Source organism: Stegodyphus dumicola, chromosome 1 (genome assembly GCF_044657685.1).
Source record: "Stegodyphus dumicola isolate Sdum_Otavi_A_Nest chromosome 1, ASM4465768v1".
In the NCBI taxonomy this organism is placed as follows: Eukaryota; Metazoa; Arthropoda; class Arachnida; order Araneae; family Eresidae; genus Stegodyphus; species Stegodyphus dumicola.
The window spans coordinates 157,299,424-157,371,512 of NC_140768.1; positions in this window are offsets into that span (position 1 = coordinate 157,299,424).

The following is a 72,089-nucleotide window of genomic DNA, read 5'->3' on the forward strand; positions in this document are numbered from 1 at the left end:
ATATTTCTTAAATGATTTGGTTTAGTTGATTATGACAAAACACACTGGGGCGTAAAAGGAAAAATGCCTTCATAGAGCACTTTCTTAGGAAAGCTGGCTCGTATGGTACGTGGTAAGCTGGCTTGTAAGCTGGTAAGGGAAAAAAACCACGAAACGCTTATGAAGCCAACCCGTTTGCCTGAGATCGAACTCAGGTCGGAACTACCAGTGTTCAGCGATTTTACCGCTCAACCGCTGGTGGGCCATTTCTTAAATGAATAAAGGTATACTCATAGCATTATGAGATAAAACTGATTGAAATATTTAGTGCTTCACTATTATCTCTAATAAAGTAACATAAAACTTTCCTTACCTTTTATAGATTTCTAAATTTCTTTTAAGTTCTTATTCGTACTTAACCTATACATTTGCGAATGTTTTTATCGATTTTATTGTTAAGTGTAAAAAGCAAGTTGACATTTATAATATAGCATTCCTTGTCTCAACAAATAACAGTCTCAACAAAGAGTTTTTGGAGAGGGGATGAATCGGGGAAATTTCAGCTTTTCGTCATTAGCGGTTCTGATGAAGGGAATGGGGGAAGCAGCAAACGAAATAAGGAATAACGGACAAATAACGCAAGCTAATCTTTAATGCGGTTTCCCATTTTCTGTATTTGTATTTGGGAAAGTTTTATGGTCATTATGAAAAAGTGAAAATTTGATATGGATTCCGCATGACTTCCTTCTATGACTATTTAAATTATGCTTATTTTTTCTGCACTTCATTTAAACTTATTTCCTCGAATTATTCTAACTCAATTAAGCGATACCCGAAGGCAAGTTACAAATGGCATCAAACATTGCAAATTTTGAAACTAAATTTCCCGGTCAATCTTTGTCCTACGGGACTCAAACTTCTTGTATTTTTATTTTTTCATACCGAGTATAAAACTTTGCCAGATATAAATGTAGAAACCAGAAGACGACATTAATTAGTCGACATTAATAAGTTAGATTAATTAGACGACATTAATAAGTTAGATTTCATAATTTGTCCAAAATTAATTCTTTTTTAAATTTGACATTGACAAAATATGAATATTTTCATCATTTAATATACTTCTGTATTTTTGTTGCACCGTATTTTAACTTGCTTCCTCGAGTTATTGACATTAAATTACATTAATTCTATTATCTATTGGAAAATAATTATAGCAAATCATCTATTTACGACATTATTTAAGAGGTCACCTTTTAAGAGATCTCTATTTTTGGGAACATAAACAAACATTGGTAGTGAACATCATCTTTTTAAGACCACCACATGTAAAATCCTCTAGAAGCATGAATGGTTGCATTACTTTTAATAAGGAATGTAACATTAATCTTAATTATACATATTTTTGATGTGTGTGCCAAAATAGTGATACCTTACTTCTGTTGCTTTAGAAATGTGTGAAATTAAAAAAATGGATACTATACAACAAAAATGTTATTATATTCAGATACACACCTTTTGAACACGTCTGAAATTCATTATTCTGCTCAACATAATTTGTCTGCATAAAATATTAAATAATATTAAAAAATCAAAACTAAGTCGAAGTAGAAACAGTCATCTCTTCTAAGCCATTTTAATTGAAGTAAACAAACGTTCGCCTTATCGTAAAGTAAACACCTATTTTTCAAACAGCGGATGAAACGGGAAAGAAGGATTTGGCGGGGGAAGGCAGCGAACGAAATAACACTTTTTCGAGCTGAGAATGAAATGAGAAAGGACGAAACGATACTAAGCCAATAAGACAAGTTCTGGTATTTTACTTTATTATTTAATTAGTCATCATAAATTTAAAAATTATTTTAACTTTTATTTGTTTTTACATTTTTATTAAATTGTACTTATAAGTATTTTAGATGTCAGTTGCTAATTATTATGTTACTTTAATTATTCATTATTTTAATCACTATTTTTTATTATTTTAATTATTAAGTTTTTAATAAGTAATTTTTTGTTATTTTAATTACTAATTAATGTTATTATTGTAATATTTATTTCCTTTCTTTATTTATTTTTTATTTTATTTTTTCCTGTTTTCTGACGGCCTTCTGTAGGCCCTTCTGACTTTAGAAACTAAGCCCTAACAGCAATAGAAAAAATAATAATGAATCCAGTGCACCAAAAAATAATAGCCAAAATAAAGTGAATTATTTCTACCCCAAAATGCGACGCAAAGCTCCCTATCGCAGCACTACCCAGTTCCCGCGGGGTAGAATAGCTCACGTGATTCAATGCAATGCGACGTTTCAAGGCCCTTTTTAGGGCCGTAGACCGATAAAATAGGCTCAGGATACGGATACCGATCGATTTTACCGAAAGTAACGAGTAACGATACGATAGTAACGAGTACTGGTTCACCGAGTAACGAATACATACGGGTACACAATTTCTCGTTACTTCTACAGCACTAATAAACATATCTCAATTGCTTGCTCTTTCTTGGTGCACTGACTAAATCGTTCAGCCCGTCGGATGAAAGATCTGGCATTAGCTAATGAAAAATAACAGTGGAAAAGGGGTGAGTGAGTGAGAGGTAATTGGCGCAAAACCAAAGATGATTATAGCGCGCCAAACACGAGATGGGATAATTACAACTGATAGTAGTCGAAATCATTGAAAAAATAGGAAATCATCTTTAATTCTAATAAATTCAAGAATAGGTGCAACATAAAAATCCTCTCTTGGAACGCAAACGGTCTTTACCACAAAGATGAATTATTCAACCTCATTATTGAAATTGAACCTGATGTAATACTCATACAAGAGACTCACCTTAAACCAGCACTCAAAGTACTTTATGCTAATTATAACACCTACCGTACGGATCGTGAGACAGGAAGAAGCGGTGGCATCATCACATTTGTTAAAAGGAGCATAAAACACACAAATTCCTAATCCCAGCAACACTTTCGCAAGTAACACAATAGAAATTGCAATAGAACATAAAAATTCAAAATTTCTAATATATACATCCCACCAAATAATAATCCCAGAGCACAAGAATTGATTCACCTCCTTAATTCTAATACTTCTACCGTTGTCGGAGGGGACTTCAACTCCAAACACTCCTACTGAAACCGAGGACCTGCTAAGAAAAAGGAAATGACATATTTAAACTCATTCAATCAAATAATTATAACATTCATGCCCCAGACGAGCCCACCCATTACGCGTACAATAGCGCCACCACAATTGACTCCTTCATCTCAAATAACATTACTAACAGATGCAATTTCTCTGTAATTCCAGCCCTCTCTTCCGACCACAACCCCATTGTATTTGAAACCCCCATTAATAAATACCTCCCCTCACTTGACGGAAGGATTTGAGTAATACCAGCTACAACTCAACTCTGTTTATGTTTATGTTTTGAAAATAAGTTCTATCGTTTTCTGTAAGAATAACTGCTTCTAAATTTTTTGGAAATATCTGCAATTAAAGTGTTTATTCATATTAAGTCCATAGTTATTCTCGAATCCTTTAAAATATTGGCGTCCGTGTAACAGGACTATGGATAATTTAAAACGGGAAAGAACACAATTACGGCGATATTTCACAACTTCTTTGAAAGAAGTGGACACTGTTCTAAAAGATGAAGCAGTAAGTAAGATGGATTTGATATCTGTATTTAACATATTTTATGATGAAGGTGACAGATTGTTTCAGTCAGATGAAAAAGTTAAAGTAGTAATGGAAAATTTTGATGAAGATGAATTTTCTAATGATATGGATTTAACGGAAAGCTATCGAAATCAGTAGGTTGCTATGAAAACGAAAGTGGATTTAATGTTATCAACCACTGAAAGAAAGGGCGATATTTCCAGTGTAGTAAATGAAACCAAGCGAAATTTCCGTCTTCCTAAGTTAGAATTGAAACGTTTTGATGGTAATATTAAAAACTGGCTAGGATTCTGGGGACAATTTAAAAAGATTTATGATGATGATAGCATTGATGCAGATGATAAATTTCAGTATCTTTTACAAGCAACTGAAGAAGGTTCATCGGCTAAAGATTTAGTTGCAACTTTTCCACCATTTGGCGAAAACTATTATAATGCTATTGAACAGCTGAAATCTCGTTTTGTTAAAGATGAACTATTAATTCAAATTTATGTTCATGAACTTTTAAATCTAGTTTTAACGCAAGCGAAAAGTGGCGAAATTTTTACTTTGCGGATTCTTTATGATAAATTGGAGACTCAGCTGCGAGCATTAGAGACTTTAGAGGTAAAGTCTGAAAAATATGAAGCAATGTTATATCCTTTAGTAGAATCAGCTCTGCCAGAAGCTCTTATCAAGGAGTGGGAACGCACACATAACCGTGTAGAAAATAAAGACAAGATGAACATGTTGGGAAATTTATTAGAATTTCTTCGTTTGGAAGTCGAAAGTGAAGAGCGATTACAACTTGCTCGATCAGGGTTTGCGAATGATCAAGTTGAAAAATTGAAAACGAAAGAAAAAATTCCTACTGCAGCTTGTATTGTATCTAATGAAAAGCAAAGAGCTGAGGAAAATGACAAACATTGTTTATTTTGTAATAAGTTGTTTCATAATACCTCAGAATGTTTTAAGGTTGCCGAGATGTCATTGGAGGCGAAAAGGGAAACATTGAAGAAAAGGAGAGCTTGTTTCCTCTTTTTAAAACCAGGACACAATTCTAAGATCTGCAAAGCTTATTCAAAGTGTATTATATGCAAGAAAAAACACCATAGCATTATGTGTCCAAATATAAATCAATCAAAACAAGACAAACAATCTGAATCGGATGCACAGGTTCATTTGTCACCAAAAAAATCTCCAACGTTATTGTTAACTGTATTGGTGAAAATCATCAATGGTGACAAGTCCGGAATCGTTCGTGGATTATTTGATACTGGTGCTCAGAGATCCTTCATACGAAAAGATATTGCGGAGAAACTAGGATTGAAACTTACAGATCAAGAAATGATGAGTCATGAACTTTTTGGGGGCAGTGAAACTAAACAAGAGTCCCATAATGTCTACAATATTACATTACAAAGCTTGTGTTCAAATTTCAAGAACACTATTTCAGTTTTGGACGAAAATAAGATATGTGGTGCGATTCCACATGTAGAGGATCCTGATATTTATATCCAATTTTGAAAAAGAAAAATATACGCTTAAGTGATACAGAAGAATATGTGCCTGAAATAGGTTTATTAATAGGAGCTGATTATCTTGGCGCATTATTAACTGGGAGAATTGAGCCCATTGATAATAATTTGGTAGCTATTAAAAGAAAACTTGGATGGACGCTTCAAGGTAAACAAAGAAACTACTCAAAATCTTTGGAGAGTATTGTATATGCTAATAATTTAGATTTGACGGAATTGTGGAGCCTAGATGTCATCGGTATAAGATGTCCTGCAGAAGTAAAGTCAAGACAGGTAACCGATGAAGAAACGGTAGATTTTTTCCGTAAAACTATTAAAAGAAACGAAGACAAAAGATATGAAGTATGTTTGCCATGGAAAAGTAGACGTCCAGAATTAGAAACGAATAAGGAATTAGCCACTAAACGGTTAATGTCAACTACCGAAAATCTCATACGATCTGGACATTTAAGAGAATACGATGATGTGTTTAATGAGAGGGTTCGGAATGGAATTATTGAAATTGTAGATAAAGTCGAGAAAAGGGACATTATTTACCACACCATCCTGTGATAAAAATTGGTGCAACAACAACAAAAATTCGTCCGGCTTTTGATGCGTCGACGAAAGATTCCAAAGGAAATTCCTTGAATAATTGTTTAGAAAAGGGGCCAAATTTATTAGAACTGGTACCCAAATTGATAATGCAGTTTCGGAAAAACGCAATTGGCGTAACGTCAGACATCAAAAAAGCATTTTTACAAATCAGTTTGAATCGAAGGGATGAAAGTGCCTCTACGAATATGCCTCTACGCCCTGCAGCTAATGCTTCAGATTCCAGTGAAGATGATGATTCATCACCCAAAATCCCAGATTTTGTTACTAGAGCTGGTCGACGTGTTAAAATTCCCAATAGACTTGATTTATAACTTTTGTTGCAATTTCTAGGTATCCTACAAATTGCAAGGTGGGAGGTTGTTTGAGTAATACCAGCTACAACTCAACTCTGTTTAAGTTTATGTTTTGAAAATAAGTTCTATCGTTTTCTGTAAGAATAACTGCTTCTAAATTTTTTGGAAATATCTGCAATTAAAGTGTTTTTTCATATTAAATCTATAGTTATATTCGAATCCTTTAAAAAGAAGTATAGGAGTTACAAATTGGATCAAATGCTCTGAAATTCTGAATAACTACATACAAGGAAACCCATGCATCAACAACAAAGAAGATTTAGAACACGAAGTCTCAAAATTTACCAACACCATCAATTCTGCTTTAAAGGAAGCCACCAATACTTTTTATGTGAACAAGCCTTTCCTCTCCCTGCCTGCCGATATAAGAAATAGTATTAAAGAGAAAAACCGGATCCGTAAGAGATGGCAAACCACCAGGGATCCACAACTCAAACGCGAACTAAACTCTGCAAAAAGAAATCAACAGAAGAATCAAGAACTTCAAAAACCAAAAGTGGTCCAATTTCCTAAATAACCTAGCTATAGAGAGAAATTCCCTATTAGACATTTCCCGCAAATTCAAGAAATCTTATAAACCTATCCCACCTATCCATGGACTTAGTGGAATTTTATATACAGAAGAAGAGAAGGCTAAATCTTTCGCGGACTATATGGAAGATACATTCACTGTTAATCCCACTCCGTACGACAATAACCATATTCAACGGGTCAGCTTGGTGGTCAATAACTTCCTTAATACCCCTGCTCCGTACAACTTCACTTTCCTGACTACCCCAACAATCGTTGCCAACACCATCAGCTCCTTACAAACGAAGAAAGCCCCAGGGCACGATGGAATCTCGACCAAAGCATTAAAACAACTTCTGATCAACGCTTTTACCTGCCTAACAAAGATAATCAACAACATTATCAAATTCTCTCATTTTCCTAACTCATGGAAGCAAGCTATAATAATTGTTTTTGCTAAACCGCAACAAAATTCAACCTTTCCACAGAACTATCGCCTTAACAGTTTACTTAGCCATCTGTCTAAAGTTACTGAGAAAATCGTACTTTTCCACATCCAAAAAATTCACACTTCCATGAATTTTCTCCCAGAAGAACAACTCGGTTTTGTAATCATCATAGCACTTGCCACCAACTTCTTAGAGTTATCAACATTATCATTTAAGGCTACAACCGCAAGCTTCCGACCGGTGCTATATTCCTCGATATCGCGAAAGCTTTTGACAGGGTGTGGCATCGAGGCCTTATTTACAAACTAATCACTCTCAATTTTCCAGATCATTTTATTCGCTTAAAGCCTCTTTTCTCAGCAACAGAACATTCAGAATCAAAATCGGTACTGCTTACTCTACCACCAGAGTAATCAATGCCGGTGTCCCACAGGGGTCGGCACTTTCACCGTTCCTTTTTAATATTTATGCACAAGACATCTCTAAAGACCTTTCTGTTCATCTTCCACTTTTTGCCGATGACATCGCCATACTTACTGCACAGTTATCACCGTAAGAAACTAACTCCAAAACTATCTCATAAAACTGGAAAAATGGCTTACCCTTTGGAGGACTAAAATTAACAATGATAAAACTAAGGCAATAATTTTCTGTGAAGGAAACATGAAATACTATCCTCCACCCCCTGAAATATATCACGAAGAAATAGTCTGGATTAATGAAACCAAATACCTTGGATTCACCCTTGAGCAAAAACTTACCTTCAAAACCCACTTGCGCTCCGTAGTACAAAAATTTAAAATCACCACAGCTACTATGCGGCCGCTTCTTGGTAGAAAAAACAACTTATTTACTACAAACAAATTAATTTTATATCACTCCATACTTCGTCCAGCCCTGCTTTATGCAGCTAAAACCAATATTAAACAATTACAAATTCTGCAAAATAAAATTCTACGAGAAATTATCAATGCTCCTTGGTATATTCCAAACATATACATTCACAGAGACCTTCAAATCGAACTTATTCAAGAGTATATTAAACGATTAGCGGTCAACTTCTTTTATTCAGTAGAAACCCACAGTAATAGCCTTATTAGCACTTTCAGACACTCCTCACATCCCAGCGAAAAACATCGGTACCCATTTGACATCCTACCCACATAAGAATTACAACCTTAATTGACTCATTCACGCTAAACTGAGTCTGCGATTTACCACCCGCGGCTACATCTTATAACGACACTGAAGTTACCCTTTTTTTGCCGCCGCTGGCGAGGACCTGACTCTCTTTTTCCGTCTCCCACACTTCCTTCCACACTACTCTTCCTCCTCCCACGGCTCACCAGCGGCCGAGCGATAAAGTCGCTGAACACTGGTAGTTCGGTCCGAGGTTCGAATCCCGCAAACGGGCTGGCTGCATGGACGTTTTCGTATTTTTCCCCATGTGTAACGTGTGTACGAGCCAGTTTCCCTTCGAAAGTTTTCCAAGAAGGCATCCCTCCCCTTAGGTAGATAAACCTAGTGTGCTTTGCCTTAATTAAATAAACCAAGCAAACCTTTCTCCTCCCACCTGATTCTTATCAGAAGTCCAGTAAAAAGATGTTTCTGCATCTTGACACTCGAGAATAAAATACGATCTCTGTCACAACTGATGAAATTAAAATTCAATAAATAAAAACAAGTGTACAATTGTACCAAATTCAGAGGATTAAGTCGTATAAAAACAAGTTAAAGGCACACATTAAAATCCAAGACACAGTCTTCAGAACAAATTACATTAGGTAATAAAAGCCAATCTCTTTTAAATAATAAAATAAATTACAATTGATCTCTCTTCCAATTAAACGGTCGCGTGGTAAGTCACAGCTATTAAAATATTTCTGGCGAAGACTATTAAAACATGGACACTCAATTAAACTATGATGATTACAATTAAAAAAATAGGTTCAATTTCAGCTTTGAGAAGATAGTTATGTGTCACTCTAGTGTGACCAATTCTGAGGCGAGTCAAAAGAACTTCCTCCTTACGATTTCCAGCAAAATCCCAATGCTCAATTCTAGGCTTTACATTTTTTAACTTGTTGTGAAGCTGAACGTCCCAAATTTGCTGCCATTTTTTACGGATCTTCCCCTTGATGACACAGCAGATGTCTCTAAAAGGGAAGAGGCGACTGGACTGTTCAACAGCCGATTTTGCTGCGATATCTGCAAGCTCATTTCCCTTTATACCTGCATGTCCAGGAACCCAGCAGTACAGGACCTCATATCCTCGAATTGTTAAATTTATATGAACCTTGAGACATCCATTACCACAGGATTCTGAGTGTTGGGAAAAGCTTCCAACGATTTAAGAGCACTATATGTGTCTGTATATACTATGAACTTTTTGTGGCAGAGCTTTGAGATGTACAGTCGCTCACAAAAGTATTCGAACACCGGTACCCTATCAGAAAATGACAAGATGGCGTTCTTTTCTCTCTTTCGTGTCATTCCATCCTAGGTGTTTCTTCTTTCCCCATCTTGGAAGAACGGGACATGATCTCTTACTACGCCTCTCACTCTGTTCGAAACGGGAAACCATTTTTGGGGACTTTGGAAGTCTGCACCCCGCTGTTTTTCTGAATTCGGAAAACCATTTTGGGGAAAAAACGGACTCTCTGATCTTGGAGAATTGTGTGTGGGGGGAAATGAACGCTCTACGCGATCTCTCTTTGAATCTTTGAATTTAGAAGGTATTTCGGGACCTTCTAACCTTGGAGAATGGAAATGAACAATCTATATACCCTCTCTCTCTTTGAATTGAGTTGCCATTTTGGAGACTCCCTAACCTTGGAAAACTGGAAATGAACGCTCTACATGATCTCTCTCTCTCTTTGAAATATATAACCATTTTTTTAGACTCTCTAACGTTGTAAAAAAAATAAAATGAACGCTCAATTTCTCTCTCTCTTTGAAATGGGTCGCCATTTTGCGACTCCTTCCCCCCCCCAAACTTGAAAAAAATGAAATGAACGCTCTACACAATCTCTCTTTTGAAATGGGTCGCCATTTTGCGACTCCTTCTCCCCCAAACTTGGGGGGGAAAACTGAAATGAACGCTCTACACAATCTCTCTTTTTGAAATGGGTAAGTCATTTTAGGATTCTCCCCCCTTCTAACCTTGGAGAATGGAAATGAAAGCTCTACACCCTCTTTCTTTGAAATGAGTAGCCATTGTGAGACTCTCCCATCTTGGAAAACTGAAAATGAACGCTCTACACGAGCGCTTTGAAAATGAACGCTTTGAATTGGGTAGTCATTTTGGGATACTTCCCATCTTGGAAAATGGAAAAGGAACGCTTTACACCTTCTCTCTCTGAATTGGGAAGCCACCAAGATTGGTATATATAATTTTTTTTTATTGCTACAAAAAATATTTTTTTTACACCATTTCCGATGTGATTTCAGAAATGCAACCCCATAACAGTAACTCTCTGAATTGGGAAGCCACCAAGATTGGTATATATAATTTTTTTTTATTGCTACAAAAAATATTTTTTACACCATTTCCGATGTGATTTCAGAAATGCAACCCCATAACAGTTCAATTTCATCCGAGGATAATTGATCTAAACAATTTTTGACCCACCCATCCGTATTATTTCCTTCTTCTTCAAGATCCATCCAACTTTGTAAGTCCATATAATCTTTCCATACGGGTAAGGCTGGATCCTCCCCAGATTGTCTTGAAACTCTTGGAGTCTCTTTGGGATGAGTGGAAGGATCCACGATGTCTGAACCCGGCTGAGATTCTATCTCCATGACCTCTGGACACGTTGGAACTTCTGGACCCGACTGAGATTCTATTTCCATGACCTTTGGACACATTGCAGCTTCTGGACCCGACTGAGATTCTATCTGCATGACCTTTGGACACATTACAGCTTCTGGACCAGACTGAGATTCTATCTCCATGACCTTTAAAAATGTTGGAACTTCTGGAGCCGGCTGAAGTTTGACGGCCTCCATGATCTCTGGACACGTCGCAGAAGAAGAAGAAGATGTTGGAAAAGGTTCTGGACACGTCTGAGAGAAGTCTGAAAGAGGCTGCTTGTCTGAACCCGTCTGCGAAGAAGAAGAAGAAGAGATTCCAGGTTCTTGGATGAATCTTCCCCGTCAGGCATGTTACAATAAGTCGACCGTGTTTTAATCGGTAATTTTTTCTCTTCTTCCTCCTCCTCCTCATCTTCAATGGTGACTACTTCGATTTCTTTCCGTTGACTCGTTTCGGGCCAGGACGATTTGATCCATCTCCAATTATCATCTAAAGGAGGGATAGGAGAAAGTGGCCGTGGATTATTCTTCTCCTCTCGAAACATCATCGGCATTTGAAAAGGAATCTCTTTTTTCTATTTGTTTCCAAAGTGTCCACGGGCATCGATCCACGAGAAAGAGGCTCTTCTGGACCGTGAGGATGAGGTAGCACGTTTTCGGAGGAATGACAAAGTTTTGGAAAGGTCTTAGAACATCTTTCTTAAATTTCGTCCTGTCGGTGATGTTAAAACTTCTTTCCTGGAGATGGAGCGACGAGGATTCGTAATAGACGAGGGGGGAAGCTGTGGTCTGAACAATATGCACTTAGTCCTCGGCCGTCGTTCTGACTCCAAACGTAAAATATCTTTTCGTGAGAAAAATATTCCTCCATCGAAAACTCATGCGCGGATCCGTATACCTCCGATCTGTTTGAATAGGCCGTCTCAAAGCTCGATTCACCCGGTTCCAAGAGATGGGAGATTCCTGTTTCGTTTGTTGAGATTCGAATAAATTCCTATACAGGTTTTGAACGAGCAAGTCGGAGGATCCGATATCCTGCTTGAAAGAGATGATGTCTCTATAAGTGGGTAGATGTGGAATAAATTTCGCACAATGACATGCCAGAAAGATTTTCAGGTTTGTGATTTGCTTGAGCGACTTCAAATCCTCTACACCCGAAATCGGTTGAGTCGGAAAAACATCGAACAGCGACATGGCTCCTAATGGAAATCATCTCGCTCAGTGCTCTCGCCTTCTTATATATACACACGCAGAATTTCTTATATATACACACGATACTCAGAAAAGACCCTCTGATGAAACTAGGCTTCTCTTCCAAAAACGACTCTGCAATAATATGATATCTTCTTCTTCTCAATTCAACCTAGAGAATTTGCAGATAAATGCATTCAAACCAATCCCTTTATAGTAACCCTTTTGATTGGAGAACCTCTGTATTAGCTTTGGAAAAAAAATATTCCACAATGTTTGTATGGCAGTTTAGGAAAAAAGGGAGGAGATGGGAAGTAAAAAAAAAAACTTGTGAAAATCAATGGGTATGTCTGGCCCAGAATGAAAAAATAAATAGATCAGGAAGAGCTCATTCTTAAAAAAAATGGCGCTTTCTTGTCAATCGAAAATCGAGTCGGCTGGGAAAAAATTTCTGAGAGCTGGAAAAAATTTTTCTCTGGCTCAGATTAAAAAAAAAAAAAAAACTTTTTGTTAATTTTTATGATGTCTTTAGACATCATAAAAATTAACTTTACCTCCACTATTTTGGTTTGAATCAGGTCTCAACATGTTTCAACATGCTTCTAAAGCAGATTTCCAAGAAAGAGATGATTCATTCTTTTCTTAGAAATCATTTTTAGAAAGGATGAGGCAGGATTCCCAGAGAAAAGGGGGATAGTTGTTAATTTTTATAATGTCTAAAGACATTATAAAAATTAACAAAAAGTTTTTTTTTCTTCAATCTGAGCCAGAGAAATTTTTTCCCAGCTCTCAGAAATTTTTCCCAGCCGACTCGATTTTCAAAATATTTTTAATATTTCGACTCGATTTTCAAAATATTTTTATATTTCGATTAACTATTTCAAAATATACCAGTTTCAGATTCACTTTGCACTTTTTCCTAAATATTTACTTTAACGAGTTTGGTAGGTATTACTGTTGGCTAAATCTCAGTATTTACACCATTTATTACATTATTTTATTTATTATTTACACTATTTATTATTATTGATAATACAAATTGCGAACTTAAAGAAGTGTGTAAGCTGGTTTGCATTAGCAGATTTCCAGTTTCCTGCAGAAAACCTTAATTCTTCAAATTTCAAATAATTTTAAAGTTTTCTAAAGTTTCAATTACTGTATAGTTAAAATTTAATTAAGTAATATATGCTAATTTATTTATCTTCAGAAACAAAGAAAACTGGAAGGAAATAGTAAGTTGTTACAAAATTAATTTTAAAATTTAAAACTCGTTTTAAAAGTATATTTTTTAAATTTTTATTTCATTAATGGAAGACTAGGAGCATTTTTAAATTTTATATATATGTAAATCTCTAGAGAAAAAATAATAATAAAAAAAGAGTTCCTTTTCCGTGATGTGTTGATTTCTTTTTTCAGTAACTCCACCAAAGTGTATACGAGAAGAAGAAAGTGTATACCAAGACAGCGCCATTTTTTTTAAGAATTAGCTCTTCTTGATCTATTTAAAAAATTCCAAATTTGGCTTCCAAACCATTCATGCTGTTGAAGAGGTCATGTTATATATATTTTTTTAGGAGTTCTGTCAAAATTGAATTGTGCCGGATCCATCTTGCGAATTTCTTCTCTGTGTCTTTAAATAATAACGATACCGAACCGCTTTTTGTAGAGCGCAATGGAAAAAACCTCTTGTAGGGTTAGGACAATTCATGCGTTCGATCCCATTGTATTTGAGAATCTCTTGCGTCAATCCCGAAATGCGACAAATGGATCTTTGCAACCATTTCTCTAAAAACCGCCGTTTCGTTTCCCCTCGCACCCAAATCACGGAAAAGGGTTCCGTCAACATCGTTAACACCCATCGAAAATAGCTATACGGAGTTTTTCCTTCGTACCACGACAAGCCGTGATAATAATCACTCTCCCATATAGCGGTTTGTTTTTCTTTTACGGTGAGCATTTTCCATGGAAACGGGGGTTTAAAAACAAATACCCCCCGAGAAGTGCCGTCCAACTTGACGTAAGCCAAATCTTTCACAATAAAGGATTCTTGAGAATCTTAGAAATCTTCAAAGTCGAGCACAAGTTCCATGTTGTCTTTTTTTTTCTTTTCCAAGGTGACCTTTATTATTATTTATTTATTTTTTTATTAAGATGCGCACGATAATATATTGGGAAAAAAAATGTGACCTCTACCCAGAATTCATATGACCTGCCAGGTGCTCCGTTGCCTATCTCTCTCTATAAAAGAGGAGATCACAGAGATAGCACTATCCTTTTTCTTTTTCCTTCAGGAGACACACAGAGAGAGAATTTTCTTTTATTCCATTGAATATGGAAAACCTTAGTGCCAAACCTCTCAAAGGTTCCTACCTTGTTTTGGATATGGAGTCCTTTCTCTGCCATGATAAAAAACTGGAGATATATGTTTCATCTTGAAAGAGCTGGGCTACATCACCTATGATCTAACTTTATGCGGATCTATAATTTTCCTCCCTCCTGTCCATTACGATGACTTATCGTACCGCAATCGAGCTGTCGTCAACCAGACCAAGCGGACCCGACACGGCCTGGAATGGAACCAGGGTCGTCTTTCCTACGAGCATCTTCCTACGATCCTGCAATTGCTGACCGAAAATGTAGAGGCGATCTATGTCAATGGATACGATAAAGCCGAATTCTTCAGCAAGCTGTGCCAGCGGCCCGTTTACGAGTTTTACGTCCCGGGGAAAAACGAGTGGCGATACAAGACGAAATGCACGCGACACCAATTTTTTCCCAAGCAGCAGTTGATTCATTGTGCCGAGAACAAGGTAAAGAATTTTCGAATTCATTTGAAGGAGGGCAGTTACGCTTTCCGGAAACTACATTCTTACACCCCAGAGAACAAAACCGTCGAAAAAAAAGAAGAAGAAGAGGAGGAGAAGGAGCCGGCGGTGGAGGAAGAAGGGTACGAGGTCGAGGCTCCCCAGGAGAATCCCTGTGATGATGATGACGAGGAGGAGGTGCAGGAGGAGAAGGATGAACTTTTTACGAAACGTTTAAATTGGGACGCTTTAGAAACCCAAGAATATTGGTCTCAACCTCTATCCCACCTAGATGTGAAAGAGAATCCTCAAGAGTACTCTTTGTGGTCTTCTAAAATTTGGTCTTGGAGAGATCCCCTGAATGTTCATTAATGGAAGAGTAGGAGCATTTTTTTAATTTTATATATATGTAAATCTCTAGAGAAAAAATAATAATAAAAAAAGAGTTCCTTTTCCGTGATGTGTTGATTTCTTTTTTCAATAACTCCACCAAAGTGTATACGAGAAGAAGAAGAAGAAAAAAATCTTCCAAATTACACAAAACATAGAGAGAGAAAAGATTTCACAACTATTCATGAATCCCAATCTCTCACACGCTCTGTTCTCTAGCTAATCCCTTTTCCCTAAACTAAGAAAGACGATGAGTACCGAGGAAACCTTAGCAGAACAAGTAGAAAGGCTTTCAAAGAGATTAGAGGAAATAAGACAGGACTGGTTGACAATTCCGCCGGGTAAAGAGGAAACTGTCATCGATTTCAACAAACCGCTGTTCTTTCACCCCCTACCCCAAAGAACGAGACAAGTGCATTCGCCATGGAAGAGTTTCAATAAAAAAACAGAATGCAACTCATTTGAGTAGTTCATTTCAACACATGAATATTTCATAAGTATTTCCCCCCCCCTAAAGTGTAGGGAAATGGGATCAGTCTTTTGTTCCCTTTCCATCGTCGGAGAAGAATGGAAAGCAATCTCTCTGGCAGGAGAGAGAAAGAAAACCTATCTCAACGGTCAACACAGCATGTAGATTCCTAAAAAACATTTCTATCCCAAGTGACAGGATGTTTGTTCTACAACGGCGTAGACTCATCTAAAGCGAAACTGGCAATGTTTAAATAGATAAGGGAAAACTATTTTTTGAAAAGAAAATGACGCCGTCTTGCCAATCGAAAATCGAGTCGGCTGGGAAAAAATTTCTGAGAGCTGGAAAAAAATTTCTCTGGCTCCGATTTAAAAAAAAATATTTTTGTTAATTTTATGTCTTTAGACATCATAAAATTAACTACGTATCCTTTTTGTCTGGGAATGATGTCTCCCCCTTTCTAAAAATAGACCATGACTCATTCTTTCTAAGAAATAGAATTCCAAAAAATGGGGTCAAAATCTATTTTTAGAAAGAGGGAAACTTCATTCCCAGAAAAAAAAAAAAAAAAAGGAGGAAGATCGTTCATTAAGTTCTTGGAATTATATTCTTAGAAATTGGAATGATTCCAATGGGTCATGGAATGATTCCAAGAATGGATCATAGTCTATTTTTAGAAAGAGGGAGACTTCTTTCTCAGAGAAATGAAGGGAACATAGTTAATTAAGTTCTTGCAATTCTATTCTTAGAAATTGGAATGATTCCAAGAATGGGTGATATCAGTATTTTTCCCTTTCCATCGTCGGAAATGAATGGAAATCTGTTTTAGAAGCATGTTGAGACCTGATTTGAAGCAAATAAGGGGAGGTAGAGTTAATTTTTATAATGTCTAAAGACATTATAAAAATTAACAATTTTTTTTTAAATCTGAGGCAGAGAATTTTTTTTTCTCGGCTCTCAGAATTTTTTTCCAGACGACTCGATCGACAAGGCGTCAGCATTTTTTAAGAAATGAGCTCTCCCTGATTTCTTTCAGTATTCAAAGTTTCGCTTCTGTTCTGTACTAAATACAAATTAGTACATTGTGTATGGAAACAAATTCTATCCATCCATCCCCATTTTGTGATGAGTGGATTTTCTGTTCTGTTAACGCATTTTTCGCTGTATAGAACCCATTTCTCTCTATTGCTCTTCATGAAAGATATGTATCCATTGACTTTCCATGATCATCCTCTCATAGCCAAGATTGGATTCAAGAGGTTATCGAAAAAAACTGGGTTGAGTAAAGGAAAAAGTACATCGGATAAGACTATTTTTTTATTTCTTTTCCAATGTACCATTTCCTTCACTAAACGCGGTTTTTTTCGCCTCCTCCATGACAGAACGGGGAAAAAAACGAATAGGAGGAGGTCCCGTATATCATCCCTTTTATATAGATCGCGTGATGCCATCTCTTTTCATCATGATTTTTCTTTTTTAGGGGGGAGGGAGAGGAGTTCGATGATGAAACTCCAATACAGAGGAGAGTTAATAATGGGTTTAAAAAAAGTTTTTTTTTCCAGGGTAAAAAAAATAGCTCTGCTCCAAAGAATTTCAAATAAGAATATAAAAAAAAGGAAAAGGGGGGAACGAATGAGTCCTTTTCAATATTTCTCTCGTTTTGGAAAATGTTCCAAGGCGACCCGTTTTTTTCTTTCGAAACGTCCAACCAGATTAAGATTTTTTTTGCCCCTCCAAGGTGACCTTTAGAGGACAATTTCTTCGGGGTTCATAAATCATCTGATGTGAAACTGTGACCCAGACGAAATCGAGATAAACCAGTTCTGTGAGTTGTATTATGACTTTAACGCGATCCCAAAATTTTTTTAAAAATTTTTTTGGAATAGGGGGGAGGATCATGAGGGGTGTTAAAAAAACACAAAAAAAGTTCTCTCGACCCTTCCATATCATATCATTTTCATAAACATATTTTTATATCAAAGTGTTTCTTTCATCACGATCCTTTTAAGAAAAAAAAGGTTGGAATGACCCTGACATTTGGATGGGTTCGCGATTACGATTAGATGTCGTACGAGTATAAAAGTGTGTGTCCTCCGCGAATTTCTTCAGAACAGAAGAAGACGTGAACTGCGCTGGTAAGTCTCTTTTTGTCCTATGCATATGTACTATGCATATGTATATATAAAATATCATAAAATCGATTTTATTCTTTTTAAATCATCATCAAAATTCATTTAAAGAACGATATGACTTTAAAAATTTTATTTTTTTTTCTTTTTTAGATCTTCCCTGTTATATTTTTTTGGAGATTCTATTTTCCTCTTTGTGGGAGAAATAACCGTATTCATTTTTTTTTTGTTCATCGTCATGGAGTGTTCAAATAACTTTATCGTGCTCGATCTAGAGGGTTTCCAGTCCTACAATCACAAGACGGGCAAATATACCTACATTTTAAAAGAATTGGGTTATGCGACGAAAGATCTTTTGACCGTGGGATCGTTGACGTTCGGGGACCTCCTCAACCCTTCAACCAACTGAGTGTGAAAAACCAAAAGACGAATGACTGGCTGACCCGAAACCGACACGGACTTCGTTGGAACGAGGGCCATATTCCATACAACCATTTAGCGCCGATTCTCTAATCGTTCACTCACACCTTCTCCACGATTTATGTGGTAGGATGCCAGAAAGCCAAATTTTTTGGTCTTGGACTATCAGAAACCCGTGACAGAAATTTATGTGCCAGGTGGAATCATTTGGAGGTACCGAGGAAAATGTGCCCGACATCATCGAATGCGGAGATCGTTGCATTGCGCCGAAAAGAAAGTGCGCAATTATCGGTGGCACATTATAGAAGGGGATTTCTATATCAATCACATCCATCCAGACGGAATGGAGGAGGAGCAGGAAGAAGAGAAGAAGCCCGAAGAGGAGGAAGAACTTCTGCAAGCTTTTGACAAGGCCTATGATGAGTTGGAGAAAAACAACCTCCTCGAGAAATGGGAAAATCTGACAGGTTCCCATGAGCCTCCGGAGATGAACGCTCCTTTGTGTTCTTCCTCTTCTTCTCCGACTATTTCTACCGAGACGGGAGATTGGGGAGACCTACCTTAAAATATTCCTCATTACGATCCAGCAGCCTGTTGGGACGACGAACCTCCCAAAGGATCATCTTTCGAGGATCCAAAAGCTACGCAAGTCAAGACCACTAAGACTTTATCAGAGTGTTGGGAGGACGACCGAACCATTCAGCAAAATGCTCCAAAATCCACTGCGACTCTGTCAGAGTGTTGGGATGACGAAATAGAAGAAACGACCCATCCCAATGCTTCAAAATCCACTGAGACTCTGTCTCAGTGTTGGGATGTGAGTGTTGGGATGATGAAATAGAATAGACAACAGAGAATTGGGATGACCGTTGTCAAAAGTATTTGAATTCGTAAACTCAGGAGGAAAAAAAAACAAAACAAAACAAGTAGGAGAAGGTTCTCCGCTTTCCCTATTTTTTTATGGAATGGACTAAGAGAGACGAATTAGGAGACCAAAAAAATGGGTCTTGGAAGGATTGAGTGCTAATGCATTCGATTCCTTCCGAGATCCATTTTTTGGGTCCCTCTCTCATCCAATCTTGGAAAAGAACTTTGTCATATTTTTTTGTCCCCTCTATATAAATACATTCATCAAGAGGCGAGTCATCTGTTTAAAAAACACACGACTCACCTCTTGATGAGTTCAAAATTGGGAGGGAAATCCTGAAAATGTCCTCCACTTTAGACAAATTCAAATCGCTCTCCAGAAAATCTTGTATGCGGATCTGCATTCTTGACTAGCTCGCAATCATCTGATGCGAAACTGGAAATGTTGAAAAAGATAAAGAAGAGTCCATTTTTAAAACAAAATGGTGCTGTCTTGCCAATCGAAAATTGAGTCGGCTGGGAAACATTTCTGACAGCAGGGAAAAAATTTCTCTGGCTCAGATTAAAAAAAAAAAAACTTTTTGTTAATTTTTATAATGTCTTTAGACATTATAAAAATTAACTACCTTCCCCTGTTTCTCTGGGAATCATGCCTCATCCCTTCTAAAAATAGATTTCCGAGAGAATAATGAGTCATATCTTTCTTGGAAATCTGCTTTAGAAGCATGTTGAAACATGTTGAGATCTGATTCGAACCAAAATAGGGGATGTAAAATTAATTTTTATGATGTCTAAAGACATCATAAAAATTAACATTTTTTTTTTTTTTTTTTTTTTTCAGGCAGAGAAATTTTTTTTCCAGGCTCTCAGAAAATTTTCCCAGCCGGCTCGGATTCATCAGACGCCACATGATTCAACTTTTCCTAGAATGAGCTCTCATTTACCTATTTAAGCCATTCAAGTTTCGCTTCAGATCACTCTGTGTTGTGGAAACAGTTGGTAAGTTATCTATTTCGCAAGTCATTCCAAACATGATTGTTTTTATAAAAAATCCAATCTTGGGAGAAATGGACTTTACGCAAAATATATTATTGTGTTCACCTTCCAAGATTGGCTTAAAGAAGTGATAAAAAAATGGGTTTGGAAGGAAAAGAGTGCATTGAGAAAAAAAGGACCATCTTTTTTCTTCTCAATGCACCCGTTTCCTTCCAGACCCATTTTTGTTTTGCCTCCTCAAAACACTCTTTCTTTTCTCCTCTCTCTCTTGAGAGGGATTGAAGAAAGAGGCTAGATGTTAAGTTCTTTTTTTTTTCTGGGGAAAAAAATTTGGAGGAGGAACAAATTTTTTTGCTGTTGTTGTTGTGGATGCTTTTTAGAAGGTGATGACTTTCGAAATATTCAATGACACCACCAAAGGATCCGTTTGAGTCTCGGCGACCTTTTCTTCACGAGGGTCAGTTTGCGATTGAGCCGTTGCATATTGTTTCGAATAAGTATAAGGTTCCGTCATGCCTGGATGCGGCGGTATGTAGCGAACTCCCAGGTTCCACAAGGTAATGAAGGGAAAATTCTCCCCGGGATAGAGAAGTCGGCAGACGGGCATGTTCGAAACGACTCGAACCAGCGGCTGATTCAACACACTGTATACCCAGGCCACAAGTTGTTCTTAGGATTCTTTTCGGCCAGGTAAAGCATCTCTTCGCTGGAGAGGACATACTCTTCTTGAGAACTGCCAAGAATTTCGAGATCTTTGATTTTTCGGAAGACGTGGTGCTCATCAAAAAACACGGAGAGAATGTCCCAGGTTCTTTTGCTAGAAGTATGAATGAGCGGGAAAATATCCGTCGCGTTCCAAAACAATCTTCCATCATCCACATAACAGCGAACACACACAAATTCATTATATAAGACACGGATCATCATCTTGAATAGAGAGAAATACGAATAATAGCTACGCACAGCAGTCTCTCTCTCTCTCTCTGGAAAAATAGAGTATGAAGCGCTGTCTTCCACTCGCCTCTCTATATACGAGAAGACCACGTGATGTGGGACGTGACTGTTGACTTCTGGAAATAAATTTATCAACTTTGTCTACGTCTATCTATGACCTTCTAATTTTTGTTTGTCTAAATGACTCTTTTTTCAAAGGTCATGAGATAACAATTGAGAGGAACGAAAAACAACCATCCTTTGTATACATATGACCTTCTCTTAGGGACCCCTGTTACCATCTCGAAAGCTACGTGATGACTGTTTTGTTGTTGTTCTAGAGTTTATCAACTTTGTAGACATTTGACCCCTCTGTCACCTTCTCAAAGGTTATGTCGTATGGAATGTGACCCTTTTGATTTTCGTTTTAGGGAAAAAAATAAAAATTATATATTCACCTCCCTATGACCTTCACAAATACTCATGTTTTCTATACACAATTCTATTTTAGGATTCATCAACCTTGTTCTTCCTCCTGTTCTACGCTCCGCCCACTCTCTCTGAGGAGTCTATATAAACGGATCGCCAGCGAGCTCTTGTTCATATTAGACGAGCGTTGTTTCTTCGTCTTGAGAACGAGAATAAAAAGAAAAAGCCATGCTGATAAAACTGGAGTATAATGATGACTATTACGTGCATGTGTATGTGAATCTTGGATACCTGTACTGGAGTGCCAAAGATATTTTGACTCTCTTGCCTACTATGAACGGTGAGCATACGACGAGTATTCTCCAAGTCTTTTTTCCCTATGGAGACCATTTTCTTCGACTAGGAGAATTGGACAATTACTCCAAAGAATGGGATCATCCGAACCAGATTGTCCTGACCTCGGATGAAGCGGCATACGTCGCCTCTAGATCCCTGCATAACAAGCTGCTCTTCCCTTGGATGTGTAAGATTTTCATGAAACCTCTGACGAAAATCGTGGAGGACGGGGAAACTTACATCACCCTCCGAGACACGGTGCAAGACGAAGACGAAAGAAAAAAGTGCCCTCTCTTCTTCCTCACTGAATTCGGGGTCCATCACCTCCCTAAAATCATCCAGAGGCAACAAGCCTTAGTGGAAAAGTATGAGGATGATGATGATGATGATGATGCGCTCTGGTCTCCAGCGTGTGGGTGAAAGAGAAAGGTTCTCCGCTTTCCCAATTGAATAGGCCGGAAAGTTGACTTTGGAGATCAAAAAAATGGGTCTTGGAAGGAATGAGTGCATGTCAAGATGCATTCGATTCCTTCCAAGACCCATTTTTTTGGGCCCCTCTCTCATCCAATCTTGGGAGAGAGAGAGAGAGAACTTTATCCTATATCTGTTCCATCCAAAAAAAAAGACATTTTTAAATATTTTTTTGTTTCTAGAATCGGCTGAATTTGTATAGAAATATAGTCTAGAAATCAACCCTCAAGATCATTTTCAGTTTATTTTCTATATATACAAATTCGGTTTTCAAGATCGTCCAGGGACGACTCTGTTCGGGGTCGACTCTGTTTGGACTCAACGATGACGTCATTTTATACGGTGGAATTTGTATAGAAATAGTCTAGAAATTGATACCCATTGGCTGTCCAGAAAATAAAAAATACACCCTTTTCTTGGATCGAGCTCCATTTGTGTATAGAAATAGTCTAGAAACCGATTCGAGCGCCCGTTTTTCAGTGGGTTCACATCATAGATTCAATGGAAATAAAATTCGAGATGCGATCCGGGGACAACTCTGTCCGGGGTTGACTCTGTTTGAACTCAACGATGACGTCATTTTATACAGTAAAATTTGTATAGAAATAGTCTAGAAACTGATTCAAACGCCCGTTTTTCAGTATATTTCAATGCCAATGCATTCTATTCCTTCCAAGAGCCATTTTTCTGGGTCACTCTCTCATCCAATCTTGGAAACCTAAACTCACCTCTTGCTGAGTCCAAAGTTGGGGGGAAATCTTGAAAATATCCTCCACTTTAAACAAATTCAAGTCACTCTCCAGAAAAATCTTGTATGCGGATCTGCATTCTTGAACAGCTCGCAGTCATCTGAAGCGAAACTGGGAATGTTGAAAAATGTAAAGAAGAGTCCATTTCTAAAACAAAATAGTGCTGTCTTGCCAATCGAAAATCGAGTCGGCTGGGAAACATTTCTGACAGCCGGAAGGCTCAGATTTAAAAAAAAAACCCTTTTTGTTAATTTTATGATGTATTTAGACATCATAAAATTAACTACATATCCTTTTTGTCTGGGAATGATGTGTCCCCCTTTCTAAAAATAGACCATGTCCCATTTTTTCCAAGAAATAAAATTCCAAAAAATGGGATCAAAATCTATTTTTAGAAAGAGGGAATTTTATTCCCAGAAAAAAAAAAGGTGAAGATCGTTCATTAAGTTCTTGGAATTATATTCTTAAGAATTGGAATGATTCCAATGGGCCAGGGAATGATTCCAAGAATGGATCATAGTCTATTTTTAGAAAGAGGGAGACTTCTTTCCCAGAGAGAAAAGAGGGGAACAGAGTCAAGGCCAGAGGTTTAGCCCTCTTGATAGTTGCAAACGTATTGTAGTTTAAGCAGCTGGGCGTACTACATACGCACCTTTTTTTAAAAAAAGGCCAGTCTTAGTGTTAGGCATTTGTATACTAATTCAAAGTTAGCTTTTAGTTAAAGTTTTAGTTAATAGTTTTATATTCTTACGTTCAGACCAGAAGTGGTTGGTCTCTGTATTCCGAAGTTCGGAAATTCCTGTAAAGATTGTAAATAAAGAGTTTCGTATACCCTTCCTGCTTGTCTTGTCTACTTCACACCTTCTTGAACATAGCTTGAGTAAGCTCCCTGTTCCTATTCAGGATCATTCATGTTTCCAACACAAATCAAGTGAAACACAAATCAAGAGAAACACAAGTCCTGACAACCCCACTTTTCGAATTTTTGACGTCAGGAAAAAATCGACTAGTTTCGCCTGGATAGTAATTCTTGAGCATGCGCTGAAGGGCGAGAAGGAACATAAACAAAACTTTGGCTTGCACTTTGTAAATAGCATTAAGTATATAGTCTGGAAGTGCATTCGTTTATGTAATTGCATAATTTGACTGTTTCTGTAGTAAGAAAATTGCATTCAGATAAAATTAATTTTAATATTATCTGGTTATAGGATTATTCGAAATGCTGAATACTGTAGGTACTATCGTAATCTTCACATAACCTTTCACATTGGATTTTGCCTATGATTTTAAAATATATTGTATTATAAAGATTAAATAAAAGCTAATTACTTTGTTAAAAATGTGAATGTTCCAACTGAATTTTCTTTTTATCACTTATTCTTTATTTCTGCTTTGAAAACACCATATTTGACAAATAATTATCTTCGCTAAAAAATTTTTTGTTTGTTTAAAAACTATATTTGTCAATAATATAATAAAATCTCACTAATCTATTGCTTCGTAAATCAATATGACAACGAATTCAAAATGTTTTAAAAACAGTTCTTTAATCTTCAGATTCTAGTAGATGCAAAAAAAATATTTCTTTAAAAATTTCTCCATGTTAATCCAATAGCAAAATTATTTCTATTTCAGTGAGAAATCCACTTTCAATGCTTGTATAACAGAGAAATGCAACATAAGCATTTTGGAAGCTTTAAAATATAAGCTAAAGGTTGTACTATACAATTTTATGTAAGAAACGTAATAATTTACTTTCATTCCTTTCAAATCGGCTTATTCGTTTCCAATAGATAACCAAAATTTTTGGCAAGTTAGAGACTTAACTTGAACATACAGTATTCTGTCACTTAAAATATCAATTAATTGTTCTTTTTCATTTAGAGATACATTGGAATTGAAAATACCAAAGGAAAATGGGTCACAGATCCAACCTAATTCCTTATTTGGAAATTTTTCAAAACGTTTTTTATCAGTTTTATCATATGTTGCTTTAAACAAGAAATCTGTATTATTTTCTTTAGTAAATTCTCAAAAACACGTTTCTATTGTTTTTGTTAACCAATCATTAATGAATGAACTTGCTGATGTATGTTTCTTTTCTTCCTAAAATATGTAAACTGTATTTCTCAAATCAAAAATATGTCGCAGTATTTTTCTGTGTGAAAGCCAACTGACTTTGATAATAATGTCTCATACACAGAACTTATCTCATTAGAGTGTATTAAAAAGAGGCAACTGTTTAGGATCCTGTTAATTTCAGTATGTTGTGCAATTCTTCATCAATGTCTTTTAAAACAAGAGCTTGTCTATGTGTCATACAATGTTTGAATATTATATAGGGAGCAATTTTATTATTAACCCTCTTAGTCCTTTATAATTACCTCTTAATGCTGCAGCGTCATCAGTACTGTTGCGTGCGTACGGGTTCGTTACGAAATGAATGCATAAATCCGATGAAAAATGAACAAAAATTTATTATTATCGGAACAGCTTCAGTATAGCCTACCTTCAAAGTTTGGTGAATTTGGTTTGGCGCCAAAGCACACGAAATACGTTGTTTTGAAAAATGGTTGCCATCCAGATTTCCGACGAAACTCCGTGTTTCAAAAAATGGCGGCCATCTTGATTTCACCTGAAATCGTGGATAATAGAAATAAATTTGCGACTATTATACACGATTTTAAGACAAAGAAATATTAAGAAATGATTAAGGTTAAAAGGATGTAATTTTAAAAACAATACCGAAAACCTTTAGCTATTTCACCTTTAATAAATAATTTGGTAAAAGCGTAGAATAGGCTGCATCAACAAAGCTGAGAAGGCGGAGCTGTGTGACGTCCATAAAACGGGCGGGAATAAGCTTTGACGTCACAATGTATTTTCCCACAGCTGACTGTATCATGGCCTTGAAGCGAAATCAGTTTCGGAAGGTCACGTGATCGAAATAGTCGATTTCTTTCTCTTTACCATAATCCCGGAGTTAAACTTTACCGAAAATAGTAGTTTGTATTAAAATAAATATAAGTAAAATTAATAAACGTAAGTAGGTCGTATGATTAACATTAAATTTTTCATAGTGCAATATTTTTACAGGCGGTAAAAATGCATATCTTCAATAATTTTTTAAACAATTTGTACTTCGTTCATGTAACTAAAAATATCATTGAGAATCACCTCATGCGAACTTTATTTATGTAATTTTGATAAAAATGAAATTCATTTATGTAATCTGAATCAAATTTATTGCCAAAATAATATAAAATCCACATAAGGGGGGAAATCAATAGATTTATGGATGCAAATTTTAGATTTTCATACTAGTAAAATAAATATTAAGGGAAGAATTATTTTGTAAAACTCCATGCCGCTACCATCGCATCAGCTATATAAATTTTTAAAAGTCAAATACCCATAGTCATCTCTCTTCACTCCATTCACTAATAAAATCTGCATATCTCAATTTTATCAAAACAGGAAAATGAATTAAAATTCCTTAAATGCTAGAAAATTTGAATATAAAGATGAAATTACATGCACGTTATACTATAAATAAATCTTTCAAGATAATTTCAGAGCTAAATGCTAATTGCATTCATAAAAAAGGATAGCCATCTATTTGTACTAGTTTCAATTTTATGTTGAATCACTCTTTCCAAAGCATCCAAGAGATAAGTGATTAGGCTTGGTTTTTTTTAAAGTGATTTCCCCAAATTACAGGCCTATACCACTATTAAAATTAAATTCATAAAACTTGGGAGCTGTACCATATACATACATGCTACATATTATACATAAGCTATGCAGAAACAAAGCATAAATCAAAATAAACAATTGAGTTATTAACTGAAATTAATTAAATTTTTTAACATTTTTATATGAACATTTTATATTAATTTTGTCATTTTTATATTTTGTATAATTATTTAACATTATTTTACAAGTTATCAAACACATTTTCTAACCGAGTTTGTAAAGTCATTCCACAAGTGCAAGAATCTGTTAAATTAAAGTAACTGTATAGTGTACTAACCGTGTGCAAGATAACTTATATAAAATATCCATTTGCTTTCCTGGCATAAGAAATGCGTTTTCCATGTTTTTAAAAATTTCACCAAATAAGAAATATACAATTGAAGATTTTAATAGAGTAACTTCAGATGGAAAATTTTTAATTTCCCCCTTATCTAATTCTTTAAGAAAACCAAAAATATCATCTGCTGTATCTACTGAATGAGTACTTTGCAACAAGTCCTGGCAAATATTGCATTTTATCACCCTTAATTTTTTCATGGCATCATAACCTGAAACATAAACTAGCACTGCTAAAATATCAGAAAAAACATTTTCTAAAAAAAATCATTAATAAGTAAATTTTAATAATCAATTAATATTCGAAAAAGTAAAGATAGAATCCTTATCATAATCTGGTAAAAGAGACATTGATATTTGATGATGAAATTATAAAACGAAGCTTCTTCTCATTTTCTAATAATTGTAGGTCATTTATTTAATAATCTGAACCTGACATTTGCCGATACATTTCAAAACGTGATTCAGGAACATCAGTTTGAAATTTTCCTAACAATATGTATTCAGCTTCATACTTTTGAAACAAACATGGAATCAATTGAATGAATGCATCTATAGTTGTTATTAATGCCTGAAATGTTTGTGGTGATAAAGTTTATTTTATTGGGACAGAATGTCAAATATGCCATTAGAAAGTAATAATCAAAATAAGGAATTCCTAATGTACTATTCCAAACAAATATTCAAAACAACACTATGCGAAATGTCCAAACTAATGTATTCGATGTTATGTTAAAACGAAATTACTTGAATAGGATTGAGAACAGCTACAAATTTTCCCAAATAAATCTAAAAATTAAAAAAGTATAAAACAAAGTATAGATAAAAATATTATTTACCTTAGCGTAAGTGATTTAAAATCACTTAATAGCAAAATATACATCTAAAAAATCCGCCACCACGGATTCACAACCATACACTACCACAACAACACATCGACCATCTCGATCACGTGACTTTTGCGCTTCAAGGCCATTATAGAGTTGGCTGTGGTATTTTCCATGCAACGCGTAATTTCTCTTTTCTCTTTAAAAAAAATAATAATGAATTGTTTATTATTGTAAATTATCATCAAATTCTTTACTTTACATTTCTGACATTTAAGCTTAGGCGTAACCGAAAATAAGTATAATAAATTGTTTATATTTAAAATTACTATGATACAGTAAGTGAATTCTACCAATTATGAAGACGATAAGAGAACGTCGCTGTCTCTTATACTTGTATTTCATACAGCTTCAGTATTTTCAAAGATTTTTAAGCTTCAGCATTTATACAAATAAAAAAAAGATTTTTTTTAAATTTAAATTAATACTCTGGATCCCATCAATTTTATCATATTTACAAATTAACGTTTTGCTAGGTAGCAACATAATCCCTTACATACCAGTAACTAGACAATTTTCATTATTTTCTAAAAATTTTAAACTTCACATTAATGAAAAACAGGTTCTTAAATTCCTAATTCACATCATATTCTCTGTAAGCAAGCATACTAGAATTCTAATAATTAATAAATAAAAAAATCTAATTTCTCACAATGAAAGAAAAAATTATAATAAAACAAATACTATAAATTTGGAACACTAAGCAATGCTTCACTTACACACACACGTATTATCAAAGAACTCATATTATCAAGTGCAATTACGATAGCAAACGCTACGTATTATAATAATGAGGTAAAAGTTACATAAAGGGTCAAAGTTTACAGTTTTGTTACTGTTGAGTAGATCGTCGGGCTATCGATATATATCGTAAGTCGGAAAGCATTATAAACATATCAAAACCAAAAAATTAAAAATACAATTTAAATGAAAATGATGCCTTAAATATAATTCACAATTAAAACAATAATACAAATTTAAAATATACAAACGATATGTTAAACATTGCATATTAAATATGTAACATTACAGCTCGGCATCACACATTATCTCGTTTTTCCTTCTACACAACGATCCGTATTCGCTCGAAAAACATCAAAGAATTGCAAAAACTCGGTGTCCATGTACACATCCATCTATTTTCACCTTAAAAATGTCAGAGAATTGCACAAACTCGGCATTGCGCACTACATTGGCTTTGCCCATGTACACATCGATTTATTTTCATTTAAAAAAACATCCCAGAATTGCACAAACTAAGCACCGCGCACTACCTCGGCATTGCGCAGTACATTAATTTTGCCCATGTACACATCGATCTATTTTCACTTAAAAACATCCGAGAATTGCGCAAACAAGGCACCGCGCACAACCTCGGCATTGCGCACTACATTGGCTCTGCCCATGTACACATCGATCTATTTTCACTTAAAAACATCTGAGAATTGCACAAACAAGGCACCGTGAACAACCTCGGCATTGCGCACTACATTGGCTCTGCCCATGTACACATCGATCTATTTTCACTTAATAACATCCGAGAATTGCACAAACAAGGCACCGCGCACAACCTCGGCATTGCGCACTACATTGGCTCTGCCCATGTACACATCGATCTATTTTCACTTAAAAAATCATCCGAGAATTGCACAAACTAGGCATCGCGCACAACGTCGGCATTGCGCACTACATTGGCTTTGCCGATGTATATAGCGATCTCTTTTTCACTTAAAAATCAAATATTGAATAAACTCTGCATTGCTCATATACTAAGAAATCTGCTTTCATTTAAAAGAAATCGAAGAATTGCAGAAACGCGCGCATAAACAACTCCACTGATTCGCGTTGTAAAAAAAATGTTTCTAGAAAAATTGAGCTTACTACAGGCGAACCAAGGTCCTAGCCTAATTGATTTCTCAGTTCTACACTTCTTGCATCTCCAAGTACTACCCATTCGATGACCTTTTTCTGACTAACTAACGAGCATGATATCTTACATTTTTCACAACAAACGTTATCCTTCAATAAACGACAATCCATCAAAAATCCTCTAAAAAGTTCATACTCTGTTGTTAATTCATACATAAAATATCTGTTCTCAAAATTTTACGCTTGTTTGAAAACTCCCACCTTAAATTTTCCATTATAATCTCCTGATACTTAATTACAACATCACTAACAGCAGTTTTAGAGCAAACAATAACTAAACGCAAAAATATCACCTCCAAAGTAGCCAAAACAAACAAACAAAAAAAAAAAAAAAAAAAATGCGAAATAGTATTTACGGTATTTCAGCTTTAAACAATCGCCAATAACAGTGTTACCAATTGTGTATTTAAAGATATTAATTTTAGTAGAATTCTAATTTCAAATGTTGTATTTCCCCCTGCAGCACAGCGTGAGACAAATTTTAAGAGAACCCTATGCCGGAAAAGTAAGAATACAGGGCACGTGCATTAAACTTTGAGTAAACGGATATCTCCGTAATTTGTATTGAAATTGAATAAATGTAACTGACTACTATATTAGTTGTAACCGTAATTCCATCCTCTTGTTTACATTGCGTTTAGCGAATAGTATGGGTTACCAGATCATATCATTTATCGCCGCTTTTAGCAATATTTTTTTGTTTAAAATTCCGGGTGGGCTATACTGAAGCTGTGCCTTATTATCACAACAAACATGCTTAAATTTCCTAAAATATTCGTGCAGTATTACAATATCTCACAGTAGTTATCTTTTAACTACTCAAACATTCAAGAGAACTTAATTCAAAACAGCTAAAGAAAGCTAAGCCACGAATTCGCTACAATCAACAAGAGCAGTTTTCTAAACAACAACAAACTAAGTAACTACAACGAACTGAGAGGTTTTCCTCCTTTTATAAGATTTTAAAATCGCGAGCGAGAATTTTCTAGTACTTTCTCGAAATCAAAAAGAGATATTTATTAAATGTTACATGCACGTGCTCTTGTATTTTCAATTTTCCGGTTTAGCTTTCTTTTAATATTCGTCATGCTCTGCAATGCGCGGGAAATAAAACCATTTAATTTACAATTCAACTAACATAAGCTATTTAAATACCAAATCCGTAAGAATATAAACTGCGACACAGTGTGTCTAGATAAGATTATTCGTTTCAAAATATCTGTTAGAATTCCAAATATTTTCTCTCCAATTGCTTTTCCTTCCCCAATATTACAACATAAAAAATATTCTACTGCGTCGTCTTCAAAAACGTTTCTCAGATAAACAATGAATTAAGACATTTTAGTAATGTTGGTAGTTTCATCAAGTCGTATAGTAGAGACAGGATTTGCATTCTACAATGTCTGACATGACATTAATTTGGCGAGAAACGGTATCTTTTGATAATGCTATTGTTTTTAAATCATTACTATATTTTTCTCCATGTATAAATGATGTCATTTCAATTACAGAAGGAAGAATGAGCGATTCTCCAATTGTACGAGGTTTTAAATTTTTTGCAATTAAATATGAAACTTTCAAGGATGCCTGTAAAGCCTTCTCAGGAACTGCTGTATATTTATTCAAAAATACATTTTAATTTTTAATGTTCTCAGCTCATTTCTTAAAAAAATTCTTTAATTAGATTTATTTACTAAATCTTTATGTTTAATTTCGCAGGTTTCATGCCTTCCATGTGCCAAGTTTTCACTGCATTTAACACAAAGTGGATATTCATTTTCTATTGATAATGCAACATGTAAATCAGTATAAAATAAACTCTTCTTGATATTTACTCAATTTTTGATTAGAAAGAGAGCCAGTGGATTCTTTTTGTTTGCATTTTCATTAATAGTTTTTTTCTAAGTTTATTTGATGTTGGTCCATCCATTCCATTTCTCTTGTGAACATTGGGTATCTATTTAGGGCCATTTAACCATCATGAGCAAAATTGCAACTAAAACAAAATTGTTTTTATTATCCTTCGACATGTTACTGAATTTTGCAATACTTAGGAAATGTTATGTGCTTACTTGACAACAAATTTGATTAGAAATAAGATAGTTCATAAACGATGCGTATTACAATTACAAATTGCATGCAAGACGCTACTAAGATAGTTAAAAAAACTACATCTTAGCTGCAAGTATGTAGTTGCTTTGAAATTTGATTCGAGCTGTTTGGAAATCATCAAGCATAACACACAAATCAAGTGGAAAACAAATCAAAATATAAAAATGTTTAATTTAAAATTACTGGCAAATGTTAAAAAACATCCGAAATTCTCTTAAACATCTGTATATCTTTTATTGTCAAATAAATTTCGGGGAAAGTGCAGAATCACCCACTGCCTGGCACGTTTTTAAGAATTTCACATACTCGGTATCAATGTACACATTGACCTATTTTTACTTAAAAAAAAAAATCCCAGAATTGCACAAAAATGGCACTGTGTACTCTCTTGACTTTATCTATATGCACATCGACCTATTTTCACTTAAAAAGTAAAGGAAAATTGACAAAAATCTAATTGTTTTTACCCTTGTAAAAAGCGGCAAACAAATAAGTGGGCGGTTTTGCACTATACCGTAAATTATTTTTAAATTTGGTGGCCCCCCACAAATTTGTTCATGACTCTCAGGTTTAAATTTTGTAGAAAACCATACAAGTTATCAATTGCCTACTGAAAAAAAATTATTTCAGACTTGTCTTCAAAAAAAAAAAAAAAAAAAAAAAAAAAAAAAACATGCAACAGAGTATTTTCAAAATTACGGGAAAGTACGACTTATGTGAAAATTGATAAACATTGGCTGTCCAATGTGAAAAGTGAATTACGGTTTAATATGTTATGTTCATAGCTTGTGTATTTTGATTATCTAACTAAATACAGAATGATCCGTTCTTACAAACTTCTGCTGGAATAACTGCTAGAATATCTATCCCATTTCAGATGAACAGAAAGCAAGTGTTGTATTCTTATTCAACAATTACAATACTCTTGCATAATACTTACAAGGAATGAGTTAGGTTATTTAACTAAAGTGCAGTCAATTTTATTTCTTATTTACATGAATGATGTATCACACAATGCTGTGTAGGCTGGTGACCTAGCGATATTGACTCAAAATGCATCTTTGCATTCAGGCATACACTCCTTATAAGAATATAACCATGCAATGGAGTCCTAGCTTTAGCAGGTACATTTTGTTGTGCTATGCAATCTCTGTGGGTCCTAAATTCTAAAAACTTTTCCACTCCTAATTTCCAAAACTTTTGCTACTTGATATTTCTGTAAATCTGTAAAAAATTTGCACACCTGCCATAACTGCACTGGCTGTGGCCTCAGTCATTCAATGTTCCTACAAAATCAAATATTTTAACGTTATTTTAGACCAGACTTTCTTAAACTGTAGATCGCAACCCCCATCTACAGCAGGGGGTCGCAAAAAATTTTAGCAGTTTTGGTATTTCCTTAACTTAATATAATAATTTTATATTTACCAAATATTTTTACACAATGTATCTGAAAATAGATAAAGATGAGACAATACAAAGAGAAAAACATAAACGTTTTGACGCATTCTTTTCATAATACAATAGAAAGTCTTTAATCTGGACCTCAAAGCTACAAACATTCTTCGCATGCATAACATTTACCCATGCGCATAATACCTTTACGCATGCACGTTTAATGTATAACGGACGGTATAAGCTAGGCTATCTAATTATCTATTTCAGTTAATGTTGCAGATTGCGTTGTTCCTTAATCTTCTAACTGGATCCGGCTTATTATTTTTTGCAGACTGTTAGAGCAATTTTATAAAAAGTAAGCTTGAACTTTCGATTATGTCAAAATGAGTTTCCGAATCTGGAGCTGCCAAAGGATCTACAAAGCGAAAGCATGTTTCGATGTCCATCAAACAAAATGTGGAATTGTTGCAAAAAATGGATAAAGGCATATCCTTTGTTTCTCTAACCATTCCGAAATCTGTTTATCAATTTCACGCTGCTCTGCGAGGGGGGGGTCTCGCAATGAATAGGAAGGTGAACTGTCAGCACTATCCTCATCTTCAGGGCAGATGCTTTTATTTTATTCGGCTTAAAATTCCTTACTAAATGTAGTTTTTCATCTCCATGTACTCCGTCTTTGATATGATTTTAATCAAATTCCTCGTCATTATAAATATCACGAATACATATCAAATAGTTTTCTGGTTGCAATTTTCTAATTTCGACTATGCGAGCGTTGAAAGAAATGTTTAATAAAGTAAACAAATAAATATTAAGCTTTTTTTTTTTTTTTTTTTTGTAAATTTTGATAGATCGTAATTGCTCTTTATTTCATAAATTACGGTTTCATATTTTTAATTTTATAATTTCTGCATGCCATCTTACCAGATTTAAATTGATGATCTATAATCCAGAAAAAACCCTAATGCGGCCTTTCCTAACCTTCGGCGGAATCGCCGAAGTCCCTACGAGTCCGGATTAAAGACTTTGTACTGTATAAATGTTAATTTTACTTACTACATGTTAAATACATGCATATATACATATCTATGTAAATAAAATGTAATCTAATAAACTTAATGTTGAATTTCACAATATCTTTTAACAAGAAAAAATATTTCACTCTCGTCAGTTTCGTGTTAAACGATTTTCACTGTATTTTAAAATGTAGAAATGAAAATAAACCATCACAAGAAAAAAAAAAAAAAAAAAAAAAAAAATTATAAAAGAACAAGAAAGAAGGAATCCAACCAACTTCAACATAACATCGTCAAGAGGTGTCAAATTTAATTACATTTCTTCTTCTAAAACAAAATCCTTCCTTTTCTGTATCCAGAATCAGGTGTTGAACCACTTCAATATATTTTTTATCTTAATAGTTCGTGCGAAAATTCTGGTCCTTTCAAAGCGAAGGAAAATGGCAAAAATACAAAGTAAAATCATTAAAAATATCTTCCAATTTAAAAATATTTTTCTAATCTAAAAAGAATCGTAGAAAAATGAAAACATGCTTTTAAAAATGCAGAAAAAATCCTACAGTGAAAAATCTTTAAAAGTTCAAAATAATCTTAACACAAAACTTTGCTAGAACCTCTTATCAAACACCAGTAGCAAAGGAAAATGGAAAAAAAAGTCGAATCATTAAAAATATCTTCCAATTTTAAAAGATTTTACTAGTCTAAAAAGAATATTTGATATTCTACATTTATAAGATTTTATCAAGTTAATTTGAATTTCAATTCCACGCATACTCGTCTCGTGTCACACATACTCGTCTTTACAAAAAAATTGGCTCTAAATTTCTTTCTTTATATATTTACTGATCAATTTTTAGCAGCATAATGCACAAAAATTCTTGGAAAGATTATATATTTTCCTTTTAAAAAATTAATTGTATATATAGTTCAAACACATCTGTATATATCTATTGCACATAAATCCCTTTCTTACATAAAATATATATGTATGCATAAAATAATAAATAAATTGCAAAAGAAGTCAGGATAAAAAATATCCTGTTCTGTTTGCTTAATGAGCAACTATGAAATCTTAAAAAAGTGGTATGAAATTTATAATGGCAAACATTAAAACAGATGAAAGTAAATAAAATTTAAATTATAGAATTTACTTTATAAAATTAATAACAAATGGTTCAAAATATATATTTTAATTACTTAAAACATAGAAGTTATTTGGCAGAGACTGTTGGATATATGATTACTACTTCAAATTTTCAAATTACTATTGTTCAAATTTAAAGTCTGAACTTGCAATCTGAATCCACATAACCATTGCAAAAATTACCTATTATCATATTCCCAAGATCAGCAGCATACATTTTTTTTTTCAAAATCTTGCATAATATTAAATATTGACTTTTGATAGTCAAGTTGATACAAATAAGATGAACTGTTTTTTGATTTTAGACTAGTAGTTTTTTCTTCCATTCACTTACTTTTCTACAGTACTTCATTTTTGATATGCTCGACTATCAAAAACTTCAAGAGATTTCTGGATATTTTTTGAAGTTGAGTTTTTACTGTACACAAATTTCAGTATTTACATTGTCAAAAGTGCACAGACACATACTTGATGTGAATTTAATTTTGCAGCTAAACACAGGAACAAGAAAACAAAAAAGTACTTATTTGGAGATTGTATTTCTTTTTCGTTCATGAAAATCAAAGTTCATTACACAAACATGCAATCATACTGCACAAAGATGTATGGAAATTCTTAACACATTTAGTAATCCTGATAATTATGTTAAATAAATCAGAAAATATTTTAATGCATAAGAAATGAATAAAGAAAGTAGTTAAGCTTTTATCAAGCAAAAGATATGAAGATATTTAATGTTATAAAGTTAGGTAATTAAGTAAATTTCACTTTTTCAGCAAAGCAATGAAGTATTTTGATAATAGTTCCTTGTATATCTTTATAGATGAACTTTATTGCTGTTTTAAGCAATTAAACAACTGTGCAAGTTATTTTAATAATTTTGAAATATATACACTTAAAATGTATTAATCTATTTGTCAACTTTGATTTTGGCACAAAAGTCTGCAGAATGCTTCGCAGTTTTTAAGCGCACAGAGACACTGCAATTCTTATTCCTTGATTTGAAGTTTTCTGCAAGTGTTTTTTTTATTAAAATTGCTGTAGTGTCACACATACTCGTACAATTTTTTATAGTGACTTTAGATCTGAATAAGATTTTCGAACAACCTCCTTTGTTTCACTGGCGTCGATGAATGCATCACATTTATTGATTTCATACGAGATTTTTCATACTGTAAATGTATACATCAGCAGTGAATTAATCTCTTCTTTCCTCAAGTACACGCCGATAAACAATAACCATTCACTAAAGATTTCGTGTAAATTTCCATTCATAATTTCAATTTCGAAAATGTCACATTTAGCACCTAAACACGCTATTCAGCACCACAATTCTTTCGAAAGCGCGCCGTAGTAGTCAAGAGTGGGGTATGCCGTTTTCTATTTACCAGGCAAAACTAGTCGATATTTTCGTGACGTCAAAAATTCGAAAAGTGGGGTAGGGTTTGGAAATACGCTGCCTGTACAGCTTTCAAAAGCTTGTCTAATGAAAGTGTATTTTCCACGTTGCTACTAGATTCGTTGTTACTAGATTCGTTGCTACTTTCGATTTGCATCAAACGCAGTTTCACAATTTCTTCTGACTTTTTCCTTTCTTCAACTGTAGTATTAAGAAATTCAATAACAAAATCTTTATCTTTCAAATATTCTTTAGCATTTAAAAGCTTATCTTTTAATTCTACAACTTTTAAACTAGAATCGGCTTCTTCACCGAATTCCTTCAATACCGAAATCAAATCACTTTTAACTACTTCCTTAAACATATTTATAAGAAATTTTGTAACTTTAACAACAAAAATTTCTCATCTTTTCTCAAAATCCAGTCACCTTCGTTCTCTCTGGTTCTCGAAAGGATGAATAAGGCACCATTAAAAAAACGAAACATGTTTGTTTCGTTTTTTAATAAATATTTTTATTAAAAATTAACGTTCAAAGAATAATAGTAAACTCGGAGCAGTACCTCGCTCCTACCACCTTCCTCCTCTGACGCTGACATGCAACTACCGTTTCTCTCACGTGATGGACTCTGGCAGGCAGCTGATTGGCTCACCGCAGCCAGATACGTGACAGTGATCTAGATTATTTACTTGAATTTCTTCAAGATGAAGTAGAATCGGAAGAGCAAATATCTCTAGCTTCCCAAACATTTGATCAAAAGAAAGCAGGAAAATATGATAACAAATGCAGTGTTAAAATACCTTTTGAAAATAAAATCAGGAGTACTAAATCGAAATTTGGCAATCCATTGTCTGTGTCTAGTACTTCCGAACTGTTTACATCAGTCCAAGGGCACAAATTGTGCATATTTTGTTCAAATCCTCATAATTCTTGGGATTGTAGGAATGCAAAAAAATATATCTTTAAATGAGAGAGAAGCTATTGTTGGGAAATCGCGTTGCTGCTTTCTCTGTCTGAGACAAGGACACTGAGTAATGAAATAAAATGAGAAATTGGGTATCGTACTATGTGGGAAGGCATCATGTACTTCTGTGCGGAAATATAGCTACAGTAAGTGTACAACATTCTAATAAAAAGGAAACTGAGTCTATTAAAACTGATTTAGAGAGAGATCAGGCACTTGCCAATGTATCAAGTGCACCTAATGTTACAAACAGTAACTGTGATTTTAAGATGCAATGGTTAAAAGCATAAAGCTCATGCCATTACTGATTCTGCTTCTCAGAGATCTTACATTCTGAGTAAAACAGCTAAAGAGATGTGGTACCAAACCTTAAGAAATGAATACCTTCAACACTCACTGTTCGGAGGAAGTAATGCTAAAGTGTATAAACATGATGTGTTAATGATATATTTATCAAATATGAAGTGTACATATAATTGTCATTTCTCAGCATTAAAGCCAACCTGTAATATGTGATACCTTGCCACCAGTAGCATCGAAATTGTGTCTAAAAGAACTTGCAGACTTAGGCATTTATCCTGATGATAAGAAATGTAGGTGTCTTGAAATTTTAATTGGAGTTGACATATCGGGCAGGTTGATGACTGGCGGTTATAAACTTCCACCCGGTGGTCTTACAGCCATTGAAACAAAACTAGGGTGGACGATTATAGGTCGCATCCCAGCAGCGTCGTCCAGTGAGAATGCAACTTTAATTTCAATGTTAAATAAAAATGCTTAACAGATTTAACTTTATAACAGATTTGTGGACATTAGGTAGTTTAGGTATCAGAGACCCATGAGAAAGCAAAACAAAACCCGAACTTGAGGAAGCTGCTAAGTCCCATTTTTTAAATACCGTGAAAATCGAGAATGAACGTTTTATGGTAATTCTAACATGGATTGAAGGTCACCGACTACTTACAGACAACTATGACTTATCTCTCAAAAGATTGAAATATACATTGAAGAAATTAAAAGCTGATGGCTTATATGAAGACTACGGAAATATATTTCAGGATTGGTTAAAAGAAGGTATCATTGAGTGAAAAAGATGTTCCTTGTCATTGTCTGCCTCACAGACATGTTGAAAAAAAAAGTTATGTGTACATTCAATTTATACAGGCTAGATCAAGAATTTCACCCTATGGAAAAGAAGAACTAGCATTGCACGATTGGAGCTTCTTAGTGCTACTATCGCTGCACGACGTTTGTCAAGCATACTAAAAGATCTTCCAGTTAAAAACGTTTACTGTTGGACCGACTCAACGACTGTGCTCGCTTGGATAAGAAGAGAAGATTCGTGGGGCGTTTTCATCCATAATAGGTAAAAGAGATATTAGATTTGACATCTAAAGAAACCTGGAGATATGTTCCCGGTACAATTAATCCAGCAGATCTTCCTAGCAGAAGTTGCTCTGCACGACATTTTGCGTCTTTGAAATGGTAGGAGGGTCCTTCGTGGCTCTATCTACCTCATGAAATGTGGCCTGTCACTGAAGATATTACATGTGAAGAGGAAGTAAACAGAGAACGAATGAAGAAAATCGTATCTTCTATGTTAGATCCTGGAGTGAGCACTTTCCTAAATTTTCACTTTGCGGATTATAAAAAAAGCAGTAAACATCACAGGTTGGATAAAGAGATTTGTCTACAATTGTCGACATAAGCAAGAAAAGAACAGAGGAAATCTCAGTGTATCTGATATCGATGAAGCAGAGAAAACACTAGTGTATTTAACACAACAAGAATCTTTCGGTGGGTTAAGAGATAAACGATTACAATCTTTGGACACATTCCTTGATAATGGAATTATACGATTGAAATCAGCTGTACTCAGAACAGATGATCATGAAGAATTTAAAATGCCAGCAATTTTACCAGGAGACATCCACTTGTAAAACGTTTGGTGTTAGAAGATCACTGGAGAAATGGGCATGCTGGTGTCTCATACACTTTAAATTCTTTAAAAGAGAAATACTGGCTTCTCTGCGGAAGCAGAACCGTTAAACATGTATTGAGATCTTGCATTATTTGCAAGCGATTTTCAGCTAAAAGTAATAATCCTCCCACTGCACCACCACCAGCAGATAGAGTTCAAGACTCTGCTGCATTTCAAATAACAGGAGTGGTCTTTTGTTGGCCCAGTGATTCTAAGAGATAACTCAAAAGCTTGGATTGCTCTTTTCACCTGTGCGTTGTATCGTGCCGTCCACCTCGAATTAGTGATATCTATATCAACGGAGACATTTCTACTAGCTTTTCATCGTTTTGTTGCTCGCAGAGGGAAACTTTCAGTCGTATACAATGATAATGGAACTGATTTCAAAGGAGCTGTCATTTCTTTTGCGTTAATTGATTTTGAGAAAATTTTCCTTGAAGCAAGAGAAGAGCACATAACTTGGAAGTTTATACCACCTAATGCTCCTCGGTGGGGAGGTTGATGGGAGAGACTTGTAGGAATGATGAAAAATATTTTAAAGAAAACTCTAGGAAGAGCCAGTTTAAGCTACGAAGAAATGATTGCAGCTTTATGCAATTGTGAGGCTATTTTAAATTAAAGGCCTTTGATCCAAGTCTTACTCCTCTTACACCAGCAAATTTTCTCAAGGAAATCAAAAGTAGTACCATATCAGACCTTAAAATGAATCTAAATTCAAATAGTTTACGGCGAAGGTTACAATATATTCAAACAGTATGGGAAGCATTTAGAAAAAGATTTCGTCAAGAATACTTAGGAGCATTATGTGTTTTATAAAACAACTTGGAGTTTTAATGAATCTTTGTTGACTTTGGAGTATTTTTGAGAGGCAATTATTTGTCAGGTTTGTGATCTGTGAAGATCATGAAAACGCGTCCCTCTAACATGTGTCGAAAATATTTGACAGTTTCATAAATTCCTAATAATTCGCGATCTAATAATTCCTAATCTTGTATTCTTAAATTCTTAATAATTCGCGATAAAGTGCTGTATCTGGTTTGTGCTGGTGACAGTTTTTTAGAAAAATTTGAAAGTGGTCTCCATAGTTCTTGATCTTTCTGTTGTAAAACTGCTCCTATACCTGTTGTTGATGCGTCAACCTAGAGTGATAATGGTTTAGATGCTGAAGAATACTACAAATTTTTTGACGAAATTAAATCATTTTTGGATTTTTGGAACGCTTCGCGAGATTCTGTGGTCCAGGTTACAACACATTTATCGTTTTTCTTGCTTCCAACCAAAAACGAATTTAGAGGTGCTTGTATGATCACTGCATGAGGTAAGAAAAGTCGAAAAAAATTAAGCATAGCAAGAAATCTTAAATCCTTCACTGTAGATGGCTCGGGCCTATCACAGATAGCGGTGACTCTATCTGGAAGGGGTGGAACGACATCAACGGAAATTTCATGACCAAGAAAGGATACTCTTGGTTGGTCATAAACGCATTTGGAAGGATTAAGACTGACACCATACCTTTGAAAACGTTCAAAAACCTTTCTCAAATGTGATAGGTGTTCTTGCTCTGAAGAGGAGACGATTAAGACGTCATCAAAGTAAGGTACAGTCGGTCACAAAAGTATTCGAACACCGGTACCCTATCAGAAAATGACAAGATGGCGTTTTTTCTCTCTCTCGTGTTATTCCATCCTAGATTTTCTTCTTCCCCCATCTTGGAAAAACTGAAAAAAATGGTCACGATCTCTCTTTGAATTGGGGCGCCATTTTGAGAAAAGCGAACGACCCCATATTGGAGAATGAACATGACCACTCTACACTCTTTCTCTCTCTTTGAATCGGGAAGCCATTTTGGGAAAAAGCAGACGACCCTATCTTGGAGAAAGGAAATGAACGCCCATCCATCTCTCTTTGAAATGGGAAGCCATTTTGGGACCCTCTATTCTTGGGGGGGGAGAAACTGAAGTCTGCACCCCACTGTCCCTGAATTCGGAAAGCCATTTAGGGGAAAGCGGACCCTCTTCTTATCTTGGAGAACTCGAAATGAACGCTCTACACGTCTCTTTGAATTCAGGAGGTATTTCGGGACCTTCTAACCTTGGAAAATGGAAATGAACACTCTCTACCCTCTCTCTTTGAATCGGGTGCCATTTTGGAGGATTCTCCGCCCCCCCTTAACCTTGGAAAACTGAAATGAACGCTCTAAACCCTCTCTCTCTCTTTGAAATGGGTAGCCATTTGAAGACTCCCTAACTTTGGAAAAAGCTGAAATAAACGCTCTACACAATCTCTCTTTGAAAAAGGGGTGCCATCTTGAGACCCCCTTAAACTTGGGAAAAAAACTGAAATGAGCACTCTATACAATCTCTCTTTTGACATGGTCATCATGTTTTTGGATCCATTATCCCCCTAACCTTGGAAAACTGAAATGAACGCTCTACACCCTCTCTCTTTGAATTAGGTAGCCCTTTTGGGACCCTCTCATCTTGGAAAAAAACTGAAGTAAAGGCTGTATACAATCTCTCTTTGAATGGGGTCCTTATTTGGGAAACGTGGAGCACCTTATGTTGGAAAACTGAAGTGAACCACCAAGATTGGACTATATATAATATTTTTATTGATATCATGATCCTTCTACAATCTGTTAAAAAATTTTTTTTTGTTTTTATCCCATTTCCGATGTGATTTCAGAAATACAATTCCATAACAGTTCAATTTCATTCGAGGTTAACTGATCTAAACAATCTTTGATCCACACATCCGTATTATTTTCTTCTTCATGTTCCATCAAACTTTGTAAGTCCATATAATCATTCCATACGGGAAGGGCTGGATCCTCCCAAGGTTGTCTTGAAACACTTGGAGTCTCTTTGGAATGAGTGGGGGAATCTATGGTGTCTGGACCAGGCTGAGATTCTGCCTCCATGATCTCTGGACACGTTGGAACTTGTGGACCAGGCTGAGGTTCTGCCTCCATGATTTCTGGACCCGTTGGGAGCTTGTGGACCCGGCTGAGGTTCTACCTCTATGATTTCTGGATCCGTTGAAGCTCGTGGACGAGACTGAAATTTTACCTCTACGATTTCGGGACAGGTTGGAGAAGAAGAAGAGGATACTGGAAGAGATTCTACACATGTCTGAGAGGAATCCGAAAGAGGGTGCCTGTCCGAACAAGTCTGAGAAGAAGAGGATTCTGGGTTTTTGAGCGGATCTTCCACGCCAGGCAGATTGCGTTAAGTCAACCGCTTTTTAACAGGTAATTTTTTCTTCTTCCTCGTCTCCGTGATGACTTCGATTTCATTCCGTTGGCGGGTCGATCTTGTTTCGGGCCATGACTGTTTGTTCCATCTCCCCTCATCATCTAAGGAATGGATGGGTGAAGGTAGCTCTGGGTTCTCTTCTTGAAACACCATCGGCGTTTGGAAAGGAATCTCCTTTTTCAATTGTTTCCAAAGCGTCCACGAGCACCGATCGACGAGAAAGAGGCTTTTCCGGGTCATGAAGATGAGATATTGCGTTTTCGGAGGGACGACATAGTTTTGGAAAGGTCTTAAAATATATTTCTTAAATTTCATCCTGTCGGTGACTTTAAAACTTCTTTCCTTCAGATCGCGGGACGATGATTCGTAATAGGCGAGGGGAGCGGCTGTGGTCTGATAAATAAGAACTTCGTCCTCGGCCGTCGTTCTCACTCCAAACGTAAAGTATCGTTTCGTTAGAAAAATATTCTTCCACAGAAAACTCATGCGCGAATCCCTATATCTCCGGTCTGTTTGAAAGGGCCGTCTCAAAGCTCGATCCACCCGGTTCCAAGAGAAGGGGGATTCCTCTTTCATTTGTTGCGAGTCGAATAAATTTCTGTATATATTCTGAACGAGAAGGTCGGAGGATTCGACATCCTGCTTGAAAGAAACGATCCCTTGATGAGCTGGTAAATACGGAATAAATTTCGCACAATGACACGCCAAAAAGATTTTCAGGTTGGCGATTTGCTTCAGCATGTTCAAATTCTCCCCGTTCGAAATCCGTTGAGTCGGAAAAACATCTAACAGCGACATGGCTCCCAATGGAAAGAAATGATCTCGCCCAGTGCTCTTACCCTTTACCCTTTTATATATATACACACATAGAGTCTCGATGACGTATGTTTTGCGTGTTTTTTTTCTTTTTTTTGTTTCTCTATCTCCTTTCCAAGAAATCTTATCTCCATGACCTCTTTTTTAAAGATGAGTGGGTGGGAATGAGGAAGTGAAAGTAATAATTTAATAATAAGAAAACTAACCAATCATGAGCTTCTTTTTTTGAGTCAATCTTTCCCTCCCAAGAACGTCCAGAGATAGAGGAAGAAGGGAGAGGAGGGGGGAAGGTTACTTTCTCTATATATAAATAAAACGGGAGAGCCAAAAGCCGTATTTTTGTCGAAGTTCATCATGAGGAGGAATCCCCAGCTCACCACGTGTATTCCTTTCAAATATAAAAATGTTGAACTTTCCTTTTATATCATCTAAGCAGTCGTTTACTTGAAAGCCTCCGATTTTTCAAAATGTGGGGGTTATCATATCTTGGGGAGCTGTCAAATGATGCGGGACGAAATTCTGCCCAAAGAAAACGTTTCGACGGCTCGTGACATTTCTACTTTGGATGCACAAATTTTGTTAATGAAACGAGCCAAATATTATTACACGTCCACCTTTCTAACCGTCTCGCAAATGAATAGGATTATGAATCGTCTTGAGAAGAAAAAGAGAATTCTCGTTCATTTTAGCGAATGGTTGCACAAATGTCTGCACGAACCTCTCTCGATCGAGAGGACTGGAAAGAATTCATATTATATTCTTCTCGAGGAACCTCCTTCTCCTCCTCTTCTTAACGAGTCCACTACTTTTGAAAAAATTACCGAGCAAGAAAAAATAGAATGGTGGAACAACTACCCCATCCCTCTCCCCGAGAATCAGGAGGAGCCTGTTCAGAAGAAAAAGAAACCTTTCCAAAAGCCTATCATCATCATCCTCGATGAGGACGAGGAGAAGCCTCTTCAGATTCCTCTCCGTTTGTCAAAACCTCTAGAGGATGAAAAACCTCTCCCTTTATCAAGACCTCTCGAGCAGGAGGGATCTCTCCCTTTGTCAAACCTTCTCGAAGATGAAAAACCTCTCCATTTATCAAGACCTCTCGAGAAGGAGGGACCTCTCCCTTTCTCAACCCCCCTTGAAGATGAGGGTCCTCTCAATTTGTCAAGACCCTCGAGGATAAGGGAACCGAAACTCCTCTCCCTTTATCAAGACTCCTCGAGGAGGAGAGACCTCTGAATCTCTCAAGACAGGACCCCCCATATCTCTTGAGGATCAGAGAGAAACCATTCCTATTGAAAAATAATCTATCGACGATCCTCAGAAAAGATCCTCTGATGAGACTAGACTTCCATGTAGAAAACTACTCTGCCATAATAATAATATACGTACCCCCTCTCAACAACAGAATCCTATAAAATTTGCAGATAAAATGCATTCAAACCAACCCCTTTATAGTAACCCTTTTGATTGGAGAACCCGTGCATTAGCCTCGAAAAATGAGATCCAGAATATTTCTATTACCAGAATGTTAAGCCAATAGATAGGTCTAGCTCAAAATATTTTTTTAAAAAAAATCGATAAATAACCTAAAGACCATTCTTAAAAAAAAATAGTAAAGTCTCGTGGATCGAGTCGGCTGGAAAAAATATCTCCAACTCAGATTAAAAAAAAAACACCTTTTTGTTAATTTTTATCATGTCTTCAGACATGATAAAAATTAACTACCCCCTTTTTGCCTGGGAATATTGTCTCACTCTTTCGAAAAACAAACCGTGACTCATTTTTGGAATGATTGCCATTAGAAAGGATGAGTTATGGTCTATTTTTAGAAAAGGTGAGATATCATTCCCATACAAAAGGGGAGGGGTAGTTAATTTTTATCATGTCTAAAAACATGATAAAAATTAACAAAAAGTTTTTTTTTATTTTTATTTTTATTTATTTATTTATTTATTTTTTATTTTTTTTTTTTTTTTGTTTTTTTTAATCTGAGTTGTTGAGAATTTTTTCTCAGAAGTTTTTTTTCCCAGCCGACTCCAGACTTTACCTTTTTTTTAAGAATGAATTCTCCCTGATCTATTATTTCAAAATTCCAAGTTTCGCTTCAGATCCATCCGTGCTGGTGAAGAAGTAACGTTATATATATTTTTTTATGAGTTCTGTCAAGATTGAATTTTGCAGCATCGACTTTGCGAATTTCTTCTCTGTGTCTTTAAATAATAATGATACCGAACCGCTTTTTGTACAGCGCAATGGAAGAAATCTTTTGTATGGTTAGGACAATTCATTCGTTCGATCTCATTGTATTTGAGAATCTTTTGGGTCGATCCCGAAATGCGACAAATGTATCTTTGCAACCCTTTCTCTAAAAACCGCCGTTTCGTTTCTCCTCGCACCCAAATCACGGAAAAGGGTTTGTTCAACATAGTTCACCCATGGAAAATAACTGTACAGAAATTCTCCTTCGTACCACGACAAGCCGTGATAATAATCACTCGCCTACACAGCGGTTCGTTTTTCTTTTTCGGTGAGCATTTTCCATGGAAACGGGGGTTTAAAAACAAATACCCCTCGAGAAGTGCCGTCCAACGTGACGTAAGCCAATTCTTTCACAATAAAGGATTCTTGAGAATCGTAGAAACCTTCAAAGTCAAGCACGAGTTATATTTTTTTTCCCAAGGTGACCTTTATTATTATGGATGTATTGAGATGCGCAGGATATTCAAAAAAAAGTATATATAAGAATGTGACCATTCCCAGAATTCATACGACCTGTCACGTGCTCCCTTCTCTATATAAAGGAGGAGATCGCCGAGAAAGCGCTATCCTTTTTACTTCCTTGTACGAAGTAAAAAGGAAGTATTGTAATCGCGAAAAGTTTGAGGCAGCATATTTCAACAAAAATATCCATTTTGTTCGCTATCGAATACAATTTAACGATGTTTTTGCGTGATATCTGTACGTAAGGACAGAATAAAATACTCTTTTCCTTCAAACAAATTATAAAGCTGCTTTAAAATTAATTCTGAAGAGAATTTTTCGTGGCGTCTGTACGCACGTATCTCGCATAACTCAAAAACGAGTAGCCTCAGAACGTTGAAATTTTGTATATAGGACTGCTATAACATGTAGATGTGCACCTCGTATTTTGGTTGCAATCGGCCGCACCAAACGTATAAAAATATAGTTATATATATATCCACTCTGTTACCCGGCTCAGTGATCTCAGTTTCCTTACTCTTATATGCTTGTAAATTGTACATTTTTTGCTTTAAAAATGATTATATTATGTTGTTTTTATCTTCGGGTTAAGGTTTTTATGCCTTTAGTAAATCTGTATGCAATATTTTTAGAATTATTAACAATTTTAAAGTTGTCTAAGTGCCGCTAAGCCTTTTTTTATGGCGGCCATTGATGTTTACCTTTGAAACAGGAGACTAGTGGATTTGTTGCCAATCTAGAGAAACTTAGCTTCGCAACAACAAAGATAACGCATTCATTTATTATTGCCAATTAAATCATGCTTAATTCTTTCTGGAATTTTTTCGAGGAAATAAGTTTTTGAGATTCACTTCGTAATTTTTAATACAGATATTTTGAGTTTTTAGGTATTTTTGCCTTCTCGCGAAGTGAGAACTGAGTGAATTAAATGAGAAATACTCAATCGTCTGTGAAAAACTGTTTCTTTTTTCTTTTGTTTGCTTAATTTCTTTTATACATCATTTTAGCTTTATTATAGTATTTGAATAGAACATGTGGCAACGATCAGATAATTCTATTCTTTAAATGATATAAATTTTGTGCATTATGAGTTATAATATGAACGAAATATATAAGTTAACTGTTATATAATTATTGGATTATATAACAGTTAACTTAGTTTCCGTTATATTATTATTATATAAGTTAACTGTTATATAATTATTAATACTGTTAAGTGAATCTAGCGCCAGAGTGTCGCTATGTTAAGTAAATATTAGAGTGAATTTTAAAGAATGCATTTATTCCATTGTGGTGTATGCGCTGTCGGCGAAGTAGATTTAATTCAATCCAGTTAAGTTTAAATGAAATGCAAGAAAAAAAGGCGTATAATTTAATATTCCGTACAAGGAAGTCATGTGGTGTACACATCAGATTTTTCTTTTCAGGACACGCACAGCGAGAGAGAGAGAGAGAATTTTTTTCAATTGAAGATGGACATCCTGAGTGCAAAACATCTCAAAGGTTCCTACATTGTTCTGGACATGGAATACTTTTTCTGCCATGATCCAAAGACTGGAGATATATGTTTCATCTTGAAAGAACTGGGCTACATCACTTATGATTTAACCCTTTAACTGGTTAAGACGTGTTTTAACGTTTTTGGAATTTCTTTAAAAATGCTTAAGACGTCTTTACACGAATTTCAAATCGCACGAAAAAATGCTTAAGACGTGTATACACGAAGCCCGAATTTCACGAAGATTGCTTAAGACGTGTTTAGACGACGCGATCTGGTCTTCCTTCCCCTACCTTTCTGCAGGCGGCTGTCAGTTGACACAAAGGTCTTAATAGGGTGTGAAGTCTCTTTGAAAAGAGCGCTTTACGAAAAAGACCTTAGAGTGAAGTATCGTTGTCAGACAGCAGGTATGTATTATGTGTGTGCCGACTAAAAGTTTGCGAGAGAAGATAAATCGTTTTACAACTGTTTGCCTTGTGGTACTTTATACAAATGAAAGTCAAACAGGATCCGAAGTTGTTATAGTACATTGCCGAATTTTAGTAGAAACAAGAAAAAATAACAATTGTAACGGAGGACGCCTTTATGCCTATATGTTATAGAATCAAATATTTTATTTTTGTATTGAAAAATGATTACAATTTCTGATTCGTGAGGAAAAAATATAAAATGTTGCAACCAGCTTTCTTGTTTGCCCTCGTATTTCAAATGCGCGTTATTATAATGGTATATTCTTTTTACATTCTTAAATGTTAAAACTGTGCTTACAGCATGCCTGATGTGTGTCTCTGTGCTTCGTAGAAATGGCGAGCTGACATATAAAAATTATATGAATGTTGAAAGTGAAAGGAAGATACTCTACTCGAAACTTCAACTAAATGGAATAAATGAATACGCCGAAGAAATTTCTCGAAACATTTGTTTTAAAAATTTTATTATTAAGATTTTAAATCCAAAATGTTTTAAAATCTAAAGAAAAAATATGTATTCCTTGAAACATTTTTGGAAAGAAATCTATCGATATAAAATCTCTTAAAATTAATGGAATGTAAATTAATTAAAACAGTTAGTGTACGGAAGGGTTAGATATACTCCGTACAAAAAATTAGTCAGAAGATCAATTATTTAAAGAATTAAATTAATTACATTCGAAGAATTTAAATTAAATTAACATCTGTCCAAATGTCAATGCTAACAGCAATAGCACGGATGAAAATTATTCTTTAAATTCCGAACTTAATTCATCCGTTTGTACGCAATGATTGTGTCTTTGCGATTGCTTTCCTTAAAGATACTACAAAAAGCCGCCAACGAAGTAGCGGTAAAATCGTTGAATACTAAAATAGTTTGAAGCGGGTTCAAATCCTGACGAATGGATTGCCTGCATACCAGTTTTCGCGAATTTTTGCTGCCCATGTTTAATGTGAATATGAGCCAATTTTAGTTAGCTTTTCATGATGACGTGCCTTGACTACGAGTCCTCGTTCGGGTTGTGTTTGGTTTTGCTTGTTAGATTACTAAGCACGTGACGGCGATCTGTCTAAGGGAAGGTATGCTTTCGTGACAGATTTTCTAAGGGAAACAATCTCGCACTACAAAAAGTTAAAACCATAAAACGCCCACACAATCAACTTGTTCACGGGGTTTGAATGCAGGTCAAACTTCCAGTATGTTAAGAGAAGCGATTTCAAGAATGTTTAATTATTTTATTTAGTTTGTCATAAGCTAAATAAAATAATTAAACATTCTTGAAATCTCTTCACATTACTGAAATGGCAATAACTTCGAATTATACTATGCTACCACTTTTCCTCTAATATGAAATTTTGAACTTTTCCGTTATGGGACAGCCCACCAGCGACTGATCGGAGTCTAACGGAACAAATGGTGGTTCTGTCCTGGGTTCGAATCCCGCCAAACGGGCTGGTTGCCAGGATGATATTCTTAGTTTTCCATATGTGTAACATGTATTCAAGCCAATTTCTGTTAGGCAGTCCTCGAACGAAGGCATTCTTCACCTTAGGCAAATAACCATCGAGCACTTTCCCATTGTTGTGTCTAGCGGTGTGGGTTCAGTGAAGTGCATGACGCAACCAAAACAGAGTAGTTCACGACACAAACATTTATTTCTAACTAACTCATAAGACAGCAGCGATGCGCTATTTACGCAGTTAACATTACATTCTACTCTACTCTCGTTCACAGGGGTTCTCGGGTATAAGAGTACTGATACTCTCAAAATCAGATGCTACATACCTCCCCACTTATTTAGAGATTTAATCTCTGAGGAGCTTTGCGGTTGCGCGAAGATCGTCTAAGTCCTGGCTGAGGTTGCTGCAACTCTTTATCAGGATCCACTGGAAGGACTGGATCAGTTTTCCTTGGAACTGACGATGTTTCAAGTCCGGCTGAAGTTTGCACAACTTCACTTCTTTGTTCAATGTCCTTGTTCGGAGCCTGTGGTTTCCATCTGAAGTAGCAGCCATACGAGGTTCATAGATTATCGCTGCAAACGGAATCTCGCTCCCTACCGATCTGATCTGATCGACGTGCCGGCGCAGTAAAGTTCCTTGAACGTCAATGGTATAATGCAGCGCTCCATCCTTATTTGTCACTCTGCCAATTTTCCATCGAGAATTTGCCGATCTATAATCCCGAATGGCAACCTTTTCTCCGATCTCAAAATTTCTGTCTTTGAAATCATAAGTATTCCTTCGGATGCGTTCTTCCACTCTTCGTTTAACTAAATCAATTCGAGTTCTAATTTCTCTTTTTAAGAATAACATTGCTGGACTTAGCAAAGTTGTCATGTTCGGTGCCTTTCTATAATTCATGAGGAATATGGCAAGTTTTTACTTAATATTTCCTGGATAACCTTGCATTGCACGTAATACTTGTTTAACTTTGTAAACGTACCGCTCTGCTTGCCCGTTACTTGCCGATTTAAATGGAGCCCACGTTTTGTGTTTAATTCCATTATTCCTTATAAAAGTTTCAAATTCCCCCCGATGTGAACTGAGTACAATTGTCACTCACCACTACTAAAGGCAGTCCGTATCTTGCAAAAGAGTCTCTCAAACATTCAATTGTATGAAAGGAATTTGCTGACTTTAAAGTATACACTTCTAGCCATTTAGAATGTGCGTCAATGATAATCAAGAACATTCGTTCAAAAATAGGGCCTGCAAAATCTATGTGAATGCGTTCCCAAGGCGCACTTGGATATTCCCAGTGATGGACCCTTGCCCTTACTGGGTCTAATTTGAACTTAATACAATCGACACAGTTCCTAGAAACTGTGTCGATTGTATTAAGTTCAAGTCAGTAATTGTATTAAGTGTCCTTCAATATCATGATTAATTCCCTTCCAAAAGACGTAGGATCTGGCGATTGCCTTCATTTTAACGATTCCTAAATGTCCTTGGTGTAACTCTTCGAGAATTTTAACTCTGAGTTTTTTCGGAACAACTACCCTCTGACCACTCATTATACAGTCATCTTGTGAGGTGATCTTGCGCGAAGATCGTCTAAGTCCTGGCTGAGGTTGCTGCAACTCTTTATCAGGATCCACTGGAAGGACTGGATCAGTTTTCCTTGGAACTGACGATGTTTCAAGTCCGGCTGAAGTTTGCACAACTTCACTTCTTTGTTCAATGTCCTTGTTCGGAGCCTGTGGTTTCCATCTGAAGTAGCAGCCATACGAGGTTCATAGATTATCGCTGCAAACGGAATCTCGCTCCCTACCGATCTGATCTGATCGACGTGCCGGCGCAGTAAAGTTCCTTGAACGTCAATGGTATAATGCAGCGCTCCATCCTTATTTGTCACTCTGCCAATTTTCCATCGAGAATTTGCCGATCTATAATCCCGAATGGCAACCTTTTCTCCGATCTCAAAATTTCTGTCTTTGAAATCATAAGTATTCCTTCGGATGCGTTCTTCCACTCTTCGTTTAACTAAATCAATTCGAGTTCTAATTTCTCTTTTTAAGAATAACATTGCTGGACTTAGCAAAGTTGTCATGTTCGGTGCCTTTCTATAATTCATGAGGAATATGGCAAGTTTTTACTTAATATTTCCTGGATAACCTTGCATTGCACGTAATACTTGTTTAACTTTGTAAACGTACCGCTCTGCTTGCCCGTTACTTGCCGATTTAAATGGAGCCCACGTTTTGTGTTTAATTCCATTATTCCTTATAAAAGTTTCAAATTTTCAATCGGCTTCCCTATCTTCCAAACTTTCTCCACATTTTAATTTCATATAAAGACTATTTAATTCTTCATCAGCTCGCGTTTTCAGAGCTATCTCCCTAGCTGTCACTGGAAGAGTTTCAATTTGGGAGAGTTGGAATATTTCAACATCATCCTTAATGTTTAAATCTTCGGACTTAAGAGGTAGGCGCGACAGGCAGTCCGCATTACCGTGTTCCTTGGTATTTCGATACACAATATCAAATTGATATGCTTGCAATATCAGTGCATAATGTAAGAGTCGGGTGGCTGTGAGGATAGGAAGTCCTCTTTTCGATTTGAAAATAGCCACTAAAGGTTTATGATCTGTCACCAGAGAAAAGCGTCTTCCCTTTAAATATAGATAAAACTTTTTGACAGCCCAAACAATTGACAGTGCTTCTTTATCGATTTGGGCGTATTTCTGCTCTGTGTTAGTCAGTGTCCTCGATGCGAAAGCTATATGCTTTTCTGCTCCGTCAGACAAAACATGCAAGAGCACTGCCGCAAGACCTACCGGAGATGCATCAGTAGCTAGTATTAACGCTAATGTGGGATCGTAATGCATTAAAACTCTGTCTGAACAAATTTCCTTTTTTATTTTTTCAAAAGCGATTTGACAGTTTTTTGACCAACTCCATTTAACATCTTTTTTTGTTAAATTATTTAATGGATGTGCCAAAGTTGCCAGATTAGGGCAAAATTTGGCATAAAAGTTCACTAATCCCAAAAAGCTTTTGATGTCTTGGACGCCTTTCGGCGTAGGGGCATTAGCAATTGCCGAAATCTTTTCATCCGTTTTATGCAATCCAGCGACATCAATTTTATGCCCTAAAAATTTAATCTCATTTTGAAAAAATTTACTTTTAGTTAAGTTTAATTTTAGGCCGTGCTCCTTGCATTTTTTGAAAAGTATTTCCAGTGCTTTTAAATGAGACTGATCATCCGATCCTGTCATTCGAGCATCATCCATAAAAATTTTAATTCCTTCAATCCCCTGAAATAATCCCTCAACATAGCGCTGCCAAATGGCTGGGGCAGCCTTTAATCCATACATTAAGCGTTTACAAATATACAACCCCTTATGCGTGTTTATTGTTAATAACCGTTGGCTCTCCGGATGCACCTTCATTTGTAGATAAGCATGACTAAAATCAAGTTTCGAAAAATTTTTACCTCCATTAAGGCACGAAAATATTTCTTCGAGTTTTGGTAATGGATGGATCCTAATTTGGCACTTCCAAATTAGGATTCAGAGTCACAGAATAATCAGCACAAAGCCTAATGGAAATATCAGATTTTACAATTGGCACAACAGGCGTTGCCCATTCTGAAGTCTCAACCCTCTCAATGATACCTTCTTTCTCAAGCCAATCAATTTCTGATTCAACTCTATTTTTTAATGCGAAAGGTACCGGTCGTGACCTACAAAATATTGGTTGAGTATTAGGTTTCAAATTTAGTTTTACTTCGTGATTGTTAATTTCACCTAGTTTACCTTCAAAAATTTCCTTATACTCCTCAAGCAATTTTTTTAAATTCAATTCACTAGAAGTTTTCAATGTTTTGATGGCATTCCAATCGAGATTGATTTTATACAGCCATTCTCGGCCGAAGATTGTGTCCAAATTTTCCTTCACAATGTATAGATTTAAAACTAATTTTTAACCTTGGTATTCAACTTTAACAGGAACATATCCTAAAGGTACCACCTTATCACCCTTGTAAGTTTTAAAAACTCAATTTGTAGGCTGACTCTTTTTTATTGGAAATTTTTCTAAATTTATTTATAAACATTACCGAAACTGTTTCCCCAGTATCAAGTTCCATGCTAACTGGTTTGTTTACAATTTTAACTGGAAGCATTATTGGCGGTCTTTTAGGCTCTTCCTCTCTTAACATGTGCGTTCTGGAGTTAAATCCATACATGGGGACCTCATTTTTTGAATCATAATCATTATTTGCCTCAACTTTCTTTTGTTTAACCTGGCGGTTTTTCCTAGACAAATAACACGCCTTTTCAATATGTCCAATTTTTTTACAAAAGCGGCATTCACTTGTTGCAAATCTACAGTTGTTTTTATTGTGATTTGCTCCTAAGCAACGCGAGGAAGTTTCATTTTTACCTTTATTATTCTTAGCAACCAAGTTTTGTTTCCGCGGTTTGGACTCATTTTTCTTGGTTTTAAGTACCTTCAGTTCTATTGAATTTCCTATAATCTCATTTGCACCCTTAACCGCCTTTTCCATCGCCAAGGCTATCTTTAATGTTTTCTCTAAATCGATATCATCTTCCTGAAATAATCGATCTAAGATATTACGATCTCGTATACCGCTAACGAAAACATCCCTTAACATGGTATTTAACATATCCTCTTTATATTCACAAGGAATGGCTAACGAGCGTAATTCAGTGACATAACTACTAATTGATTCCCCCTCATGCTGTTTTCTATTAATAAACATGTGCCGACTAGGTATTATTAAAGCTTTAGGATTTAAATGATCCTTAAGAACCTTTTTTAGTTTGATAAAATTTTTATCTGAAGGATTATTCGGAGAGAGTAAATTTTTCAACAAATTATACAATTTCGCATTCAAGCTTGAGATCAGAACTTTCCCACGTTTTGCCTCTGGAACATTTTGAATGTCCAAAAAGCCTCAAATCGTTTTATGAATGAATCAAAATTTTCTACCGTTTCATCGAACTTATCAAAAGAAACAGAAATTTTGTCTTGTTTATGTTCCGATTTCTATTGCAATGCGACCATTAAAGCTTCATTCTGCTTTATCAATTCTTCAATTAACTTCTCCATCCTTTCAAAATAAAAATCAAATAACTTTCTTACCTTTTGCAGTTTTCGGGGAATCCCCTAATCCAAGTTTCGGTTTTGCCTCTACTTACGCATGTACCCGAGTGCGCCGAGTCGGGAAGCATATAAGCAAAATGTACACTGCTAGGACAACGGCTTGAATTTGGCCAATGACAGTCCAGATGAGGGTTTCATTAACTCCGCCCACAATAGTGACGTCATATTTCTGACGTTTGTTTACATTCTACTGTTCAGAGTTACGAAGTGCGTTTTTTGAATGTACATTTAGTTTTTCGGAATAAAAGTGTATATATATATGCGTATATATCTGTATATAACCGATTTAATGTTTGTTTCGGAATATTAAGGATTATTCTACTGTTCCAATACAAAATTAGGTCTAGTCAGATAGAAGTTACTGATAGCTGGAAGATGCATGTAAAGTGTGGTTTACAAATTATTCTGCATATTGATAATCAGAAACTTTTAAGTGATAATGACTTAAATCATCTACTATATAAAATGTACCTGCGGGAATTAAACCAAGTTAATGTTAAGTTAGTGAATCCAAGTGCTATTTTGTGTCAGTAATTAATGCAGTAAATATTTTGAATCAAAATGCCACCAGTAACTATTGCAATGAATTGACATAGTGTGTGTCAAGAAATCCTTAAAATACATTTCACATATATCTATCTGAATATTTACAACATTAATTGTGCTTTGATTAAGAAATCAATATGCTTTACAGGATTCAATATACTTTCTTAGAAATAAACTTCATTTCATTATTAGAATGTAAAGAGTATAAAAGATGAAAAAGTGTGTCCACTCTAATGAACATATTGGAATGTAATTTAGCTGTGAAACTACTGAAGTTAAACGATGAACATGTTATTTAATAAGAACTGAATATATTTAAGATATGCTACCAGCTCTGATATTTCAAGACTGTTGGATATGCTTATCTATGAAGATTAAATCACTATTAACTGACAAATTATGGTTCTGGTAAAGCATATATCATATTTGGAATCGTAGAAAGGATGTTTTATTTATTAAATCTAATTTAGCTATAAAACTGCAAATGCTAAATGATGCTGAACAAAATTTAGTAAGATATACTACCAGTAATGATATTTCAAGACTATCGAAAATGCCTAACAATGAGGTATCATTACCTGTTCTAAGGTGTAACGCTGAATTGAATAAGTATACTTTTATTTCCAGGAAACATACCTTCAAGTGAATTGCTTGAATTAATCAAATTCAATTTAAAAAAATCACTATTAACTGACATTATAGTTCTGATAAAGCACATATAATATTTGGAATTTTCATTTTTCAGTATGCATTCTTAGAAAGGAAGTTCATTGTTTTGTTGAAATGTTAAGAAAATAATAGTGAATAACTGTAAGTGCTTAGTGTAATAGACCTACTGAAATCTAATTTAGTTATAAAACTGCAAATGCTAAATAATGCTGAACATAATTTAACAAGAACTGAATTTAGAAAGATATGTTATGCTCTTTCAAGAGTATCGAAAATGCCTAACAATGAGGTATCATTACGTGTTCTAAGGTGCAATGTTGAATTGATTCCAATAAGTATACTTTTATTTCCTGGAAACATACCTTCAAGTGAGTTGTGTGAATGTATGTTTACAGTTCTTTACATCTAGTTAAATACAGTGAAACTTACATAAGCCAAAACTGAATGGATTAAAAAAAATAACTTAAAGTTGTATTTCAAATTTTACATTTTGTCATATTAAAGACTGATTACCTGGGTTTCCACTGATGGTTGGACTTGATAAAATATGTCTTGAACAGGCAAAATTTTTTTTTTCTTTTGAGAAAAAGCATTTAATATTGATTTTCTTACATTAGTATGTATTTTTAACTGTGAAGTTTGTGCATTTAAAAATTGTAATGACATGCAGATTATTATATTTTCATTTATTTCCAATTTCATTACAAGTATTTTTTTACAATTTATTGCCTGATTTTATACATTACATGTATGAGTAATAAATAATTATTGTAAATATGCTATGTAACTTATATTGTGATCTTGATATTGAAACAACTTATATATTATATATGTACGAGTCATGCATTAACTCATGGCAATTGAAATTGAATGGTTAGTAAGAAATTAATGACAATAAGATGCATTGATGTATCTAATAAGCTATATTATTGATGACAGTACATAAAATTAATTAAAACTGTAAGATATATGGTTAAAAGGTACTATTTTATTTTCAGAACCAGATTTTGTATGGATGGATGGATGTATTCATGTTACGTGTGTGTATGCACACATACTTATACACACGTGCATAGGCGCACCAGTGGCAGAGTGGTAAAATCTTTGAACTCTGAATTCGAATCCAGGCAAATTCTTTGGCTTCATGCGCGTTTTCGTGGTTTTCTCCATTTGTAAAGTGTATACCAGCCAGTTTCCTTTAGAAAGTCCTCCACAAAGGCATCCCTTCCCACAGGCAGATAGACCTAGTGTACTTTGCCATACTAAACTAAAATGAAAACCAAACCACTCATGGATACATACATTACATGTCTGAATCCTGTCCCGATAACAGAAAAGTACCGGTTAAAATTGGGCTTTTAAAGATTGTGAAAAGAGTTTTGAATTAAAATCCAGACTATAATTTCATTATCTTGTAATAAATACATTGGACTTAAGATTGCACTGTAACTATTTAATATGAGTTCCACTAAACTGTCAATAATGCTTTACATTAAGTACTGAAATCAAGATCAGAATGTTATGAATTAGTATTATTGTTTGCATAAGTGCTTCACATTTATAAGTCCATTCTATTATCAATAATTTAATATCCATTCTTAATAAATAAGAACAATATGATACTAATTATTACATTTATTCATTTACAAGTTCTATGAATTGCAATAATTTCCTTTTCCAATATCTTCTTTTACAAAATACTTTCAGTCTATAATTCCTTTTTTAAATGTTAATTTCTCTTCATCATAAGTAAAATATATGCACAGATTATTGATGAAAAATTATTTAATTAAAATGTTCAAAGTATATGTTACAAAAAACAAACATATTGACGTCTATAACACATTTATTAAAACTTATTTATTTACTACACTGAAATAATCAAATCATCAGATAATTAGATAAAGTTTGAAAAGCAGAGGTCTAAGAAATCGTGTAACATTTATTTTACATAAGAATGACTTTACATATGTTACGGTGAAACACCGAAATCTGGAGAATGTCGACATTCACCGGTGAATGTCAACATTCACATAGTCGCTTGGTGTACGTCCGAAATATTTTGCAAATACTCTTATTTCTGACTTACACCGGTAAATGTCGACATTCACCATGTGCCAATGGTGAATGTTGAACATATAAGAATATTATATTTTCTTCCGTAATTCAGTCTTTAAAAAACGCACGGTAAAATCCTAGTATACGGTGCAGCCTTGGCGCGACTTTGAAAATTATCGCCAACACCAAAAATGATTCAAAGAACGTCTACTATACACACATAGTATATGTATACTATACACACAGAGTATATGTATACTATACACACATAGTATATATACTATATAGATAGTATATACTATGTTTAACTGTACATTTTCTTTGAATACTCATCGTAAATGTCCCGCTTTTACTGTCGTTAACTACTCATCGTAAATGTCCCGCTTTTACAGCTCATTATAAAGTCGCCAAATCCTGTGTGCACCGGATACTAGGATTAAACCAAACGCACTTGAGACTTAAAATAAGAACTTAAAACACACAGTACATTCAAAATGAGAAAGGAAAATAATAGAAGTTAAAAACTTTATGAATTAGGTGATTCAAATCTTATTTATTGCAACAACATAAATTATTATTACCCTTTGAATTGCATAAGAGGTCCTTGCTTTTACAACTGCATTTATTTATGGAACACTTCCTTTTGCAATGACAGCATGTACATATACTCCTCTCTTTTTGACCTACACCAGAGCATATCTGTGATTGTCGACATACACCGGTGAGGGTCTGAAAGTACAAGAATGTAGTGCAATATTCGATCTTTCACCAACGCATTTGGTGAATGTTGACATTCTCCAATTTCGGTCTTTCACGGTAACATATACATAATGATAACAAGTTATCTTTTATTCAGACATTCCATGCTAACCTGTTTTTATTGCATTCGAGTTTTAAAACTAAGTATTTTTAATGATTTTTCTACTACTGTTTCAAAATTCTGATTTTTATGCCAGTCAGAAATGATTTTCTTCGAGTATACAGAATTAAATTATTTATTTCTGGATTAGTCATCGAGTAGTTTAAAATGTAATACTTAGTACTATTACAAAATTTAAGAACTCCAACTTTTAACATGCTGCTTTTTATCACATAAAAAAATTAACCAAAATGTAAACTTGTAATATTGAAAAATTTCTCTCTTAAGTAAAATTATTGCCACAACATAATTTCAGCACAAACTAAATATTACAGTATATAAAAGAATACAGTGTATTGCCTGTAAAATTAATGATACTTACAGATTAACACACCCACCTTAGCTCAATTTGGATTTAACACATGAAAATGTAAAAATTATTCATTGGGTGCAAGTTGATGGTTTTCACAACTGTTCTTAAATAGATACCCAAATTATTGATATCTATCATAAGTTGGTTAAGATTATCAAATTATGAAAAGAAAACATACTTTAGAATTTGAAATATAAATTTTAATTATTAAATTAGGAAATAAAGCATGTTCATCTCCAAATCTTTCTGTAATTGGTTTGCCCTATTCTTTTCCCCAAGCGGTTTGTTTTTGCTTGGAAAAAAATTAAATAATTTCTGAGACTCGGCATTACACAAACTTCAGCAGCATCGGCTATCTACCAAATGCATTTCCTTTTTCTTTCTTTTAGAAATTTTGTATTCCTGTAGTTTCCACTGTAGTTTTTTCCATTGTTGATAAATTCCAAAGAGCATATTTTAAAATTAAGGCAAAAAATATCACAATTTGTTCATAAAAAATGTTGAAACTTGAAATACAACACAAAGAATGTATACAAAAATGGCAACATTGTTCTATTAAAGGATTGTTATGAGCATGGTTGCTAGAGTTTGACACATTTAAAAAATTTGACGAGTTCTACTGGGATGGTTGCAAGTCATAAATTAATTGCATTGTAATATGTGCATTTTTACTGTTAAGAATATAAAATTTTTGCTTATAATAAATATCTGAATATGCTAATTATTTATTTGCCCTCTTATGTAATTTTGATAAAATAGACACTATTCATTTTACATCAGTAATCTTCAGACTAATTTTAAATTTAGTTTCAGTGTGAATTTCTTTTCTTCTCTGCTTTCTTATGTTTAAATTGACGTCATGTAAAGCAACATAAAAAATAAAACTATTAAAAAATATATGAAAAGCAAACAAATGAACAGATATGAAAATTTATCAGTTCAGTTTCATAGATATTCCGTACAATAAATACCTAAGTTAATTAATAGGTGAAACTAATGAAACGTACAACTTCACATACAGGATCTGTCAGAAAAATACATAGAAACTTTAATAGATGATATCTATATATTGGTTCCTAAGTTGAATTATCTTTATAATATGTAGTATGATATTTCCTTAACATGTTCGTACTCTCGCATATATGTAATACATGACAGTGAATCAAAATGGATTTGGAGGACTCTGAGGGATGTTGTGTAGTACAAGAAATCGGTTAGGCTAGAAGTCCTTCATCAAAAAATTATGGCAGAATGTGCAGCAGTCGCCTCAGACACATCGACTAAACATTGTTCAAATAGCTGCTCAGTATTGTGCTATAACTCTAGCTGTTAATGGCTACCGCTGTGACTGAGCAATCTAAGTAACTGTACAGGTACATATTCATAAATATTTTTATTAAACCTAGCATAGCCTCTGATATGTATGATTTAATTATAATTAAGTTCAATACTAAAGCACAAGAATTTTTGGCTAATCTTTGGAATATGGTAACAGGTAGTTTGGCGACATTTTGGTAAGGTGATAAATGTTACTAGCTAGGACTTTAGCAGTATACATGGATAAAGTCAATGCCATTTTTGTGTAATTCTGGGATGTTTTTTTAAGTGAAAATAGGTCGACGTGTACATAGATACCGTGTATGTGCAATTCTTAAAAACGCGGCAAGCGATTCTGCACTTTTTCCCGATTTCGCACCTAATCTTCGTCATGATTAAGCACTTTTGTTCCATAAAAGTTCTAGCATAAGCGTAATTCGGCTAGCAGATTGTTGGAAAAAAATGTTGAGTTAAAAAAAAAAAAAAAAAAACTAGCAGGTTGCTGTAGCAGAGTTGGTCGCCAAATTTTCACCAAGTTACCATAATCCGAAGATTAAACGAATTTTCTTTTATTATTAAAGTGTGTGCATTTTTTTGATGGGCCGTTTATAAATATAGATGAATTTTAGTTTAATAGAACCGAGGCCAGACCACCAGCACCTGAGTGGTAAAGTCACTGAATACTAGATATTTAGCCCAGGGTTCCAATTTTGCCGAATGCATGGGTGCTTTCATGGTTTTCCTCAAGTGTAACGTGTTTAAGAGTCAGTTTCCCTTTGAAAGTCTTCCATACAAGCATCCCTCCTGTTAAGCAGATAGCACTCGAGTGCTTTGCATAATTAAATAAACCAAACCAAACCGAGGGCAAAAAAAAAAAAAAAAAATCACTAAATCAAGGGCACTAAATCATGCTACTTGGCCTGTCAAAGAGATAATGTAAGAACCTAAAACAGTATTAAAATTAATTCACTGCAATTTTGTGGATGCCAATTGCCTCATATTTAGCACACATTTCTAATTAGCATCTATGTTCCCCAAAGCCTTTTATCATTTGAGCAAAGGATCTTTTGTCAAACTTGTGACTATCATACATTTTTCTGTAAACTTTAATTTAAAACTGTGTAACTTCATGTTCCCTTAAGTCAAGGATGAATATTCCATAACATGTGAAGAAAACATATATTTATTTTCTCATATGTCGAACCTTTTTCAGTATTATAATCAAATATAAGACTTCATACTATATTTAAAGTTTATATATATATATCAATAAACCAGAGCCTGATCTTTACATTAAAAAAAAATCACATCACAGGAAACGAAATTTGAAATTAACACTACATGATATTCAAATTTATATAATTTTAATTTCAGCTTCAACATTATTCATTTCCTAGATTAAATCTTAACATGGACTATTTATATATGTTATGTCCTACACTTCCTTCCCTACAAAAAAAGGGGCCCACCAGCGTCAAGTGGTTAAGTCGCTAAACACTGGTAGTTCGGTCTGAGGTTCGAATCCCGCGAACAGGCTGGCTGCATGGATGTTTTCATGGTTTTCCCCATGTGTAACGTGTATACGAGCCAGTTTCCCTTAGAAAGTCCTTCATGAAGGCATCCCTCTGCTTAGGCAGATAGCCCTCAAGCTATAAATTGCTATAAATCACATAAACCAAATCAAACCCTGAAAAAAGTTAGGAACAGATTATCATTTTAACACAATAAACTTTTTCTTTGTGATCACTTCTGAAACACTACTTCTCCTCAATATACAAATTCTGGTACTGAACATCTTTTTGAAATGACAAGATTTACACAAAATTAAAATCATGTAGAACTGCTGGTGGTCATCGCAGAGAGGGTTCACTGTATTTATTAAAGTTCAGAAATTTATTCAACTATTTCTAAAAATGCAAATTAATCAACAAAATCTGGTATTAAGTACTTTGTAAGCATAATTACTAACAACTTCCAAGTTTGATTTAGTATGTATGATTACAGTTTATTACATTAACGAATGTCATTTGCTTGACAGATATGAAGAATTTCTTTTGAGGAGCTGTTCTTCTTGAAGGGTTGGTTTAGTTTGTTTGATTATGGAAAGCATACAAGGTCTATGTGGGAGGGATGTCTTTGTGGAGGATTTTCTAAGGGAAAACTATCATATCCATGTTACGCATAGGAAAACCAGATAATTGCTCATGTAGCCAGCCTGTCCAACTGAAATCAAACTCAGATCAAATTATCAGCGTTCCAATCACTTTACCACTCAGCCGCTGTTGGGCTGTGTGGGGAGGGCATTGAAGGTTAGGTTAGTTAATTACAGGAAAGCCTCGAAGGCTAACTGCCAAAGGGAAGGGATGCCTTCGTGGAGGACTTTCTGAAGGAAACTGGCTCGTATACATGTTACACATGAGGAAAACCACGAAAACGCCCATGCTGCCAGCCCACTCACGGGATTCAAACCTCGAACCGAACTACCAATTTTCAGCAACTTTACCGCTCGCGCTGTTGGGCTCGAGGGCCACGAATGAAAATAATTACATGCACTGAAAACTGAATTTTAAACTAAATGTATAAAGAAAGCAATGGAAATTCACTTATCAACAGTAGTTCTCATTAAATTAAAATACTGCTTAAAATAAATTTATAAAGCTATTGAATGAAAATTTTCTGTTAACATATATCAGACATGTGTAAGGAGTAACAGATTAATTATTTCTAATATTATTAAGTAATTTTCTTATAAAGGAATTAAAAAATAAAAACAAACAAAAGCTTCTTTAGAGAAATTATTCTACTATTAAAAATCATATACTACTGGAATTAACATCTCACTTTATCGAAAATTAAATAAATGCATTTTTAATTGATAAATCAAATTGTGAAGAAATATTAAATATGAATACATTAATCTTAATTATTTAAAAAAAACTGAATGTGAAGATGGGAAAAATTAAGAGAAAAAAGCTTTGTAGACTATTTGCTAGGAAATCTGACATTCTGAAAAATGAATACACGCATACACACACACTCACTCATATTTATATGCATACAACACACACATATTGATAGATATAATTCACATATGATTAATTATATATTGAAAATATATGTATGTGAGCATGCGTGTGTATACACACTCACGCATATAGTGAGAAATTTTTTAATGTTTGAGACATAAATTTATATTCTTTTTGGAACAGTAAGGAAATAATACTTCAAAGAAAATTTTAAAAATAGTGTCACTAGAACAAATTTACGTCGCAAAGTGAAAATGTTTTTCATTCAAACAACGCACTTCGTAGCGCCGAATAACAGAATGTAAACAAACGTCAGAAATGTGACATCACTCATGTGGGCGGAGTTAATGGTGACCCTTATCTGGATTGTCATTGGCCAAACTTAAGCTGTTGTCCTAGCAGTGTACATTTTGCTTATATGCAGTCGGGAACGATTTTCTTCTCACACAGCCTCGTTGCCAACTTGTTGTGTCTAGCGGTGTGGGTTCAGTGAAGTTCATGACGCAACCAAAACATACTAGTTCACGGCACAAGCATTTAATTCTAACTAACTCATAAGACAGCAGCGATGCGCTATTTACGCAGTTACATTACATTCTACTCTACTCTCGTTCACAGAGGTTCTCGGGTATAAGAGTACTGATACTCTCAAAATCAGATGCTACACCCATAATCAAATAAACCTTTATCCATAACATGCTTCAAATATTTTTATGTTGAAAAGTGCACGCGCCAAAGTTGGCCCCCGTTGAATGAAATATGTTGTTTATTTTTTCTTTGTTTTTTTATAACAACAATGTTCTTGTTTTCAGAATCTGAATTATCAATAAAATTCTTTTAATAATATGCAATTCTATTTCGTTTTTTGTTTAATAAAAAATTAATTTAAGCGACAAATTTCTTACATTTAGAAAAATTTTCGATTTTCGAAACAAGTTGCTGTCAAAAGCGCATCTTCTCCTTGCTGCATATATTTATTTAAAGCAAACTGCTTGGCGCGTATGCTTTTATATTTGATCCAGAGAATTTTCAACAGAGAAATAAAGTTATTATCTGAATTTTGTGGATTCTTTGTGTTTTGAGGTAAAAGTCAAACCATCAGATATGTGATAACCTTAAAATAAGGGTATATATAATCAGGATTTTGCTGCCAGACATTCCCAGCGAAATATATTACAAAAAATTATCTATGTGGAATTAATGTATATTCCGTTTAGTATTTGAATTTATCAGTGTTATAACACTTCAGTTTATCAGTGTAAATTTTATCGAGATTTAGTTGTGTTCGATATAAGAATTTTATTTGGTTTATATAAATCCGATTCGTTTAATAATATTATATTTATTAAATACTATTTATTAGGTTTCCAAATCTGTCAAACCCAATCAATGGCCTCCTGGCTAAGATTTCTGATTATCGCTATTTCGATTCATATTCGAACCCAAACAAACGAACTGGTTGCATGATTGAATTTCGTGATTTCCCCGATGTGAAACATGAACATGAGTACGTTTTACTTAGAAAGTCGTCCATGGAGACATTCATTGCCTTCGGCTGATAGATCTCGTTTCCTTTGCTATACTCAAAAAATCTAAAAATTTTTCAAAAAGACTAACAGATGCATATAACAAAATAAAATTAAGTAAATGCATATAAAAAAAACTGAAGCAAATGTATGTAACGAAAAATTATTAGTTGCCTGGAGTTGAAGAATATAGGAAAATGCTGAAGGTTTTAAAGATTTTTAATTAATGACAAAAATACAGAAAATCGGAAATAATACGAAATGTTTCAACAATATCTCAGAAGGAATGAAAATTGCACCAGATATTTGTCAGAATATAATTTTAGTGATAGCAGTTTAATCAGTCTGCATTGAAATTCCGGTGATAATCAGTGACATACAGATTTAGGTTACTTAGGTTAAAAATGCGTAATAATTTAAAATTTAACCGGGTAAATTTTAAAACCAATTTATTTGAAAACTAGCAGCTTCGCTGCGAGCCTTCGTCTGGCTTTTAAATGTACCGGAAAAATTGCTGAAGGGAACTCCAAACGTTAAGTTTAAAAACTGCGTAGGATTTTACTCTGCAGAACAACTTCATAAAAAAAGTTATTACGTATAACAAAATTACAATGAAATAAGCAGTGTCCCTTAATACAAATATTAATTATCTTAATAAATAAATTAAGCAAATTCCCTTTGCAAAATCTTAAGAACTCAAATGGTATAAAGGAGGTCAAGAACTTTGTTTCCTAAAAAAATCAGTCAAAACTTTTCAATATCTTAAAAACAGTGAAATGAGCAATAAATAAAATAAAGGAATGCAAAAAACAAAAAAATTCTGAAAAGCAAAGTATAATTAATGATATTTTATCTTATGTTTTCAAGGGAAAAAATTACTATGAAATAAGCTATATCTCTTAATACAAATATTAATTATCCTAATTAAAAATTAACCAACTTTCCGTAGAAGAACAAAAATCATGCAAAACTTTTCAATATCTTATAAACAGTGAAATAAGCAAAAAAAGAACATGAAAGCAACTCAAAAAACATAAAATTCCGCGCAGAATTTGACTCCACAGAACAACTTTATCAAAAAAAAAAAAAAAAAAAAAATCAATAAAAATATATTATATTTATATAAAAATGACAATGAAATATGCCAATCTTTTAAAAACAGTGACATAAGAAATACGATGAAAAATTGTTGCCAAACCCATATTTCTAAAAGAATGAAACTATTCAAAATGATGCGATTTCATCAAAAATCTATATCAACAACAATAAGACAGGAAAATTGTTGCCAAAATCACATTTTTAAAGATGTGAGATGTGAGAAATGTACTCGGAAGCTTCATTTAAAATATCTTTTAAAAATACAAAATAAATTATCATTTTTCCAAAATTCTTTTTGTAAAAGCATTCGCAAGAATGAAAGTTTAACGTGTAGAAATATCAAATAAAAATAAACTGTACATTTTTAAAAATAAACTTTTTTAGAAAAAATCCCATTGAAAAAGTGTTAAGCTCCCTTTGTTAAATAAATTCGTATTTAATCGATTTATTGAAACACGAAATTTATTTTAAGTTCGCAAAATAGCTAAGTGCCTACGTTTCATGACGATGTGAAAATGGAGTGTGTAGAGTAAAATCTCGCTTTCCTATAGCCCATTATGTTTCAAAATGACACGATTTCGTCACAAAACATGAAATAAAAAAATTCGAATTCGAATTTTAAAAAAATCGCTTCGAAGTGCACTCTCTCTTGTGTAGATGTACGTATGTACCAAATTTCGTAGCCGTGGGTCTATTAGCTTACGCGCAGCGCGAACGAAAGGCGCACACACACAGGCAGACTCTTTCTTTTATTATATGTAGAGAAGATATGTAGAGATAAGATTGTTTAAGGGAAGGAAACTTTCAAGTTTCGCAGCTATAGCCTGCGGCATTAAGACGATCATCACGGAGAGTCTAGCCTTTTGCAATTCTCTTGAGAGCTCACAGCTACCGAACAATATATAGCAATCCATCTCACTTAGCGGAATCATTGAAGTAAAATTCTGGGGCGATGGGAAATAACAAAAGAACTGCTTGACAATTTTCAGAGGTTTAGGGTTATTTTCGCGACATTTTACGGGATTTTCGGTCCAAAACTAGCGACAGTTTTAAAGGCATTCGCAGAAAATCACTCGACAGGCTATTGTTGCCAAAATCACAGAGCTAATTAAGAGAGCTCGATGATGAAACTCCAATACAGATGAGAGTCCGAGATGGGCTTAAAGAATTTTTTCTTTCCGGTGTAAAGCCATTGCATTGAGCGTGCATAGCTCTCCTCGAAAGAATCTCGAATAAGAATATAAAAAAAGGGGAAAGTGGGAACGAGTCCTTTTCTTTAATATTCCTCTCGTTTTGGAAGGGTTCCGAGCCGACCCGTTCTATTTTTCGAAAAGTCCAAGCAGATTAGTTTTTTTCCTCCCGAGGTAACCATTACAGGACAACTCCTTCAGGGTCAATAAGTCCTCTTATGTGAAACGGTGACCCTGACGAGATCGAGATAAACAAGTCCTGTGAGTTTTTTGTGACCTTGACGCGATCCAAGACTTTTTGTTTTTTGGAATAGGCGGGGGATAATGAGGGAGAAGGGGGTAAAAAAAACAAAACGTTCTCACGACCCTCAGATATAATTTCATAAATATATTTTTTATCAAAGTGTTTCTTTCATCACGATCCTTTAAAGAAAAAGGTTTGGAATGACCCTGACATTTTGATGGGGTCGCAATAACGATAGATATCGCGCGAGTATAAAAGTGTGTGTCCTCCGCGGGATTTCTTCAGAACAGAAGAAGACGTGAACTGAGCTGGTAAGTCCATTTTGTCCTATGAATGTGTATAAAATCAATTTTATTCTTTTTTTAATAATAAAAATTTCATTTAAAGAACTCTCTTCTTAGCCCTTTTATTCTTTGAAAAGAAGAGAAAAATGTCTCTTTTTAAGACCATGACTCAAAAACGTTTAATTTTTTTTCTTTCTAGATCTTCCCTGTTATATAATTTCGATTCTTTTCCTGTTTGTGGGAGACATAACCGTATTTTTTTCTATCGCCATGGAGTGTTGAGAAAACTTTGTCGTGCTCGATCTAGAGGGTTTCCAATCCTACAACCACAAGAAGGGGACATTTACCTACGTTTTAAAAGAATTGGATTATGCGACGAAAGATCTTTTGACCGTGGGACTATTGACGTTTGCACCTCCTCAACCCTTCAACCAACTGAGTGCCAAAAACCAAAAGACGAATGCCTGGCTGACGAGAAACCGACACGGTCTTCGTTGGAATGAGGACCATATTCCCTACAACCATTTAGGACCCATTCTCCAATCGCTCAATCACAACTTCTCCACGATTTATGTGGTGGGATGCCAGAAAGCCAAATTCTTCGCTACAGTCTTGGACTATCAGAAACCCGTGACGGAAATTTATGTGCCAGGTGGAATCATTTGGAGGTATCGGGAAAATGTGCCCGACATCATCAAAGGAGGAAATCGTTCAATTGTGCCGAAAACAAAGTGCGCAACTATCGGTGGCACATTACGGAAGGGGATTTTTATATTTTTATATTAATCACGTCTATCCAGACGGAACGGAAGAAGAGGAGATCAAGGAGGAAGAGAATCCTCTGCAAGCTTTTGATAAGGCCTACGATCAGTTAGAGAAGGTTCCGTCCCCGAAAACGTATGATGAGCTCCTCCAGAAATGGGAAAATCTGACCTGTTTCCAAGTGATTGAACATCCGGATGAGCATACGCCTTTCCACTTGATGGGCTCTCATTCGTCGTCGTCGTCTTCTTCTTCTTCTTCCAATAGCTCTAGCAAGACGGAGGGTAGGGGAGACCTACCTGAAAATATTCGCCATTACGATCCAACAGCTTGTTGGGACGAACCTCCCAAAGAATCTCCTGAGACCCCCAAAACATATTCAGAGGATCCAAAGACAAAATCCACTGAGTCTTTGTCAGAGTGTTGGGATGATGAACTGACTACTCATGCTCCGAAATCCACTGAGACTATGTCAGAGTGTTGGGATGATGAACTGACTACCCATCCTCCAAATTCCACAAAGACTTTGTCAGAGTGTTGGGACGATGAACTGACTACCAATGCTCCGAAATCCACTGAGAGTAGGTCAGAGTTTTGGGACGATGAAACCGAAAAGACGCCAGATAATGGGGATGACCGTTCTAAAAATATTTGAATTGATATATAAACTCAGGGGAAAAAAAGATTTTTTAAATAATTAGAGAGAGGTTCTCCGCTTTCCTTATATTTATGGAAATAGACTAAGAGAGAGACGAATCATGAGACCAAAAAAAAAATGGGTCTTGGAAGGAATGAGTGCAAATGCATTCCATTCCTTCCAAGACCCATTTTTTGGGTCCCCCTCTCATCCAATCTTGGAAAAGAATTTTGTCCTATTTTTCTAGGTCCATCCAAAAATAAATCAATCCATCCATAATTTTTTTTAAAAAAGAAAGATCCTTCACTTCTTGACGGTTCAAAGTCGGGAATCTTGGAAAAAGTCATCCACTCTCCATCACTTCAGGCCCTTCTGTAGAAAATCTAGTATGTGGATCTGCATTCTTGAACAGCCGGCAGTTATTTTACGTGAAACGTAGAATGCTGAAATAGATAACAGTGAGCCCATTCTTAAAAAACGGTGATGTTTTATTCATCGAGTCGGCAGGGAAAAATTTCTGAGAGCCGGGAAAAGATTTCTCTGACTCAAAGTTAGATATTAAAAAAAAAAAAACTTTTTTTTAATTTTTATCATGTCTTTTAGACATGATAAAAATTAACGACCCCCTTTTTGTCTGGGACTGATGTCTCACCCTTTCGAAAAACAAACCGTGACTAATTCTTGAAATAGTTGCAATTAGAAAGAAATCGATCAAGGAAATTCCATTCTTAAAAAAAGGGTCTTGTCTTGTGGATCGAGTCGACTGGGAAAAATTTCTCAAAGCTCCCCAAAAAAATTCTAAAGCTTTACAAAATAAATAAATAAATAAATAAATAAATAAAAATAAAAAATTTACCCCCCCCCCTTTTCGTCTGAAAATTATGTCTCCAATTTTTAGAAAAAAAAAACAAACCGTGATTCATTCTTGGATTGTGTGCAATTAGAAAAATGAATTACCCTCTTTTTGTCTGGTAAAATGATGACTCACAATTTCTAAAAATTGGAGACATCATTTTCAGACGAAAAGAGTGGCGGGTAATTTTTTTTTTAATCTGATCTAGAGAATTTTCTTCCGGCCCTCAGAATTTTTTCCCAGCCAACTCGATGGACAAGATATGATTCAATTCTTTCTATTGGGTTGGCAACTAAGTAATTGCGGATTTCACTCATAGATGGCTTCAGTTGAATTTTTAGGATTGCAGACGTAGTACAAATGTAAAACACATTTTGTTATTTGATAGTTGGCAATTCAGCTGTCAATCAGTAACAAAAGTTTTTTGATCGGGTGCGTAGTTTTTGTTTGGCGTTCGTTGAAGAATGGAAAATCAAAAGGAACAGTTTCGTCGTATTTTGCTTTTTTATTTCCGCAAAGGGAAAAACGCATCGCAAGCTCATAAAAAGTTACGTGCTGTTTATGGTTACGAAGCCTTAAAAGAACGGCAGTGTCAAAATTGATTTGCCAAATTTGTTCTGGTGATTTTTCACTCAAAGATGAAAAACGCTCTGGTCGTCCAGTTGAAGTTGATGACGACCTAATCAAAAAGCAATAATCGATTCGGATCGTCACAGTACAACACGTGAGATTGCAGAGGAGCTTCATGTATCGCATACATGCATTGAAAATCACTTAAAACAATTGGGCTATGTTCAAAAACTCGATACATGGATTCACGAAATGAAAGAAACGCATTTAACGCAAAGCATTAACAGCTGAGATTTGCTAAAGAAACGTAATGAAAATGATCCATTTTTAAAACGACTGATAACTGGCGATGAAAAACGGGTTGTTTACAACAGTATCAAGCGGAAAAGATCGGGGAGCAGGCCAGGTGAACCAACTCAAACAACATCAAAAGCTGATATTCATCAAAAGAAGGTTTTGTTATCAGTTTGGTGGGATTACAAAGGAATTGTCTACTTTGAACTCTTACCACCCACCCGAACGATCAATTCTGATGTGTACAGTGAACAACTAACGAAATTAAACAGTACAGTTGAAGAAAAGCGGCCCGAATTGACAAATCGAAAAGGTGTTCTATTCCATCATGACAATGCAAGGCCACACACATCTTTGGTCACTCGGCAAAAATTATTGGAGCTTGGTT